At 57.6% G+C, this 67,311-nt stretch overlaps 2 protein-coding genes and 1 long non-coding RNA gene across 9 annotated transcripts; 1 reads left to right on the forward strand and 2 right to left on the reverse strand.

Annotated features, from left to right (window-relative positions):
* The first annotated feature begins 10,801 nt into the window (after positions 1-10,801).
* Positions 10,802-20,980, forward strand: LOC135191480 (uncharacterized). Its single transcript, XR_010308825.1, has 2 exons — positions 10,802-12,213; positions 19,084-20,980. It is a non-coding gene; the product is annotated as an uncharacterized LOC135191480 (long non-coding RNA).
* A 4,532-nt stretch (positions 20,981-25,512) lies between these two features.
* Positions 25,513-33,595, reverse strand: PI16 (peptidase inhibitor 16). 4 transcript variants are annotated; one of them, XM_064173791.1, is made up of 6 exons: positions 33,424-33,595; positions 30,859-31,077; positions 30,221-30,330; positions 29,362-29,450; positions 27,294-28,967; positions 25,513-26,934 (listed from the first exon to the last, which is right to left on the reverse strand). In XM_064173791.1, the coding sequence occupies exons 1-6, from the start codon at positions 33,574-33,576 to the stop codon at positions 26,795-26,797; spliced, it is 2,385 nt and encodes a 794-aa protein (XP_064029861.1). In that variant the 5' UTR covers positions 33,577-33,595; the 3' UTR covers positions 25,513-26,794. The 4 variants fall into 4 exon arrangements, with proteins under 4 accessions (XP_064029861.1, XP_064029860.1, XP_064029863.1 ...); XM_064173790.1 differs by having other exon boundaries at positions 25,513-26,937; XM_064173793.1 differs by lacking the exon at positions 27,294-28,967.
* A 5,236-nt stretch (positions 33,596-38,831) lies between these two features.
* C39H6orf89 (chromosome 39 C6orf89 homolog) lies at positions 38,832-60,579 on the reverse strand. Of its 4 annotated transcripts, none has more exons than XM_064173553.1 (8): positions 60,492-60,579; positions 55,991-56,198; positions 53,779-53,944; positions 42,828-42,982; positions 42,467-42,588; positions 40,736-40,862; positions 39,880-40,003; positions 38,832-39,379 (listed from the first exon to the last, which is right to left on the reverse strand). In XM_064173553.1, the coding sequence occupies exons 2-8, from the start codon at positions 56,177-56,179 to the stop codon at positions 39,294-39,296; spliced, it is 969 nt and encodes a 322-aa protein (XP_064029623.1). In that variant the 5' UTR covers positions 56,180-56,198; positions 60,492-60,579; the 3' UTR covers positions 38,832-39,293. The 4 variants fall into 4 exon arrangements, with proteins under 4 accessions (XP_064029623.1, XP_064029626.1, XP_064029625.1 ...); XM_064173556.1 differs by lacking the exon at positions 60,492-60,579 and adding an exon at positions 60,274-60,336; XM_064173555.1 differs by lacking the exon at positions 60,492-60,579 and adding an exon at positions 60,013-60,166.
* Positions 60,580-67,311: the final 6,732 nt, after the last annotated feature.

Consider the following 67,311-nt stretch of genomic DNA (forward strand, 5'->3'; position numbering starts at 1 on the left):
CCACAAAGCACCCCAACACCCCAGCACAGCTTTGCCTCTGTGACCCACACCCCTGAGTGTCTCAGCTGTGCTCTGGGGACACCCCTAAAATTACCTCACTCAGCCCTCGCCTCCCAGAGATGCTCTCCTGGGTGCCGTGGATGCTCCTGGTGCCACAGTGAGCTGCTTGGCCTGACACGGCCAGATTTGGCAGCCCGGACAGCAGGGTCTGGCTGCTCGCTGGTGGTGCCTATCGGCACAGCCACAGGCAGCTTTGCGCAGCCCCTGGTGGCTGGTTCGCAAGCTGAAAAAGCTCTCATCTTGGGGCAGCTGGGAGCAGTCATTTATGGGGTCTGACCTCCAAGATGTGTTGAGCTGCCTCTTCATGGGGGTGTGTTTAGACACTGGTGAGCATCCAGACCCTTAATGCACAGAGAAGGCAGCACCAATATTTTGCTCAGCAGTGCAGCTTGGTCCTTACAGGTTATCAATACAAGTAAGAGCTGGGGTGGAAGCAAACTTACCTCAGTTTGTTCCCAATCCCTCTTGCTCCCCTAGGAAAAGCTGGGGGAGGGTGGATGTGAGAACCAGTGCTCCAGTGGGCTCTGCAGTGGGCAGCCCAAGAGCAGAGCAAGAAGTCTGGGCTCAAGCAAAACACTTCTGACGTGTCCTAAGCAAAACATCTGGCACCCCTGGACGAAGCACCCAGCCAAGGGACACAGCTGGTTTATTCCACACAGCTCACAGCAGAACAGGGCTGCTGCTCCAGAACATGGCTCAGCAAAAAAAAAAAAGAGCAGTTCTTGAAACTGGGAGTTGGATCTTTCTGCTTCCAACCCCAGGTTTGCTCTCAGGCTGCTCTGCTGCTGCTCTCTTCCCTCTCCAGGCAGGAGACCAGGAGCTTTTAGCCGAGGCTGGAGTCTTGCTCGGCTGCTCTAACCCCCAGCAGCCAGCAGAGCCACTCTGGACTCATGCTGACATTCCTGAGAGCAGGATCAGGCCTCCAGGTTTGTCACGGGTGGCTCTGGGAAATTTCCTTTCCTTAAAAGGGGCAGGTTTGGCCAAAGCAGGCTCTGGGTTGTGATTTCCTTTTCATTTTTGCAAAAACCAAACCAACCCCCACGGCCCAGACTTGCAGCAAAACTTGCCCTGGTGAAAAAGCCCTGACTTGGAGAGGCAGAAAGTGCTGTGCTCTGGGTCTGCCCAGCCCAGCCCCGAAGGCATCAGCTTCTTCCACCCTGGCCCAGCCATGTCATCAGCTGCAGCACTCCAGTGACCACTTCTGGTGGGGAAAGAGGGGAGTAAAATGCAAGGAGGCCGAATTTGGCCTATGTGAACTCTGTCTTCTGCCTTTCCACTAACTGGTCCAATGGATCTGGGTGCAGTTGAATGGGATCCTTGTAGAGACACATCCAAGCAGGAGCTGATGCTAGCAGCTTCGTGTCCACAGGGGACATACAGCACCCAGAACGACCCAGACTTCAGTCACTACCCCACAGCTGGTGCTCAGAATCACAAGAGAATCAATCCAGTTTATTTTCCTTCCTGCAGTTTGTTCCCCCCCCCAGTCCATTCCATTCCCTGTTTTCCCTCCACTCTTTCCTGTTGCACTGGTTTGCTGTTGTGGAGTTGCTCACAGCTACTGTTTGTCTTTGATGGTGCTTGGCTGCTGCAAAGGTGAGGTCTGGGAGGACAAAGCAAGAGGTTTGTGGTTCTGGGGTTGCTCATGGGCACTGAGCTGTGCTGCCTGCCTTTGTGGTTGGAATGCCCAGGGGATAGGCAGGGCTGCTGCACTGCTGGGCTTGGCACCCTGAGGTTGTTCGTGGGATAGTCCTGGCCACACAAAGTGTAAGAGAAGTAGCCCAGCAAGGAGCACAGCCAACATGCTGTATAAATGGAGGTCTGTAGAGTCCAGGAGAGGAGCATTGCACTGCTGTGATGATGATCAGAGGGCTGCAGCAGCTCTGCTATGAGGACAGGATACAAGAGTTGGGGCTTTGCAGACTGGAGAATAGAAGACTTGGAGGAGACCTTGGCATGGCATTCCAGGATCTGAAGTGGGCTAACAGGAGGACTGGGGAGGGACAAGATCTTGTCATGACAGGATGAGGAGGAATGGGTTTAAACTGGAAGAGGGGAGAATGAAACTAGATGTTAGGAAAGGGTTCTTCAGAGTGAAGGTGGTGAGACACTGGCACAGGTTGCCCAGGGAGATCTTTGATCACATTGGGTGATTCTGTGATCCACAACCTCCCTGGAGGTGTTCAAGGGCAGGTTGGATGAGGCCTTGAGTGCCCTGTTTCATAGTGACCTATGGCAGGGGGTTGGAACTGGCTGAGCTTTGAGATCCCTTCCAGCCTAAACCATTCAATGATTCTAAGCACCAAGCACCACCCTGCTCACAGCACCCTGTGCTCCCAGGAGGTCTGTAGCCAGGCTTTGCAAGCATCGTTCCTGCTCCTTCCCATCAGTGCTGTTCTGACCTGTGGCTGCTGCCAGCACATCAGTGTCACCTTCCTGCTGAGCCTGTGAGGCTGAGGACCAGCCCAAGGGAGATGGTTGTGCATCCCAGGGCAGCCCTGGCCTGTGTGGCACTGGGCAGGAGGTATCTCCTCACCTGCAAGCGTTGTGCTGCTTCTTCCTTCCCTCCCAGCTCCAGTGCTCTGTGGCACCGCTGCAGCCACCTTTGACGTGGTCGACTGTGCAGCTGAGATCTCCAGGGCCCAGTCTGCACTTGCCAGGCAGAGTGACCTGAAGCAGCTTTGGCTGGGCAGGGAGGTTCTGGGACCAAGAATTCAGGAAGCAGTTCTCTCCTTCAGTCTTGGCTTTCGTAGTGCTGAGGGGAACGGAGGTCACAGGGGCAGCATGTGGCAGGCTGGTGCATGGAGCCAGGATGGCTTGGGAGCAGGCAGCAGGATGGGAACAGGCAGCAAGACAGGAGTGGGCAGCAAGGTGGGAACAGGGTAATCTGCCTGTGCTGAGCCTGACAACAGAAAGGTGAAGGCTAGGAGTGAAGGCTCCCTGGGCATGCACGGAGAGAGGGTCCCAAAGAGCCTGGCTTGGGTGCTAACACTTTTGGAGCAGGCTGTGTTCCTCTGGAAACTCCACCAGAAGTCAGGGTGCTGATGCCAACGTGATCAGCAGCTTGAATGTCTGCACAGCTGCTGCCAGGGCTCCTGGCTGTGGGAGAAAGATTGGGCTAAGGGCCTGGGAGCTAAGCAGCTCCACAGGGAGTGTGCCTGGGATCATCCCTCCAGCAGCACTGCCTTGGGAGCTCATCCCTGCGGCTGCAGAGAGCTGGGAATGGCTGCAGGGAGACGTGGATTGGATCATGCAATTGTAGAACTGTTTAGGTTGGAGCAGGCCTTTAAGATCACCGAAGCCAGGAGGGTTTTGCTTCTTTCTCCAAGCTGGCCAAGCTGCACAAAAGCTAAGCAGGTGATGAAACTCAACATCTTTTGAGTCTCCCAGGAGTAAGAGCACAGATGAGGTCCAACATCACCTCTCAGTTCAGCCTGGGCAGCCTCTGCTGTAGCTCTGCAAAAGCTCCTCCACTTGCTGGCCTCATCAGCCATGTGCTGCTCGACACAGGCTGGACTCCACCCCAGCAGCAGCTGCATCTCAGCACAGACACACAGTGTGTGGGACCCCAGCGTGGTCTTTGTTGCACAACTTGCTCTGCTTGGTTCTGGAATCTTCCTGGCCATTCAGAGAGGCAGCAGCCAAAGAAGAGCCTGGCAGTGAGCTCCAGAGTAGGGAAACGTGAGATGGTGGAGCCTGGCAGAGCTGGAGCCGACAGCCGGGACAGGCCCCTGACCTGGAGCTGGATCCAGCCATCTGCACTGTGGGAGTTCCCATCTGGAGCTCAGCTTTGCAAGTTTGGGCCCTCCCCTGCCCAGGGGATTAGCTGAGATGTGGTTCCCAGGGCGGGGGAAGAGGCTAATGAACAGAGCCGGGATAACGAAGCAGGTAAGAGCTTCCAAGAGCTTCCTGTCCTGCAGGGCTCGGGAGGAAATCCTGCAGCTGGTGAGCCTGGATACGATTAGTGCCCATTTCTCCCTGTGCAATCAACCCATCTGCTCATCCCTGCGCAGCTCCAGCGCACGCCCACTGCAGGCAGATGCCTCCCGGGCAGGGTTTCTGCCTCTGCCTGCCCTGGCTGATGCCTCCCGGGCAGGATTTCTCCTCCTGCCTGCCCTGGCTGCTCCAGGCAGGCTGAGAGCAAGGCTCACTCTGAGCCGTAGGTGCTGTGATGCTGTCTGCTCCCTCCCCCCACCGGACTCAGCAGCCCAACTCAGGCCAGAAGGAGTCCCAGTAGAGCTGCAGCCCACAGACCAGCTGCAAAGGCTGGAAACAGGCAGACCAAGACCAGAAAAAGCCTCTTTGGAGGGAGGGCAGGCAGGGAGGTGTCTCCTCCACAGAGGAGTTCAAAGAGCTTTCCAACACGCTGCTAAGCTCAGCTCTCCACGCTCTGCCTGCCCATCTGAGCTCAGCCTTAGCACGAGCAGGTGAAGGTGGATTATGTTCAGCTGTAAAGTCTCATTCATCACCTGGGATCCTGAGTAGAGGTTACAGAGTCCCCACGTGGCTGTGGAAGGGCTTTCAGTCCTGCCCTGGAAGGGCACTGGTTCGAGTTGATAGGTGCTGGGGCAGGACCCTCAGGATTTGCTCCACCTGCTTTCCTTGGCAGACTTGTCCAGCTGTGCAAAAAGCATGCAGCAGCCCTGCCCTGGCTTGCAGATGCAGATGTGTTAGCTCGGGCTGGAGCGAAGTCGGAGGAGCAGCTTGCGTGTGCATCAGTGGCTTCTTGTGATGCAGTGGCTGAAGCCTGCATCGTCCTTTAGGGTCTCCTGAACAGTCAAGCTTGGTGGCAGAGGCAGGACAGAAATGTCAGGGTTACAATTGCCACTTCTGGTGTCTCAGGCACTCAAACTGCTCCAACCTGCACTTACATTAGCTCTTGTGGCACATTTGGAGTGCTTTGGGGGATCCACTGCACCGAGTGCTGTGCACACAGGGAAGATAAAGATGGTCCCAGCCTAGAGCAGTTCACACTCTCAGCCCTGACCTCTCCCGAGTGCACCATGAAGTGACACAGGCGCTGAGCGAGGTGCGAGAACATCCTTCCCAGCCAGAAACGATCTGAGTATGCATCACAGAGAAGACATTTCTTTTGCTTCAGGGGGTACTTGTTGCTGAACTTCTAAATGCAACCTGTCTTCAGCCCCTATTATATTGCTCTTGGGGTCCTAAATCTTCTGATTTTTTTTTTGTTTGGTTTGGAATGCACTGATTAACCACTGAGGACTAAGTGAAAAGCAAAAGAAAACAGCAGTACTTTGTCTGCAGAGGCCCAGCATTGTTCTCTGCTCTGCTGCTACTAAAACAGAGGCAATAAATCCTCCTCCCTGGCCAGAGAGAAGGTTTTGGGTGGTGGCTGCGTGCAAAGGAGGCCAGGGAAGATAACCAAGGAGAAAAATGTTGGGTTTAGGAAATGACAGTTGAGGATGGCCAACCAGCTGAGGGGTCACAGCCAACACAGCCCCACCAATTAGCAAGGACATACTGGGATTATTTCTCCCAGGCATTTTTGCATCAACAGAGAGGGAAGAGAGATGGATCTGTGTTATGGTATCCCTGCTCAGACTTGGCTGCCATTAGGAACTGTGGAGTTGCTGTGCTGGGGGAAAAACATGAAAGGAGTTTTGTAAAGAGCTCTGCCTCTACAGAATGTGTCCCTGGTTCCAGAAGGGCTCAGCCAAAAGGGTGATGAAAATCTGCCTGTTGGTGTCATCGTCAGAGCTGGTGGAGGTGGGAACAGTTGCTAATCTTGCTTATTTTAGGGGGCCTGCTTTCAGCAGCAGTTCAGCTCTGAAATGCAGCTCTGAGCACTCAGCCCTTCAGAGTCTGATGCGATGCACACCTCAGGCCAGAGCAGGCTGGAAAGAAGGAAGCATTTTTCACACCACTGCCTGCCTAATGATGATTTTCAGCTCCTTGAGATTAGGCCTTTGCATTGTACAGATGTGGCACAGGAGAAGGAGCTGTGATGTTGCCTTGGGTTCGCTTTTGCAGCTGGGGTAGGAGCCCAGCTAAGCCTGCAGGACTTCAGAGCCTGCAGAACTGTAATGCAAGAAGGATTTAGCCTCACATTTGGAAGTCCAACTCGACCTCAATTCCTGGAGCAATCAGAACTGTCACAATTTCTCTTCCACCCAGCTCACACAGGCTGGCCTGGGGACAGTCCCACTCTTAAGGGGTAACTGTTGGCAAAGAAGTGCAGGCTCTGTACTCATGCCCAAGTAAGGCAAACAACCTCCATCAGCTCTGGTGGTTACATCTACATTGGAACCTTTCAGAAGTAGGTTACAGCCTCTGCTGTGGGGTTTGACTTCACTCTTCAGTTGCCTCTATAGACACAGAAGGTGTTTGAAGCTGCATGGAATGGCTTTTGGATGAGCTCAGGACCCACCAAAGTCGGAGAGGGTTTAGCTTGCAGGACTCATTGCAGCTGCTGCTCCAAATCCAGTGCCAGTGACGTGGAAAGTGAAGCCACCTCTCACTTTAGCAGGCAGAGTGCTCTCTACCACCATTCATCTTCTGGAAGAAGGAGGAGAAACTGCCTTGTGTGCATGCCACACTCCAGAGCAAGGTGGGATGTGAGTCACAGGCAGACTGCTGGGCATGTACCGAGGAATCCCTAGCTTGAATTTCTGCAATTCCTCGGTCTGGAGCCCCAGAGCTGTGTTTGTGAGAAGAGGAAAGTCAGCTGCATCCTCAGCCTTGATGTAAGAAACAAGCAGGGAAGGGTTTGGATGGTCTGTGCCCACCTTTGCTTCAGGTGTGCCGTGCACAATGCAGATGAGTTCAATTCCTCTCTCTCTGGCTGAGGGCAAGGTGTCCTAGCTGATAAGAGCTGGGAGCCCACCCTTGTTACAGCCAGTGTTAGAGTTACACCTTTGTGAGCTCTTCTGCCTAGAGCAATTCCATTGTTGAAAGCACATTTGATTAATTAGTGCATTAACTAATTAACCTTCTCAGCGTTCCAGGTAGAGAGCATCTATCTCCCAAAGGAGGAAACAGAGGCAAAGTGTCTCACTGAGACTGGATGCAGGCGCTCAGCCATGCAGCTCTTAAGCCTGTTTTTTTTCCCTTCCCAAATGGCTTTGCTGTTGCTGGAGGAGTCTCAAAGGCTCTCAAGAGGATGCTCAGACCTGGTGAGATTGGGCAAACCTCGAGAAGAAAAGAGTCCATCCAAACACATCCCAAGAAGGCAACCTGCTTCACCCACAAGCTTGCACCAGCTGCAAGGGAGAAGCTGATGCTGCTCCTCTCCTTCCACAAGGGCAGCAGCTCTCACCAGCAATAAAATCCCTTTGCTTCCTTACTCACATTTTCCACTCCACATTTCCTGAATCAGAAGCAAAAAAAGTCAGTGCTGGGAGGAGAGAGCATGTGAGAGATGATGCTGGGGCTGTACTGGTGTGGGCTCCCTGGGATGTGAATAGACCAGCAGGGCAAGACCTGAAGAGACAGCAGCAAGCAGCCAGAGGGGAAGCTTTGATGCTGAGGAAGTTGCACCGGCTCAGGCACATGATGACGAGCAGCTGATTTCCACAGCTCTACAACGTGGTAGGAAAAAGGCAGAGCTAAAGCCCAAGGGTAGAGTTCTTTAGCTTGCAAAACCCATGACAGCATCACAGACCTTTTCTCACGGGTCCTGATCACAACCAGGCGTGGGAGCCTTGCTCTCCCTGCCCAGCTCTGAAGCCAGGCAGCACATTCTGCTCTGCTCTGTGCTCTTCAAATCCCTCACAGCAAGTGTGTGTCCAGAAGAGCAAGAACACCGTCCTGTGTTGAATGATTCACCCTCAGGAAGAAAGTCCCCAGGGGCTCAACTACAAGCCCATGTGCCTTACCAGGCTTGTGCTCCTGGCTTTCAAGTAGGTTTTGCCCAGGCAGTGAGCCCTTGAAGAAGCAGTGTCAGGGTGCACCTTGAAGGAGAGCTCCGGTGAGCCCACAGCAGCAGTGTCTGAAAGCACCAAGAGTGAGCAGCCTGCCCTGTAGAAGGGATTCTTTTCATGGCCATGCCTTGATCTGCCACCCCTTGACAGCCCACAGCAGCCTGGACTTGAGGCTACAGAAATATCAGACCTGCTCCAGCGTTTTGCTGGTGCTCACACCTCCCTCTGCTGACACAAACCAGCTCAGCTCTCTCTGTTACCCAGGGCCACCAATCCTGCGCATTTCTCTTCTCCTTCCCTTGCTCCCACACTCAGAAGCCTTCCCCTCTGTGAGCTCCTGGGCTCACACACCCTCCTGCCTACCCCTGACTTCTCATTCTCATCTCTCACCCTGTGCCCTCCCTCCCCACCCCATATGTTGAACAAGCACCTGACGGTGGGGGGGGCTGCAGGCAGTTTTGTGGGAGCTATTAATATCTCCATCCATCCCAGCCCCATGCATGTCCCTAATCTCCTGTTGCTCAGTCTCAGGACTCACCAGGAAGGTGCTGCCCAGCTGCTCCTGGGAAAGGCAGAACACTCTTCACTCAGAGTGAGGATAAAATTCCTCAGGCTTGGCAGGTTTGGGTTTGTTGTTCTCTTTTAAAGAAGAGATTTTGGCACTGGAGCATCTGAGATTGTTTCCCATTCCTAACTTCAAGCTGACATGTTGCATACAGCCATTTCTTGACCTCCTGCTGTAGGCACCCAGAGCCTTTTGGCCTTTGCCCTGCAAGCTGCTGGGATGTTTTTCCTGGAGGAGTATTGCACAAGCAGTGCAATATTCCTTCAGTGCAAAGGCTGAGATCTTCTGCTGAGCCTCTCCTGCCCAAATCCTATTAAAAGAAACCAGGCTTGGATCTGTCAAATACCTTTGGAATTCCTGCACGCTGCAAGGCTAACATGAAGTGCACAAACCTGCCTCTGAGGTCACACAGCTCCCAGCCAGGCCTGCAGGAGAAGCCAGCAGAGGCAGGCACTTAGAGGTTCTGGCAGGCACTTGGTGGAGTTTGCTGCAGGCACTTGGTGGAGTTTGCTGCAGGCACTTGGTAGAGTTTGTTGCAGGCACTTGGTGGAGTTTGTTGCAGGCACTTGGTGGAGTTTGCTGCAGGCAATTGGTGGAGTTTGCTGCAGGCACTTGGTGGAGTTTGCTGCAGGCAATTGGTGGAGTTTGCTGCAGGCAATTGGTGGAGTTTGCTGCAGGCACTTGGTGGAGTTTGTTGCAGGCACTTGGTGGAGTTTGCTGCAGGCAATTGGTGGAGTTTGCTGCAGGCACTTGGTGGAGTTTGCTGCAGGCAATTGGTGGAGTTTGCTGCAGGCACTTGGTGGAGTTTGCTGCAGGCACTTGGTAGTTTGCTGCAGGCACTTGGTGGAGTTTGCTGCAGGTGATGCTTGTTTTCAGGGACATGTCCACAAAACTAATCAATCTCAGCCAAGCACCAAGCCATGAATCCACAACAGTTGGCTGATGGTTGCTGAGGTCGCTTTGCAGGAGGTTGGTGAGGCTCAGAAGGTGATTAAGAGGGCTGAAGATGTTAGGTTCCTGCACGGGGCCACTCCAGATGTCAGCATTAGGTTTCTGCTCTGATTTACTCTGCAGGAAAATTTGCTTTCACCTCTGACTAGATAAAGCTTGGCAAGGTCCAGCCTCCAGTGCTCACAGTTATCCCACATGAATATCCATGAGTTGGACTTTGGGAATCCCACAAAGTCCAATTAACAACCTCCCTTGTAGGATTTTCCTCCCAGATCTGTAATAGCTTCAAAACCATGCTGGGTTTGGGCATTTCCAGTTCCCTGCATCCTTAGGGCTCTTCCCTGTTGTAAGCTGTGGGAATAGTGCTGGTTTTTATGGCTGGTCTGCGGGCAGAAAGCCCAGGGGTGGTTGATTTGTCTTCTCCAAAGGATTTGCCTGTGTTGGGTACTCTCCTGCAGGGGCTCCTTGCTCTAAAAACCTCTTGTCTGGTTCTGGTCAGCACTGGAAGGGACTTAACCTTTGTGGTGGAGGGAGGGCAGCTCCTTGGGCTCTCCAGTGAGGCTGCCAGTGAGGAGCTCAGGCCTGTGCCTTGGGGGGGAATGCTCCTGTGGTCCCTCACGCCGCAGGTGTGCTGTGTGGGCTGGCACTTGTCAGGCTGCTCTGAAAGGCAGGCAGAAGTCACAGAGCTCATCAGGCATCAGAGAGGGTAGGAGGCAGCCTGGAGGGCTGCCTGCCAGTGCCACCCTCACACCCTCACTGGTGTGCTTGGAGGGACAGACCTGCTCCCCACCTTAGCTGCAGGTACCAGGCAGCTGCCCTCACTGTCCCCTGGTGCGCTCGAGAGGCCTCGGCCATGCGGCTGCGTTTCAGGTGCAGGCTTGTCCAGAGGAGAGCTAGCGAGGGGCGTTGGATGGCTTCGCCCCGGGTGCTGCTGGGATCCGGGCTGTGGAGGCCATGCTGCTGTCCCCAGGGCCTCCCGCCCTGCGCCGGGTTCCTCTCCCCCTCCCCGCGGTGTTATTTTCACCGTTTCCTGCCCGGGGAAGTTCAGGAGGTTGACGTTACCGAGTTGGTTTCCGCTCTCCTGCCCGGCTCCTACCGGGAGCTCTTGCAGAGCCTGAGCCCTGTGGGGCCAGTGGCAGCTGGGCAGGAGTCTGCCCATGCCAGCGGGCAGGACGAGCTGCCAGCCAGGCCCAGGGGAGGAAGTGTAACCCCTGTCAGGCCAGAGCGCTGGCGCTTGACCGGCCTGGGAGGGCTGGAAAGGAGGCTCCGAGTCCATCCCTCCACGTGGGTCCTGCCGCAGGGCTGGAGGCAGCCGCGTGGCCCCGGCGGGAGGAAGGGAGGACGCGCTCGGGCACCGCTGCAGAGCCCTTGGGCTCCTGCCGAATTGACACCCTCCCCTCTCCCTCCCTTTTCCACCCCCATCCTTCCCGTGTGCTCCTGCCTGGCCTGCATCTCCCCTCCCTTCCCTTCTCCCTCCCATCCCGCAGCAAACAAAATGGCTGCTGCATGGCCATTTTGTTTTCTGTCTGGAAGGGGAAGCCAGGACGCTGGGGCTTGGCTCTCTTTTGGAGGCTGCGGCCATGTTCGAGCCCAACTCTCCTGTCTCTACGTGGCACCGGCTGGAGCGAGAGAGAGAGAGAGAGAGAGAGAGAGAGAGAAAAGAAAGAAAGAAAAAAAAGGACCTTCTGGAACGAGCCCAAAGTCAGAGGCAGAGAGTGGGTAGTTTTGGCGTATGTTGAGCACTGAAAATGCCTGGAATTGCCAAACTGAGCTTTTGTATTAGCAGCGTTAAGGCTACTGGGTGCAGGCAGAGCCGCGGGGCTGGCCGGACGGAAAGGTTTGTTCTCCATATTCAATAAACCAGCTCTGCTTTCTTCTCTGTTTAGAAAGTACCAGAGAGCACTGAGGTCTGATTTGCTTTTGGACGGGCGGACGGCTTTACGCGTCGGCTGGCTGCGATCAGAGCCGGCCGCTGCCGGACGGTAGCATTTTAACCTGTTGTGTGTCCTCCTGCTTTTTGGGGGACGCTGAGGGCTGACCTGTCCATGGATTTGGCAGCACCTGGACGGAGCTGATGTGATCTGGAGGACATTTTTGTTGTTGTTGTTGTTGTTGTTTTGGTTTTCTTTTCTTCTTTTTCTTTTCCTTCTTAATTTTTTGGAAGGGATTTTTTTGCTTTGTTTATTGCCTTCTTGCCTCGAAAGTTTTCGTCTCAAAGACAGAAAAAGAACCAACCCCCAAACAACTGGATTTGAACTCTAAAAGGAACAACTCTCCTTGGCTTTTTGAAGCCCTTTGCTTTACTCATGAAGCTGTTTACTGCACACCTTAAGATGTGACACACACGATGGAGATGCCATCGGCTGCGAGACGCCTTCAAAGTTTAAGGGAACTCGGTGGTGCTGCCACCCGATTCAGACGCAGGAGCGTGGCACAAAGAGCAGAGCCTGTGCCAAGGCAAAGGCAGGGGGAGATGTTTTTTTCTATTTTTTGAAGGGTTTTTCCCCCCCACCCCAAAGTGGTCCTGCGTTTCCTGCGCTAGCCTGGTTGCCTTGGAGGTAGTGGCCACATCTCTTCGCTCACGGATGCGGATCTCTGTCCGGCGGCGCGGAGCCGGGGACTGGGCTCCGATTAGCCTCGGTTTTGGGGCGATCATCCTCCCTTTCCTGGACACCTGGAGAGATGCAGATTCTTTCAGAGAGGAGCTGGGAAGGAGAGCAGGAGGAGGTGAAATGGCTTTTCTTGCACGGAAAGGTATTTGCCTCCATATCTGCTCGGGCTTGCTTACGGATGGAGGAGGCAGAGAATTGCGTGGGCGATGGTGGTCCCGGAGCCGGGGCGGAGTGCGTGGGCGCTGGGCAGGTGGTTGGCGTGGTAAACGGAAGGGTTTTGGTCAGAACCTACCTTAAAGGTGGACATATACCTGCACACCATGAGCAGTGTTGGAGGGGAACGTTGAGAAGAGGGGAAAGACCCCATATAATGGAGGAGTGGTTTTTAGGTGGATTACAGCAGAGAATCTTCTCTCTTTAGGTTTGCTTTCTTTTGGGGTTAGCCTGTAGGGTAAATATGGAGCAGGCAAAAATGAAGCAGAAAGATTTGGTTGGCTTTTGGGTTGTGTTTTTTGTTTTACTCTCCTACCTCTTGCTTCTTAGCATGATATAAGGATCAGTAGTGCCTGGTCTGTGACAATAATTCTGGGATGTTTTTCCCCCCTCCCCATCAAGGGGGCACAAACGATGCCCATTTCCATGGACAATAACTCAAGCATTACCTTTGTGGCCACCTCTGGTACCGGCTGACAAAAGAGAAGTGCTGCAGCAAGCAGCTTACAGATGCCTGTGTTACAGACAGCACAGTGCCAGCCTCCTTAGTGGCCATCCAGATGTTTACAAACACCTGACAGGACTCAAGAACATCCTCCTGCAGGTGAGCAGCTGCTCATTAACGCAGCTGCTAATTGCTGAATCAGGCACTGAGAAGCCACCACCACCACCAGGTCACAACCTAAGGCATCGAAGGGGCAAAAAGGAGAGACAGAGGCTGTTGGCAGGCATGAACTTTTAAACAGTTCTGCTTCCATTTCCCTTTCTCTGTGCTCAGCACCTTTGATTGACTCTTCCCATGTGCCACAGCTTAACCTGGACTGCAGGGTCAGGGCAGGTGCTTGGCCTTGCTCTGCCGAGCGCTTCGCCTGCTCCGCGGGAGGCTAAAAGCAAATTGTCCTTGGGGCTTGTTTGGAAAAGGTCTGTTAGTGGCTGGTTGGGCTGCCCAGTGGTGCCAGCTGTGCCGAGGATGGTGTTCTGGGGCTGTTTCCTGCCTTTCCTGGGAGCAGGCTCCTCGCCGCCGGGCCAAGTGCGCGGCTGAGCCGCGTCGGCGCTGGGCAGCTCTGGAAGAGCTTCCCCGTTTGGGTTCATCGTTGCTTGCTTTGGTCTGGGGGAGGCTGCACTTCGCCTGCGTGTTGCTTTGCCTGCTCTTTGCCTCCCCAGCCCAGCGCCAGGGCGAGGTGAGGCCCCGGGGTCACTGCTGGCTTCTCCACAGGCACAGCGAAGGAGACAAAATGGCCGCCGGTCAGCCATTTTGTGCCAGCGCAGCCGCCCAGCTGCACGCAGGCGGCACCTTGGTTGGGGCCGGTGCTGACCCAGCCCAGCCTGTGCTCCAGGAGGCTGCAAAGCCTCTCAGGGGCTCAGGGCCCTGCTTTCCCGCTGGGAAGCCCTGCCCGTGCCTGGCACATTGTGGCAGCGCTGTGCGGGACTGCGGCTACACAAAGGCTGAGAGCGGTGCCTGCTTTTAAAGGAGGGACTGTGTTGTTTTATGGTTCCCTCCTCCCTCCTCCCCCCCTCCTCCATTTCATTCAGTGCTCCTTAATAAACCAGATCAGCTCCTCAAAGCTCCAGAGCCCTCCCGGCTACTCTCCAAGGCAGGCTTCATGCCTCCTTCTTTCAAAGGCAGGGACTTGGCCGCGCTCAGGCCTCTTTGGGCTGTAGATGCTTCGAAATCTGGGGGTACATCAGCTTGGGTTGTCTGCTGGGGGTCTGCTGGGCTGCTCATTGCCAGGCTCCCTCAGCCCTGGTAGCTGGGGAGCAGCTGTTGGTCACTTCTCCCTCCCAGGAGCTGGGAACGCCAATTTTGTTGCCATCCTGGGAGCATCTTGCTGTGAGGAGACACAAACGGAAGAATCCTTTGTCTGCCAGTTTGCCTCACCCCTCCAAGCACCTCCAGACAGCAGGACTGTGATGTGGGGACCCCTCTCGAAGCCCCTCACAGAGACTTGACTCCCTTTGCCCCCAGGGATTCCTGTGAATCTGGAAGGAGGACACTTTGCTACCACTCCGTTAGGGGCTGCACAGCAAATGGTTTTCAAAGTGATCCACTCAGGCAGCCCAAACAATCTTCAAGCCCCAGGCTTAAGTAGCTTGAAAGGCAGTGAGAAGCTTGGGGGTATCAACTCTTGACTCCTGCAGAGCCTGGTGGCTGCTTTGTCCAGAGCTCTGCCTGGCCACAGCGCATCTGGCACTTGGGAAGCTGAATCCTGCAGCAGGGATGGGCTGGAGGATTGCTGTGGGGAAGGGTTGGTGTGGGGAAGGGTTGGTGTGGGGAAGGGAAGGGTTGGTGTGTGGCAGGGAAGGGTTGGTGTATGGCAGGGAAGGGTTGGTGTGTGGCAGGCAGGGTTGGTGTGTGGCAGGCAGGGTTGGTGTGTGGCAGGGAAGGGTTGGTGTGTGGCAGGCAGGGTTGGTGTGTGGCAGGGAAGGGTTGGTGTGTGGCAGGGAAGGGTTGGTGTGTGGCAGACAGGGTTGGTGTGTGGCAGGCAGGGTTGGTGTGTGGCAGGCAGGGTTGGTGTGTGGCAGGGAAGGGTTGGTGTGTGGCAGGGAAGGGTTGGTGTGTGGCAGGCAGGGTTGATGTGTGGCAGGGAAGGGTTGGTGTGTGGCAGGCAGGGTTGGTGTGTGGCAGGCAGGGTTGGTGTGTGGCAGGCAGGGTTGGTGTGTGGCAGGCAGGGTTGGTGTATGGCAGGGAAGGGTTGGTGTGTGGCAGGCAGGGTTGGTGTGTGGCAGGGAAGGGTTGGTGTGTGGCAGGGAAGGGTTGGTGTGTGGCAGGGAAGGGTTGGTGTGTGGCAGGGAAGGGTTGGTGTGTGGCAGGGAAGGGTTGGTGTGTGGCAGGCAGGGTTGGTGTGTGGCAGGGAAGGGTTGGTGTGTGGCAGGGAAGGGTTGGTGTGTGGCAGGGAAGGGTTGGTGTGTGGCAGGCAGGGTTGGTGTGTGGCAGGGAAGGGTTGGTGTGTGGCAGGGAAGGGTTGGTGTGTGGCAGGCAGGGTTGGTGTGTGGCAGGCAGGGTTGGTGTATGGCAGGGAAGGGTTGGTGTATGGCAGGGAAGGGTTGGTGTGTGGCAGGGAAGGGTTGGTGTGTGGCAGGGAAGGGTTGGTGTGTGGCAGGCAGGGTTGGTGTGTGGCAGGGAAGGGTTGGTGTGTGGCAGGCAGGGTTGGTGTGTGGCAGGGAAGGGTTGGTGTGTGGCAGGCAGGGTTGGTGTGTGGCAGGCAGGGTTGGTGTGTGGCTGGCAGGGTTGGTGTGTGGCAGGCAGGGTTGGTGTGTGGCAGGCAAGGGTTGGTGTGTGGCTGGCAGGGTTGGTGTGTGGCAGGCAGGGTTGGTGTGTGGCAGGGAAGGGTTGGTGTGTGGCAGGGAAGGGTTGGTGTGTGGCTGGCAGGGTTGGTGTATGGCAGGGAAGGGTTGGTGTGTGGCAGGCAGGGTTGGTGTGTGGCAGGGAAGGGTTGGTGTGTGGCTGGCAGGGTTGGTGTATGGCAGGGAAGGGTTGGTGTGTGGCAGGCAGGGCAGAGCAGGAGCCCAGCTGGCTCTGGTGCTTGCTGAGGGGTGTCTGCCAGGGGCCTGGGGGGCTGCAGAGCTTGCACAGATCTCTGATTTATGACTAATTCATGCTGGCTCTTTGTGAAACCCCCGCGGGGCTTCACCACTCAGCTGCTCCCCAGCCTGTGCTCTCAGCTCTCTCCAGGTTGTCCTGCAGATGCTAGGACATCACTTTCCCCCTCTCTGTCAGAGGGGTGGATGTTGCCTTGGCCTTGCCCCAGTGAGGCTGAAGCGAGGTTGCTTGCAGTGCCAGCGTCACCATGGGCATTGCTGTGTGATCCCTGACAAGTTTGGTCTCCTCTCTGCTTCTCCTGCTGGTCCCACCTTTTGTCCTGGTGGTGCAGAGTGCAAGCCACCCAGGAGAGGGGCTTGCAGTGCTTGCAGCTCACACAGCACCCAGCACAAACAAGGGTAGGATGCTCAGAGTCCTCCTCACCAGGTGTCAATCCTCCTGCTTCAAAGACTCCTGCAATGGGTTGGGTTGCAAAGGACCTCAGAGGTCATCAGCTCCAACGCCCTGCTCTAGGCAGGGACTTCTCCCACTGAGGTTGCTCGAGGCCTTGTCCAACCTGGCCTGGAGGTTGCCCTCGTGGATCCTGGCCAGAAGAGGCTTGCTGAGTCAGCAGTTGGGTATTCCTGAGGCCTATCCTCATTAAGACAATTATTGTAATTAAATCTCCTGTTCTCAAGATTACATCTACAGCTCAGGAGGGATGATTCCCCCCCATGAGTAATTAGATCTGTGTGGACTAGGAGTTATTTAATGTAATTTCCATCCACAGTTTGAGGTTGGCCCAAGAGCCTCTTCTCTGCCATGGGCAGCGTGGAGCTGCCTGCCCTGTATGTCTGGCTCATGTGCTTAAAGTAAGCCACCAGGCTTGGAGTTGCTCCTCCAGGTTGAGTGGCAGGAGTCTCTTTGGAGATGAGTGTCCTCTGCTGTAGCCATCCCCTGCTGTGACCATCCAGGCCACCCAACTGCCCAGCCCTCTGCCCCTGCAGCAGCAGCAGCAGAGAAGTAGGTGGTGGAAGGGACCTCTGGAGATCAGCTGGTCCAGACCCCCTCCTGAAGCAGCTTCACCTGCGGCAGGCTGCACAGGGACACCTGCAGGCAGGCTCCAGAGCAGCAAACTCCACAGCCTCTCTGGCAGCCTTGTCCTGTCTTCCAGCACCCTTCAAGTGAGGAATTTCATCCTCAAGTCCATGAGAAGCCTCCTGTGACCTACTTTGTCCTGTCCCGGGGCACCACTGTCAAGAGCCCAGCCCCAGCCTCTTGCTCCCCCACCCTTTAGCTCTTGCCGAGCACTGAGCAGATCCCCTCTGGGACTGCCCTTCTCCAGGCTCCACAGCCCCAGGGCTCTCAGCCTCTCCTCCTAAGAGAGCAGCCCCTGGCTCTCTTCCCACCACCATCTCTTCTGGGTGATGCCCCTGGCACCAGCTTCATTCTGGGGAAGCTGAAACACTCTGGTCTAAAGTGCTGCTTCTGTCCCTGAGGAGGCAGAGGGGCCTGTGGCAGGCTGGGTGGACCTTTGAGCCTGCTTACAGCCTTGGTGAGGCTCTGGCTGGTGTTGCATGAGCTGAGGAGGGATGTGTGACCTCTGGGCACTGCTTTCTGTGCCAACAGAACAGGAGGAAGAAGGTTTGCCACCAGGAGGCCGTTAGGGATGCGAGGTGCTTGGCACTGTGCGTGGGCTGAGTACTTAAATCCTGCAGGGATCCGTCCTGCAGCACTGATTTGCTGACACTGTCTGGACCCTGCCACCCTAGGGGAGGTGTGGGCCAAATGGCCTGGCATGGCAGGGGCATCCCTTCTGATGGGTGAGACTGGTGGAGGAAGTGAATTACCTGGGCTGTGCTGAATGCCAGCGAGCAGCATCCCTGGGCTGCTCTGCAGAGGGCCTGGGCCACTTCCCAAACCTTGCTTCAAGAGCTCCTTGTGCCCAGCCCATCCTAAACCCCGACCTCAGCGAGCCCAGCTGCCAGGCTTGGGGACTCTCACTCATTTAGGTCGTTGCCTGTTAGCTGTGGAAGCACAAAGCAGTCTGCAGCCTTTGCCTCTTAGGGGGCTGCTGCCTGAGCTGTTGTCTGGCCCAGCACAGCGCTCAGCAGATGCTCAGGGGGGCTGGGGACGTCTCCTGCTGGGCTCCCGTGGGAAGCTCTCCTTTGGGTCTCTGCTGTGCTGCACGAGCAGCCTGCTTAATGTGCTGCTGGTGGCTTCCCTCCCCTTGCAGCTTGCTCTAATCTCCAAGGGGAATTCTTTCTCGTTGCTAAAAGAACCTCACAGGTTGCTTTTTGGCTACCAGCTTAACACCTTGCATCTGTGTTTGGGTGTGCAGAGAATGGGAGAGAACAAAGCCTCAGAAGGTGAGCCAAGGGCTTGGGGGGAAGCCAGCGTGTCTCAGGCCCGGGCTGGGGCTGCCAGGCTGTGCTGGAGCACTGGAGGGGCACAGAGCCTGCATGTTGCACTCATTTGTTTAGGAAATGAGATCTGCCTTGATGTACTCAATACCATTACAGCTGCAGCCTAAAAGCTTCCTTGTACTCGCTTGGTTCTAATCTGCTCAATTCCCTGGAGCAGCTGAATTGATGGATTCTCTTATCTGGGCTGGCAGGTTTGTTCTAGATACGTTGTGTGCTCAGGAGGTGAGGTCAGCCTGGCTGCACGGTGCTGCTGTTCCTGCAGCTTCAGCAGAGCTGCCTCAGCTGGGTGCCCGGGGCCTGGCTGCACCAGGGAGGCTGCTGCTGCTTCCCCCAGCCCTCTGGTGCCCAATGGCTGCTGCCAGGGCACTGCCAAGAGGGTTGAAGAAGGAAGGGCAGCTTCAGGACAAGGTTGGGTGTGAGACTGCTTGCCCCTAACGTCTGGGAGTTGTTCAGCCTGGAGGAGGGGAAGCTCAGGAGAGACCTTTTGGCTCTCTGCAGCTCTCTGAGAGGAGGCTGGAAGAAGGTAGGGCTTGGTCTCCTTTTTTCCAAGTAATGTGACAGGAGGAAATGGCCTCAGGCTGTGCCAGGGCAGGTGTAGGCTGGACACGAGGAACAATTTCTTCCTCAAGAGAGTTGTCCAGCCCTGGCCCAGGCTGCCAGGGGCAGTGGTGGAGTCCCCATCCCCAGAGAGATTGAAAAGCCATGGAGATGTGGTGCTGGGGGCCATGGCTTGGCTGTGCCCTGGCACTGCTGAGCTGAGGCTTGGACTCAGTGCTCTTACAGGTCTCTGCCAGCCTGAAGGATTCTGTGATTCTATGAAGTCTGCTGAACTTTGCTGCATTTCTCTTCACAGGAGCTGCTGAGCAGCCAGTGCCTGGATAAAGATCAGCTCACTGCCTTCAGCTGCCACGGTCCCAAGCTGTCCTTGAGGCTGAGGTAGTAGATTGAATAGTTGTGGAGTCCAATCCTCCCTTTGAGCTAACTATACAATCTACTGTCTTTCCTAAGGAGACAGTAAGGTCTTCAGCCTCTCCCACCTACCTCAACACCAAGCACGGAGGCAGGTGGTGGCCATGAGTCAGGCAGAGTCTGCTCTGCTCTGTGGAGGTGAGGTAGTAGGTTGTATAGTTTGGTGGGAGGGATTTGATCCCATTTCAGGTGATAACTATACAGTCTATTGCCTTCCTTAAAGAGCAGCAAAGCCACTGGAGGACTCAGCCACAGAGCTGCTGAGGCATCCTCTCTTCCTGCTGAGGGGCCCAAAACACTGCTGCTGAACAGCTCTGGGGGGGTCACCTCTTACAGCATCCAGGATTGCATCTGCCCAGGGACTGCTCCACGCCTCAGCCACAGGCACATGGATCCAGCTGCTCACAGACAACCTCCCTCTGCTTGCTGGGGGCAAGAGGCAATGGCATGAGCTGGGCTGCTCCAGCTCCTGGTGGTCAGCTCCAGCCTTGTTCTGCAGGAGGTGAGCTCCATTTTTAACGGGTTTAAGTTCTCCTCTGGCCTGGAGCCTGGAGGGGGCCAGAGGTACAAAGAGGATGGACCTGGACCTGTGATTTGAGTTTGCTGTGCCTTGTTCTGAAGTCTGGCTTAAGAGCTGGGTGCAAGGCTGTGGACTCACAGCCCTGGCAGCTGATGGGCCTTGGCTGGCCCCTGCTCAGGAAGTGCTTTCTGCTCTGGCCAGGCTCCCAGCTGTGCTCCAGTGCAGAGCCAGAGGGTGGCTCTTTCTTTCTGCTGTGCTGATCCTTACCAGCCCAGCTCCCCTCTGTGCAAGGTCTGGAGAGGGTGTGAGGGCTCCTGTGTGCTCACACAGCACAAACCACAGCTCAGGCTGACTCCCTGTGCTGGGAGGAGATGGAAGTCTAAGGGTGCAAACCCTAACCCCTCTGGATTCTCCAGGCTGGGAGCACTCTCATCTGCCAGCAGACATGAGAAGAGAGCTTTCTTCAGAGCTCTGACACCTGGCAAGGGGCAGGGAATTGTCTTCTCCTTGGGAGCAGATGGGTCTGACCCTCTGCCCTGCTCCAGTTAGGTAGGATCAAGCCCACGAGTGGAGCTGTGCCGGGATAGGGCTGCAGCAGCTCTTGAGGCCATCTCAGGCCATCACCACTGCCAGGGAGATCTGAGCTGCTGGGGAGCGAGGGCAGGCAGAGGAGGCCTCCTCGGATGAGGTGGGAGGAGGAGAGCAGCAGAAAGAAATCGAAGCCCTGAAATTTCAGCCTGAACAAGTGCAGAGAGAGGCCCAGACCTGGCTGCCTGGGGCCGTGGGAGCCCCCAGAAGGAAGCAGCTGGCTTAAGGCACCTCTGCTGCCTGGGGCTGGGACGTGACTTCCTCAGGCTGGGCCACAGCTGCTGGGTGGGGATGCTGCAGCGTCTAGCAGCGGAGGAATGCAGCCCTCTCGCCATCAGTCTGCTTCTCAGCAGCCCTGGCCACTTGCTGTGCACAGCTCCAGCTCGGTCCTCCGGGCGCAGGAGCAGCCTGGAGCTGCGTGCAGAGGGGCAGGGCTCCTGCCCGCGGACCGCTTGGAAGGGACCAAAATAGCACCAGGAGCATGGGAACAGAGCAGCAGATCTGTCTTCCCGAGGTATCCCCTAGATAAGGACTTCATCCTGTGTGTCCCAGATGAAGCTGGGTCTGTTCCCCTGCATTGCCTCGATGTGACTGTGGAGCGTCTCCAGCAGGGGAGCTGCGAGCTGGGAGCCGTGAATAAAGCATGGGGGAGATGCTCTCCTCTGCGAATAAACTTGCTTCGGCTTTGCTCACACAGCGGCTTTCCTTTGCTGCCTCGGAGCCAGCTTGGCTGTGGCACTGAGAGCTCGGGAAGGGTGGCTCACGCTCCTGGCTCTGTGTCACTGTCCAGATTCTCTGTCTGACCACAACCCTGGGCATGAAAGGGAAGCCACAGCCAGGACACGACGAGGATGTGGGATAGACTGGGTTGGCAGAGCAGCTGAGCCCATGTCTCTTGGTCTGCTTGAGGGCTACAGGTTGTGCTCTTTTGGCCAAAAAGGCAAATGGTCTCCTGGGCTGCACCAAGAAGAGTGTGGCCAGCAGGGCAAGGGAGGTTCTCCTCCTCCACTCTGCCTTAGTCAAGCCAAATCTGCAGTTTTGGACAGAGAACTGCTGGAGAGAGTGCAGGGCAGGTTGGGAAGATGCTGAGGGGCCTGGAGCAGCTCTGTGAGGACCAAAGGCTGAGCCCTGAGGCTGAGCCTGCACAAGAGCAGCCCCAGAGGGGAGCTGAGCAGTGCTCAACAAGAGCTAAAGGAGCTGTGGGGGCAAGAGGCTGGGGCCAGACTCTGCTCAGTGGTGCCCAGGAACAGGCCATGGGTCACAAACTGGACCCCAGGAGGTTCCAGCTGGGCAAGAGGAGAAACTTGTTTGGTGTGAGGCTGCTGGAGGCCTGGAGCAGGCTGCCAGAGAGGTTTTGGAGTCTCCTTGTGTGGAAAGCTTCCAACCTCCCCCCTGGGCATTGTGCCCCTGGGCAAGCTGCTGTGGGTGCCCTGCTCAGGCAGAGGAGTTGGACTGGATGATCTCCAAAGGTGTCTTCTAACTTGCACCATGCTGGAATCCTCTCTGCCTTGGGCAGCCCTCACCATAAGCATGCTTGCACCTCCCTTATCAGCCACAGCAGAAGAGGGAGACTTGCAGGCTCCACAGAGCCTTCAGCTGGTCTCTGAGAAATCACAAGTGGGGCTCAGGAGCCAGGCAAGGCAGTGTTTACTTTCTCTAATGCTTCCCGGTGTAAGAGAGAGGGCAGCTCTGCCCAGCAGGAGGGCTGCCAGGCTGGCTGAGCTCACAGCCACCTGGCTCACTCCTGGCCAGGAGCCCACACCACAGCTCAGCCGGGCAGCCACACTGTGCCAGCAGTGCCCTCCCAGGCTGCAGAGCTGAGGAGGGACAAAAAGCAGGCAGGAGGTAAGCTGAGTCCCCCACGGTGGGACAGGAGCTCCTCCAGCCCAAACGCTGAAGGAGCCTTTGGCAGCTGGTTGGACCCAGCAGCACAGCAGCCCCAGCTGCAAATCCCCTCTGATGTGGCCATGCTTTCCCCAATCCTTCTGACAAAGGTGTTCAGGAGAGCTTCAGGACCCCAAGCAGGCTCCTTCTGCTCAGCCAGCAGCAGCCAGGTCCCTCTTGCTGCTGGCAAACAGGCCCCAGGGCTGGGGGGGGGAAGCCAAGCAGGTGGGGCTGAGGCAGCCACCCAGGCCTTGTAAACACAAATCTCATCCTTTGAACTCAACTGACCGCAGCTGATGCTCATTGCCTCCTCCTCCTCCCACCACACATGGCCGTGGGGCTGCCAGGACCTGGCCAGATCTTTGCTGGGCTTTTGGCTTCTTTCCACCTCTTCAAAGAGTTTCTCACTGGGTGAGCATCCCTCATGCCAAGCCCAGAAACAGAGTGGAAATGCTGGAAAGAGTCTCCCTTTGATCTTTTATGTCCTCCCCTGCACACCACACAGCAGCCTGCCCTTGCCATGTGGTCACCTTCCCCCCTTCCCTAACCCCTCTCCTAATCCAGGATTCAGCCAAAGCACCCAAAATGCCCTTGCTGGTAGGGCTCAGCCCCACTGTGCTAGGGTGAGAGGGCAGAGGAGCAGGGATTTGCTCTCTGGGCTTGAATGCTCTGTTATGAGCATCCCTACCAACAGGTCCTTGCACAAGTGCACACCTCCAGGAGTCAAAGCCTTTTTGCAGGGCTCAGGAGCATCCCAAGTATTCTCCAGCTGAAGCAATTCTATGAATCCATAAAATACTTCAACCCTGGGATTCTTTTGCAGGGCTCCTGCTAGCCCTGGTGATCAGCACCACTGCTCCCAGCTCCGTGGTTGCTCTCAGCAGGGGGCCTGGGGGGGATCCAGCACGGCAAGAATTCAGATACTGACCCAATTTTGATGGCAGAAATAGTGGGGGGTTGGGGGTCCTTTTGTAGCTGATACAGAATTAATGTTAGTTTCCTTCAACCAGATGGAGAAATGTCACAGCCCTGAAATGTTCTCCCACCTCTGTCCTGCCTGAGCCCTCTCCCCCTGCAGCAGATGAAGAGACTCCAGCATCTGTCTGCAGCCCGAGGCTAGGGCTGGGTGTTGGAAAGGAAGAAATTGCCCACAGTGAGGGTGGTGAGACACTGGCACAGGCTGCCCAGAGAGGTCATGGAGAAAAGAAGGCTCCAGGGAGACGCTGGGGCAGTCTTCCAGTAACTGAAGTGGGTTACAGGAGAACTGGGGAGGGACTTTTGGCAAGGGCTGGGGGTGACAGGACAAGGGGGAATGGCTTAGAGCTGGAAGAGAGCAGATTTAGACCGGAGATGGGGAAGGAATTCTTTAAGATGAGGGTCGGGAGAGACTGGCACAGGCTGCCCAGAGAGGTCATGGAGAAAAGAAGGCTCCAGGGAGACGCTGGGGCAGTCTTCCAGTAACTGAAGTGGGTTACAGGAGAACTGGGGAGGGACTTTTGGCAAGGGCTGGGGGTGACAGGACAAGGGGGAATGGCTTAGAGCTGGAAGAGAGCAGATTTAGACCGGAGATGGGGAAGGAATTCTTTAAGATGAGGGTCGGGAGAGACTGGCACAGGCTGCCCAGGGAGGTTGTGGCTGCGCCCTGCCTGGAGGCGTTCAGGGCCAGGTTGGACGAGACCTTGATCAATCTGTGCTGCTGGGAGGTGTCCCTGCCCGCGGCAGGGAGGCTGGAACTGGGCGACCTTCAAGCCCCCTTCCAACCCAAACCATTCCAAGCTTCTAGGGATCCCCGATGCCCCCAGAGCAGCTCGGCCGCCGGAGCGCAGCGGCAGCCCCTGCCCGGGAGCTTCACTTTCAACCTGATTCTGAACCACGTCTGCGGCTCTGCATCGCGCACGGCCGCGCAGGGCTCCGCGCAGGGCTCCGCGCAGCTCGCTGCAAGCTGCCTGCTCCTCCGCCCGGCCGCTGCCACCTGCCGGCAGCCGCTCCGCAGCCCCGGCCCCGACGGCGGCGATGCTGCTGGGCTGGGGCTGCGGGCAGAGGCAAACCACAGAGCCACTCAGGGTGGGAAGGGTCCACAGGGATCAGCCAGTTCCAATCCCCCTGCCATGGGCAGGGACACCTCACACTAGAGCAGGCTGCCCACAGCCTCAGCCAGCCTGGCCTCAAACACCTCCAGCCATGGGGCCTCAACCACCTCCCTGGGCAACCCCTGCCAGGCTCTCAGCACCCTCATGCTGAAGAACTTCTTCCTCACATCCAGGCTGCCTCTCCCCATTTCCAGCTTTGTTCCATCCCCCCCAGTCCTATCACTCCCTGACAGCCTAAGAAGTCCCTCCCCAGTGCAGAGCCACAGAGCAGCCTCCTCAGCAGGCAGCAGGCTGAAGCTTGAGGAGGGCAGAGTTAGGCTGCAGCACAAACCTGAGCGCAAGAAGTTCCACCTCAACATGAGGGGGCTGAGAGAGATGGAGCCTGCTCAGCCTGCAGAAGGCTCCAGGGAGACCTTAGAGCAGCCTTCCAGTAGCTGAGTGGGGCTGCAGGAGAGCTGGGAAGGGAGTTTTGAGGAGGGCTGGGAGTGCCAGGACGAGGGACAGTGGCTTTGAGCTGGGAGAGGGAAGCTGAGAGTGGAGAGGAGGAAGAAGTTCTTGAGAGTAAGGGTGGGGAGAGCCTGGCACAGGTTGCCCAGGGAGGCTGCCCCCTCCCTGCAGGTGTTGAAGACCAGTTTGGGTGAGGCTTTGAGCAAGCTGTGCTGCTGGGAGGTGTCCCTGCCCGTGGCAGAGGGTTGGAGCTGGAACAGCTTCAAGGTCCCTTCCTAACCAAACCCAAACTGCAAGGACGTCTGAGCAGGCTGCTCACAGCCCCAGACAGCCTGGCCTGGGGTGGTGCAAGCCAGGGGGCAGCTCCCAGCTCTCTGGGCAGCCTGGGCCAGGCTCTCCCCACCCTCAGTGTCAAACATTTCTCCCTCCTCTCCACTCCGAACCTGCCTCTTGGAGTCTCAAACCACTCCTCTTGTCCCGTCACAACAGGCTCTGCCCAGAAGTCTGCCCCCAGCTTTCCGATTGTCCCCTTGAAGCACTGCAGGCCACCAGAAGGTGTCCCTGGAGCCTTCTCCAGGCGGATCAAGTCCAGCTCTCAGCCTGGCCTCACAGCAGAGCCCTTCCAGCCCTCCTGTCCTGCTGGAAAGGATTCTCCTGCTGCTGGAGCCCTTCTTGTGCCGAGGGCTGCAGAGCAGCCAAGGAGCCCCTCCAGCACCCCAGCTGCCTCCCTGCCCTTCAGCAGCTCTCCCTCGGCACACTCTCCGGAGCAGTTCCCAGACACAGGCAGGACTTCACAGGAGGATTTATTCAGTGCATGCTCTGGGGATGCACAGGACACAGCAGCATGCGGGGGGGTGACACTAACAGTGGCCTTCAGATCATTCTCACCTCATCTGTTGAAGACATCCAAGGCTGCAACAACCAAAGGAGGGACTGCAGTCTGTAAAGCTTGTCACAGACTGAACACACCTGGCTGGGAACCCTCAGGTGAAGGGAGCAGAGACACAGGGGAGTGAAACAATGTCCCAGATGGTCCTGCAGCAGGTCCTGGGACCTGCCCTAACAGCAAGTCCTAGCAGCACTCACTTGCCTCTGTCGAGCTCAAGCTGCACCTGCAGGCATGGAGAGCTTCTTCCTGCTCCCCCTGCACCGAGCTCCAGCACACACAGAGCAGAAGTCAGCCAGGACCTGTGCCTGGGTTCCACTACACTGAAGTTACACAGGGAAGGAAGCCATGCAGAAGGGAGCTGAGGGAGGAGTTGGTGACCCCTCTGGAGCACTGCAGAATCTCTTCTGTGCTGGCACAGGGGTGCGGGCACAGGCGTACGGTGGTGGCCAAGGACTAGCTGTGGGTGGGGGCATGCAGCAGAGAGCAGGGGGAGCAGAGGCCAGGGCTGCAGAGGTGTGAGGAGGAGGAAGGAGGACATCTGGGGGTACTGGCCACAGCTGTTCCAGAACTAGGAAGGACTCAGAAACCCTCGTGGGGAAATACAAAGCCACTCTCTGGGGACAAGGAGGGAAGAGCTGAAACCTCTGCCAGACTGAGACAGACATAAGGGGTGGGGGTGGGGAGAGCATTTCTGCTGGAAACACATTCTGAGAACACCAAAGCCAGGTCTCACCTACAGACAGACACCAAAGCCAGCCACAGGCACCAAAGCCAACCACCAGGTCCCACCACCACTCAGGGTTCCAAGCCACTCTGCTTTCCCCGGGGACAGGTGCAGCAGGACCTGCCAACCACACAGGTCGCTGGGAGAGCTCAGCACTTCCACCCTGGAGCTGGCCCCGAGGCTCAGGCTGGCTGGGAAGAAAGAAGAAGCGTCCAAGGTCAGCAGCATTTGGCAGACACCTTCCTGCCCGTGGGTGTCCTCAGGAAGGGGACCGAGTTCCCTCGGGGCTGCCAGGTGCCCTTGGCTCGTCGGGGCTGGAGCAGGTAAGGCAGCGTAAGAAGAGAGCATCAACCTGAACTGTCCATGGTGCCCCCTAAGCCTCCCAGGGCTGTGCCACAGCCACCCCTGAAGAGAGCCTTAGCGACTGGTGCAGGGACAGCCGAGGAAGACCACTCAAAGCAGAAGGGCCACCAGGATGATGCTGGGGAGGAGGAAGAGCGGCAGGCCCAAGCAGGCACTGGGGGCTCCAGCCGTGGGCTGGTCCATGCTCGTCTGGTCTGGGTTTGTCTCCAGCTCCTCAGTGTCCAGGCTGCCTGCTGGCAGAGAGAAGGGAAGCTGCAGTTAGAGGGGAAGAGCCGGGCAGAGGGGGAGCTCCCACTCATGCAGGTCCATCAGTGGCGTGCACAGGGGCCAGGCAGCAGTGCACCCCCCAGCAGAGGCAGGACCCAGGTTAGTGGGGAGCAGGCTGCAGACAAACCCATGCTTCACGAGGGGCACATCCAGCAGCCCCTGCAGGTTAGAGGGAGGGGTGAGGAGGAGGCCTGGTGCCACACACAACAGAGGGTCCAGGGGCCCAGGCTGCTGCTGGTCCCTCCCAAGCACTCTCCATGCTGCTTGGGGATGGCTGCAGCCCTGCGTGGCCGTGCCAGGGCAGAGCCCACAGGTGCCTTACCTGAGAGGGAGCTCTGGAAAGCAGGGCTCTGCCCTCTCCTGTCTTTGGAGGGTGCTGTTAAGCGCAGGAAGGTTGGCTCCTCGGGGCTGAAAGCCTCGGACTTGGAGGGGGTCATGAGCTCAGCTTTATTGAACCCTAACCTGAGCTCGGGAGCGAAGCGGCTGAGGGCTGGAGGTGGAGTGGGGGCGGCTGAGGGCTCTCTGCCATCCTCCCCCACACCTGTAGTGGCCTCTGAGGCTGCCCCGGGGCTGGAGGCTGTGCCCATGCTCTCTAACGAGGTCGGCTGCTCTGTGCCCGAGGGGCTGGCAGGCTCTGCAGTGCCTGCCGCAGGAGATGCTTCAGCACCCAGCTCTGACCCGGGCTCAGAGGAAGGGCTTGGCTCAGCTGCCTCGGTAGGACCTGGCCCTTCTGTGCCAGCAGGCTCTGGCTTGGTGCTGGTGGCAGGGTGGGGTTGTGCCTTTGCTGCTGTGCTTGGTGCTGCTGCTGTGACCTTTGGCTGTGCTGGTGGTGTAGTGGCAGGGGTTGGCTTAGCTGTGGTGGTGGATGTTGGTGTGGTGGGTGCTGGCTTGGCTGTGGTGGTGGATGTTGGTGTGGTGGGTGCTGGCTTGGCTGTGGTGGTGGATGTTGGTGTGGTGGGTGCTGGCTTGGCTGTGGTGGTGGGTCTTGGTGTGGTGGGTGTTGGCTTGGGTGCAGTAGTAGTTGTGGTAGGTGTGGTAGTGGTTGTAGTGGGTTTTGGTGTAGTGGGTGTGGTGGGTTTTGGTGTGGTGAGTTTTGGTGTGGTTGTTGTGGTTGTGGTGGGTTTTGGTGTGGTGGGTGTGGTGGTGGTGGTGGTTGTAGTGGGTTTTGGTGTGGTGGTGGTGGGTGTGGTGGGTTTTGGTGTGGTGAGTTTTGGTGTGGTGGTGGTGGGTGTGGTGGGTTTTGGTGTGGTGGTTGTGGTGGGTTTTGGTGTGGTGGTTGTGGTGGGTTTTGGTGTGGTGGTGGTGGGTGTGGTGGTTGTGGTGGGTTTTGGTGTGGTGGTGGTGGGTGTGGTGGGTTTTGGTGTGGTGGTTGTGGTGGGTTTTGGTGTGGTGGTTGTGGTGGGTTTTGGTGTGGTGGTGGTGGGTGTGGTGGTTGTGGTGGGTTTTGGTGTGGTGGTGGTGGGTGTGGTGGGTTTTGGTGTGGTGGGCGTTGGCTTGGGTGTCGTGGTGGCCGTGGTGGGTGTTGGCTTAGTGGTAGTGGTTGTGGTGGGCTTTGGCTCCACAGCAGTGGTGCTGGCTGCTGGTACTGCAGGCTGTCCCTTGGCTGGGGCTGCTGGGAGGGTGGTGACAAGTTCTGGCATGGCTGCTGTTGTGTTGGCTGCTGGCGTTGAGAGGTTTGGGTTGGCTGTGGTTGGAAGTGTGGCTGTGGGTGGTGGCTTGGCTGTGGTTGTGGATTTTGGCTTGGCTGTGGTTGGGAGGGTGGGTGGTGGTGGCTTGGCTGTGGTTGGAGGCTCGGGTGTGGCTGTGGTTGGAAGTGTGGGTTTGGGTGGTGGCTTGGCTGTGGTGGGCACTGGTGCTGTGGGTCCTGTCGTGGCTGTGGTGGGCACTGGTGCTGTGGGTCCTGTCGTGGCTGTGGGTTTTGGCAGGGCTGTGCTCAGGGTGGGTGGCCTTGCCTTTGTTGTCACAGGGGCTGGAGTGGTCTCCTCTACAGTGGGTTCTGGTAAGAGATGAAAAGTGCCATGGGTTAGGGCTGGGCTCTGCTGGCTCCACAGCTCCCACAGGTCCCTGAGCAGAGCCAGCAGGCACCAGCAGGGGCTGAAGCAGCAGCAGAGCCCTCTCAGGGCACTCGGAGCCATCTCATCTGCCTCACACAACCTCCTGCCTCTCAAAGAGCATCTTCATGGGAGCAAAAACTGCTGGCTCAGAGGCCATGAGGTCCTTGTCCAACCCTCCTCACCCTGAGGCAGATGTCTTAGGGGCTGATGGCTCCTGGGCCAGCCTTGGAGCTGCTGGTCCAGGCCTTCCTGATAGCTCCAGGAGGAGTCAGAGCTTGGACCCCAAGCCACGGGGCTGAGTCCCAGCAGGGACATGCAGCACTCTGCTGCACTCACCACACAGGGAGTCGACACAGGCTCTGCCCTCGGGGCACTGTGAGCATGAGGGTCCCTCCTTGTATGGCTTCCGACCTTTCACGTTGCCCCTGGAAGCAGAAGACACCAAGAAAAGAGGGCATGAAGAGGGGGTGCAGGGCTAGGGAGAGCCCAGGAGGGACTGACTCAAGGGGAACTTCCCAGCCAGGGCAGAACTCAGGATTAAGCACACAGCAGGCATTGGTCTCCTGCCACAGACTGGCAGTGCCCTTTGCTTCCTGACCTCAGGGCTGCTAAAACTGGGGGGGGACAGGTCCATGGACCAGATCCTCCTCCACCCCTTGGGGCAGAGCACTCCATGGGCACCTGGAGGTGTGATTTTGCCTCCCTTCTGCTCGACACCCCTAAGGAGGTCTGCAGTCACCAGCCACTGCTGTTGGTCTTGCCAGCTCCAAGCAAGTGGTCTGCAGGGCTACTCTAGGGCTTTGCCAGTGGGCACCTCCCTCTCCTCCCATGTCCCTGCTGGTGCCAATGTGCTTCTCCACCGCTGCCGCCAGTGGGTTAGAACAAGGCATGGAGCAGGGAGCTGTTGTCTGTACCCTCAGCTGCAGCAGCAGCAGCCTTGGGCAGCTCTTAGTGTTGAAGGTCCCTCCCCAGATCTGTGCCAGGAGCTGCACCAGACCTCAGCAGTGGCAGTCAGGGCCCAGGGTCACCAAAGAACTCTTCCTGCCTGTGTGACCCACCCAGGACAACAAAGACCTTCTTGGCACTGCTTTGCTGCTATTTCTGAGCGAGGTCGGAGCCTGCCCTGCTCTGGGACCAAAGGAGGAGGCTGCCAGCACGGGGAGCTGCAGGGTGCCCCGGGCGCTGCCAGGCTTACGGGGGGTAGTAGTTGCAGACCAGCAGGTGCATGCCCTCGGCCTCGATGCCATCGATCTTCTCGCAGAACTTGGCCCCGCAGCCGACCTGGTGAGTGCTTGCCCAGACCACCTAAGGCAAAGACCAGGGGGAGAGGAGGTGACTCCGGGAAGGCAAACACCCTGTTGGCACCCAGGCACCACTCCAGCGCCCTCCTGGCATCCCATATCCCCAGCTTTCAGGATCCTGTCCCTCGCCCATGTCTGGGGCCAGCCTGCCCAGCCTGGCACTGCTGCCCAAGCGCCACAGCTTCTGTCCTGTGCGAGCAGAGAACCATCATAGAACCACAGACTGCTTTGGGTTGGTCCTGGAACCCTCCCCACATCCATCCTCACGTTCAGCACCACCACCTCTGCTCCTCCTCGCTCCCACCCAGGCTGTGAATCAGCACTCAGCCCTCACATCCCTGCCTAAGCCAAGCTGGCACCAGCTCTGCAGAGGAGCCAAACAGAGCTTCCTTAAACCAGGTCTTGTCCAAAGGCTGCTCAGGACCAGCTCCGTGCCCAGGTCCCTCTGATCCCTGCCCAGCTGCCCAGCCCGTGGCAGAGGAAGCCCAGCCCCAGCTCCTTTCTCAGCAGCCCCCAGCCCAGCAGCTGGTACCTGGGTGTAGTGGCCACACATCTGCCCGGGCACGCAGGTGGCAGTGCTCAAGTTGTAGTACTTCTCCTCCCCATTCCAGTCCTCCACGGCGAAGTCGAGGTCCAGGGTGGGAGCCATGGCAAAGAGGTTCTCCCCGCGCCGGCCCCGCTCCTTGTTGTGGTCCCAGATGCACTTCTCTGCATAGGCCTGGGCAAAGGCCTCCAGCTCCGTGTCCCAGCGCTGCAAGGGCTCGGGGTCAGCACACAGAGGCTCTCTGGCACACACAAGGACATGCTCCAAGCACCCCTGGGCTTCCTGACCACATTCCTGAGTGGAACCCAAACCTCAACATCCCTGCCCCATCCCTCCACAGCCAGTCCCAGCTCAAACCAGACCTTAGCTTGGAGGAGGTCTCTGCACCAGCACCACCCTCACAGCCTTGCCTGGAGCATCCTCAGCTCAGTGTGGAGAAACCATGAGGCTGGCTGGAGGCAGGCAGGAAACTCACCCTGGGCCACGTCGCAGGAGGAAGCCTGGGGACAGTCCTCGCTGACAGGGTGGGGGTGGGAGAAGGACACAACTCTGGCAGCTGCACAGAGCCTGGGAGCTCCTGGGAGGCATCATCTGTTTGCATGGACCTGAGCCGTGCCAGGCTGCCTGCCAGCAGCCCCTCTGGAGCAGCCATGGCCCCTCCACCAGCTGAGCCCACTGCCCCACGGCCCCCAGCGGCCACACTGACATGCAGGAGGAGCAGGAGGAGGAGGAGGAGAAGGAGGAGGAGGAGGAGGAGGAGGAGGAGGAGGAGGAGGAGGAGGAGGAGGAGGAGGAGGAGGAGGAGGAGGAGGAGGAGGAGGAGGAGGAGGAGGAGGAGGAGAGGTTTCCTCCCAGGGAGGGACCCCACACGGCAGCTGCTTGGGTTGCCCATGTGCCATCTGATGGAGACAGCAGGTCTGGGCTGGAAGGCAGCCCAGCAAACAGGGGGCACCTTCCTGGTGGGCACCCAGGGGCCAGAGCGTGGCCCTGACGCAGGCCATGGCACCAGCAGGGTGCTGAGGGGTGTGGATGGGCCCCTGAAGAGCAGCTCCCAGGGACCAGACCCTGGAATGCCTGCGTGGGGGCACAGTGCTGGGGCACAGGGTGCTGGGTGCCCTCCCACCATGTCCCTAGGGCAGGCTGGAAGGCCAGTTTGGGGAGGCCCTGCTGCTCCCCTGGCACGGAGCTGGGCTCCATACACAGAGGCCTGCACCTGCAGGAGCTGCCTCAGTAAAAAAAGTGGCTTTGGGCACTGTGCCCCCCCACATCACTCAACTATTTCCCCAGCAACCAGAGGCAGGTCGCAGACAGGAGCCTGGGGTGAGCCCAGCCAGGCGCAGTGCCACAGCAGCAGGTGGACCCGGAGCAAAGGCTCCAGGGGAGGCAGCAGAGAAAGAGGCTCCCATGGAAAACCTCCACCAAGAAAGGGCTGCTGTGAGCTGAGCATTTGTCGTGCTTCAAAGGGAGGAAACAAAAGCCTCTGGCTGGGGACTCTGTGTGCTGAAGCAGCTCTGTGGAGGGGAACGTCCCAAGGTCCACAGCCTGCAGGGGAGCAGCTGCCACTGCTTCAGAGCTGCTGCTGACCTGAGGACCCCCAGAGACTCTTCCCCTCAGGCTTTCTCTAAGCCCTGGTTCCAAACCCCTTGTCCTCTGAGTTCTCCATGCCTTGCTTTGGTAGGTGTCCCTGGGATGGTGATGCTCAGGGCTCTGGCTCTGCTCCCTCAGAGTCCAAAGGCACTGATCAGATCTGGAGCTAGCCACAGCTCTTCCTTTCATTGCCTCATCCAACTTCCATTTGCCAGCCCACAAAAGGTTTAATTCAGCCTGGGCAACTTTTGGGCCAGGCAAGGAGGTCTCTTACAAGCACCCTGGGAGCAAAAGAGCAGAGCACTCCCAACCATCCTGGGCAGCAGCTCTCCTCCTCCCCTAGCACGCTGCAAACAGGGAGCAAAACTCCTGTGTGCTGCAAGATAAACCACAACGGCCAAATGGTAATTGAGTGGAGGCAAAAAGCAGCAGCTTGAGAGCTTGGGCTTGCTCCTGCTGCAGCCACACCTGGTGGTGGGCATCTGGCTCAGTTTCCCCAAGCAAAAGGGGGATCCCTCACCTCCAAACCAGCCACAAACAGGTTGTGGTGGGGGTGAGGGGCGTGATGGAAAGCTCAAGTAACTGCATGAGCTGGTAGTCGTGGCTGAGGTTGATGTTGCCTTCTACAGACAACAGCTCCCTCCCCTGCAGAGGCAGAAAGCAGCCCCACGCAGCAGGATTCCCCCTACAGCTCCCACCAGGAGCTCCTGTGGGCACTCACAGGAGGAAGAGCATCAGAGGACTCTGACCACACTTAGCAACCTCCAAGAACGGCCAAAGACAACTCATCAGGTGCAAGGAGACTCAGACCTCCTTGGAGGCTCTTTCAGCCTCCCCTCCGCTGGCACCCAGTGGCAGCCCTACAGGAGGATTGCTCTGCAGCAGCTCCTGATGCCTTCCAGCACTATGCCCAGGGCTGGCACTGCACAAACCTCCTCCCAGCCCCCTGTAATCCAGGCCACTCACCATCTTCAGCATGTCCATAGCAGGAGGAGACACCTGGGAGCGGTATTTGTTATGCCCATCCAAGATGATCTTCTTCTCTTCATCACTCAGGGACCAGCTGAGCTCCAGTACCGTCAGCAAGAGGAGCAGAGGAGGAAGAGCTGAGCTCAGCATCGTGCAGCCAGCTTCTGCTCTTAGCAGCCCACGGCTCTGGCAGGCAAGATTTAAAGCACCTCCCCAAAGCAAGGAACACCCAACAGCTCCAGCTCGGGGAGGAAACGTTTCTGGATGAGAGCAGCGTCCCGGGGCCGTGCAGCACACACCCAGCCCACAGCTCGGCCCGCACGGACAGCTGGGGCCAAGCAGCACGCAGGGTCCCCTCCCCGAGACGCCCCTGCCCCTCAGAGCCCACCCCCGGGCTGGCATTTCCAGCCAAGCTTCTGACCTCTGGCATCCCCTCCACCCTCAGCTGTGAGCCTGCTGCCTCCTGTCCCTTTTCTCCCAATGGAGAAGGTCAATCCCAAGGCCAGCAGCCTGGGGGTGGCACCAGGGGGCTCCCCTGTCCCTCGAAGGCAGCTGTGCCTAGGAACGAGGGCAACAAGACGCAGCTGGGAGCAGTTTGCAGCGCAGGAGCTGCCCAGCGCCGGGTCAGGGCTCACCGTGCCCAGCTCTGCGTCCACACACACTGGCTGCGGGGGGAAATCAGCAGGGAATGTCCCCCCCTGGGGCTCCCTCAGCCTGCTGGGGAGGGGACTAAGCAGAAGAGTATATCCCTTGGTTGTGCCGTCAGGAGAAGGGTGTGCAGGAGAGGAAGAGGAGGATACAGAGCTGAAGTTGCCTGCGAGAAGTCCCCTGAGGGGCTTGTCGTGGAACGCAGTTTCGCGGCAGAGTTATGGGGAAAATACGCGAGGCGTCTGGCTTGAATGTGAGGCACTAGAAATTACACAATATAGCAAAAGCCTAGAGAAGCTTTTTGCTACTCTCCATGACAGGGCTCCAGCTGCACTCGGGGCTGCTGCAAGCTCCACAGGCAGACACCTGCAGGGCTCAGCATCAGGCTGTGCACGAAGCCACCCGCACGTTGCCTGTCCGGCAGAGACCCTCCAGCCGGTCCGCAGCCTCTTCCTCCCCATCCGCGTTGTGCAACGGCCGCGGCTCTGCTCCAGGAGCGGCCCCGGGACCGCCGCTGCGGGGGAGGCCGCTCGGGTGGGCAGCGCCGGGGGCACGGCCGAGGCGCCCTCGCTGCCCCTCTCCCCTCCCGGCTGTCAGCTTCCCTCCGCCAGCGCTGTGCCGGTTTCCCCTTCGCTCTGCACCTCCCTGAGCACCTCTCCTGCCTCAAAAGCTCTCCTAGTGCCCTGCAAAGGGTTAAGCCCCCCCCAGCAGCTGGCATGCAGCGGGAGAAGAAACGAGGCAAGGGGAAAGGTGCAGCAACACTTGGTCTTTAATTGCAAAAAGTAAAAACTTTGGAGTTCTTCTTCTGCCATACAAATCTCCCTTTATTTACACACTTTACAGGCTCTCCCCCGTATTTACAGAGTCTGCAATATATTAAATTAGGACCACCCCTAACATTCTGCATTAAGTGCATATTTACATTCTGGGGTTGTGGTTTTTGTTCACCCACCGAGGAGCTGAGTGTTCAGCATTGAAACAGTCTTGATGCAGAGAGAGCTGTAACTCCCCCCCCCCCCCCCCCGGCCAGCACCCCTGAGCCTGGCTGGCACAACCTCCCCTCCCTGCAGGCAGAGAGAGAGAAGCCCCCAAAATGAATCACCTGCCACTTGCTTGACTCTCTGAAGCAAAGGGGGAGTCCAGCATCGCCCTCCTCGCACTCAGCAGGGCAGTGAAAAGTGTCCTCTAAAAGGAGGAGCTTCCTGGGGAGGAGGAGATGTTCTGCCTTAAAAAACTTACAAAGAGAGAGAGTTTGGCTCGAGGGAAGCAAAAGCTCTTTGTGTATCCACCACCAAGGCTCAGGGAAATGGTCTCAGCCCACCAAGAGGTTGGTGCTTTTGGGAGCCGTGAGGCTAAACGCAGACCACAGAGCCCAGGGCTGGGCAGATCCTGACACCTTCCCTCCCTGGAGCAGTGCTCCCGACGTGATTCCAGGGTGTGGAGGTAGGAGGATTCCTGCTGCAAGGTGCTGGAGGGTACAGAGCTCTTCTCACTAGCAAGGAGGTGCTCTGCTGCTCCCCAGCTTCTCTTGCTTGAGGAGTTCCCTTGCTGTGAGTGGGGACCTGCTGCTGGGAAGGAGCTGTGAGGGAAGGGAGCTGCTTCGACCCAGCCCAGTGAAAGCAGCTCCTCTGCCAGACCACGACAGCAGAGGAGCAGTGGGAGAAGCTGAAGACCCAAGACTCCCAGGAAATGTGAGCCTGGGAAGCTCTCTGGGGCACTGCAAAAGAGAGTTCTTGAGGCTGGGATCTGTAAAGTTGCCTCAGGGGAATGGATGTGGGAAGTGAGGAGAGGAAACCAAACCCAAGAGCAAACCAACCAAAGCAAAGAAGCAAAAGGCAGTGGCAGGTGGCTCCTGCAGGGGATGCTGATCTCCTGCTGCTGCAGTGAACATCAACACTCCTTGGCCTGCTTTCAGCTCCCCTGAGCTCAGTGGTCAACGACCTCTGCCTTTGGAAAGAGCTTTAAAGCAGGACCCTCCTGCCCAGCTGGGGGGGGACAGACAGCTGCCTGCCCAGTGGAGAGAGGACCCCTCCCCACAGCTCTGCCCACTGTGCTCTCAGGTTCTCCTGATTTCTGCACCTTGCTGGTGTCATTTCAGAGGAGCTTTGCAGCCTCTGGGGTGTCAGGTGAGCAGGAGTCCAGGCAAAGAGCTCTGAAGGTCACCAGCAGTGACTGGGCACCCCCTGAGCTGGCCAGGGTGGGGATTGTCCAACCCAGCACCACGCACTGGAGAGCCACAAGTGCTCAGTGAAGCTACAGTGAGCAGGCCTCACTTGCAGCCATTCACCCAAAGGGCCAAAAAACTCCTCCTGTCCATCCCAGTTTGGCCACTTTGGCCTCACCTCCAAGTTTCCCAGCCTGGTTCCACCCCCAGTGTGGCAGGGAAGGCTTCAGCACCGCTCCCGTGGCAGCCCAAGACAGGAGCTGCTCTAGGAGCTGTGCTGCAGCCCAGGGCTCTGCACTCAGCAGCAGCTGGGGCCAGCAGCAGAACTGCTCTCCTGTTTCAGTTTAGCAGCTAATTCCTTACAGCCTTTGGAAAAGGAAGAGAAAATACACTGGAAGTTTAAAAACAAATGATGTCAACCCCGAAGGGAGAGAGGTTGGGCTGCAGGCAAGGCCTAGACACAGACCTGGAAACTTATGCAGAGACCATAAAGTGCACTTGGAAAGCTGATCTGCACCCAGGCCAGAGTCACCACCTCCTGTCCAACCAGCTGCAGCTCTTGCAGCAGGGGGAGAAGCCACACACGAGAGCTCTTCTGCTCAACAGGCACAAACCTGCCCTCCAGCACTCCCCTCCCCCTCCCCAATCTAAACAGCAACTGTAAATAGATTCAACTTTCCCTGCTTCTTCCCAGAGGAGCCAGGCAGCCCCCACGGCTGAAGAGGAGCTCACAGAACAGAGGCATCTGACAGACACTTGGGAATTGTCTCCACAGCTTTTGCAAGCTCCAGTCAAGGACACTTAGAAGGAAGAGCATCAGCAACCCCCCGCAGCCCGAGCAGGGCTGGGGCCAGCAGCTCCTCCTCACCCACCTCTACCCACACACTGGACAGGAGTGGCTCAGGTACAAAGCCAGGCAGAGGTGAGGTAACTTTGTCAGCCTTTGAGTCCTGCCTTGAGCAGCTGCCAAAGTGCAAACAGCAACAGTCACTAACGAGGCTCTAACTCTGCCACCACCTAACTCCCTACTTTCCATGAACTAAGGCCCAGGCTTTAGGAGAGAGAGAGGCAGAGGGGAGGTGTCTGTGTGTCTTGGCATGAGGAAGGCTGCCTGTAGTGTCACCAGGGTGCCACATCCCCCAGGCAGCAACCATGCTTACAGAAGCCTTCTTCATCCAAGTCCCTTTACTGTTTGGCTACAAACCAAAGGAGTCCTGTTCTGTCCTGAGAGTGAGGCTCTCTCCTCCACCCCACAAGCTCTGGTGCATGCTGGTCCAGTGCCAAGGGCCATGCACACATCCTGACAAGGGTGCTGGGGCTGTTCTTACTCACTGACAGGAGAAACCCAGGTGCTGGGATTGTTGTTCTTCGTTTGCAGGAGGAAAAAACCCAAGGGTTATGCATAGAAGTGTTTGTAGTGTCAAGGCCTCAGACTAAATTCTTTGGAGCAGGAACTGTCCTCTGCCTTATCCTCATACAGAGAGCCAGACGTGGCCATCCCACCTGGCAGCTCTTGTCAGACCCTAACAGGATGAGCTGGATGTTTGCTCCCAATTCTCCTGCTCTTGCTCACAACCAAAGGCTGCACAGACATTTTCCAGCCTCTCAGCCTGTGAGTACCTCAAATATTGACAGAGGAAAGGTTCTCGCTCCTGAGAGCAGCTCCAATTTGCTTTCAAACAAAACCCCCTCCCAGTTCCATATTAATAAGTGTGAGAGTTATGTCCTGAAGCCCAGCCCTGGCCTGTGAGTTCAGCCTGACACATCTGCAAGTGATCTGCAGCAGCAGGATCAGACCCAGAGGATCAGGCTGGGAAGGGACAGCAGCAGCCGCAGCCTGCGAACGGCGAACCCGAGCTCCTCTCAGGGCATTGCAGAAAGCAGGGCTCAGGCAACAGGAAGCCTGCAAAGGCAGCTTGGAAAGGACCCAGGAAAAACCAACGTTCAGAATGGGACACAGACCCAGGTTTGGAAGGAGTCAAGGCAAGAAAATGCCAGGGATGAGGAAGTTTTGGAGTGCTCCCACAGGTAGCTGGGGCCAGGGATGCTGCCGGCAGCACCTCTCAGAGCAAAGACCACAGGAGAAGGTCCTCGGCCCTGCTGCCTGAGGGCACAAACCAGAGGCTGAGGCTCACGCGGAGCTGCTCTGCACCCAGGCAGGGCTGCAGCACTCTCAGCACCATCCCCACCACGGCACACGTGGGTGTGTTTGCAGGGCAGGAGGCGGAGGGAAGGAAAAGCAGAGGTACTGTTTGACTCACCCCCTGCAGCCAGAGAGCCGCAGGGAGCGATCACAAGACACAAAGAGGAGGCCTGAACAGGTTCGTCTGGTACAAGGAGGATGTGGTGAGCCTCTGCCCCAGGCTGCAAGGCTCATCCAGCCCTGGAGCATGGAGCTGAGCTTGGCTCCGTGGGGCAAACCACCGAGGCACACGGCTAGGGACAGGGTGGAGGGGTGGGGTGGAGATGGGACATCACCCAGGCACACAGCTAGGGGTGGGGATGGAGGTGGGGGTGGGACATCACCCAGGCACACAGCTAGGGGTGGGGATGGAGGTGGGGGTGGGACATCACCCAGGCACACAGCTAGGGGTGGGACATCACCCAGGCATTCCCTTTTTAGAGCTGGCCTGGCAACACAGGCTTGGAGCCTCCTCCTCAGGAGGAATGTACAGAGAAATGTCACCCCCAGGCCACTCCCAGCCCCTCCAGGGAGTTTCAGAAGTGCCACAATCCACAAAGGACACAAAGTGAATCTCATCCTGAGAAATCCCTCTGCTGCTCCTGGACAATAACAAGCCTTTGCTGCAAACCCAGGGCTTACCTGAGGGGACAGGGAAGGTCATAAATAGCTTTGGAGCTTCTCCCAAAAGACATCTGAGGAAAGGCAAAGAATCACCTCAAGGGTCAGGAAAAGAGTCACTGTTAAACACTGTAAACATGCAGGTGGCAGAGCTGCCTGCCCCAGGTGCCCCAGCTCTGTCTCTCTCTTGGCTGCAAAGCTGAGAAGTGTCCTGGTGCTGGGCACAGCTGAGGGGTCCCAGCCCTGCCATCCTCAGCTGGCAGCTCCGTCGCAGACCACCGCCGGCTCCGTGCCCCTGGCCGTGAAGCTGAGGCTCCAGTGATCCGTGCTGGCATAGCCTGGGGAGAGGCAGGGCCTGGGTTAGGGGAAGCCATGGAACCTGCTGGGGATGTACCCTCCCTGGAGCTGCTCAGGGCCAGCTTGGATGAGCTCTTCAGCAACCTGATCCAGTGAGAGCTGCCCCTGTCTGTGGCAGGGTGGGGTGGAGCTGGATGAGCTTTGAGGTCCCTTTTGACCCAACCCATCCTGTGAGTCTCTAGGGACTGCTCACACTCGCTCTGAGGTGGTGTGGAGATGCAGAGGCTCTTTAGGCCTGCCCTCAGTTCCACCCTGGGTTTGTAGCAGCCATCAGAACCCCGAGCAGCCCTCACTGAGCATCTTCTGGCACCTCACTGTCAGTGTGCCAGTCCAGACTGGTGACTCTGTTCTGTGCCAAGCAGCCTCACAGCAGTCTGGGGCTGGGAATGGCTCACACTCAGGTGTCAGACAGAAGAGACCCAGCTGGAAGCAGCCTCCAGGGGATCCCTCAGATGCTGCATGCTCCAGCACCAGTACTCACCCAGGTCTCCAGCTTCCAGCTCCACTCTGAAGCTCTCACAGTGTCCTCTGCACTTGTCTGGAGGTACAACCGTCAGGGTGAGCTGTCCACTGCCCACGGCAAAGAGGCTGTGCAGGCTGTAGCTCTGCGGTGAGAGGAGAACATTTCTGAGGCCCTGGAAGCCTTTCTCGGGTCTGTCTGAGCAAACAAGGGGCAGGTCACTGCCCTGCAGCACGGAGCAGATCTGCTGCTGTCTGCTGCTCCCCCAGGCACCAGCAGGCCACAGCTGAGGCCAGCTGCACGCCAGGGAACTCCTCCCCTCTTCTGGCCAAAGCGATGCAGTGACAAGAGACAGGGCAAGAGGAAACAGCCTCAAGTTGCCCCAGGGGAGGTTTAGGTTGGACATTAGGAACAGTTTCTTCCCTAAAAGGGTTGGTCAAGGCCTGGCCCAGGCTGTCCAGGGCAGTGGTGGAGTCTCCATCCCTGGGAGGGTTTCAAAGCTGTGCACATGTGGCTCTTGGAGGTTGGACCAACCCAAACACTTCTGTGATTCTCTGCAGGCCCTCCACAGCCACCAAGAAAGCAAGAAAATGGGGGAGGAGACCAGGCTAGAGGCTTGAAGTGTCACCACCTTCACCCAAATGCTTCCAGGGCAGCTGCCTCAGAATGGGGGAGACTGCTGGGAGCAGAGCCGGGATGCAGCTCTGGAGTGGCCTCTGCCCAGCTGTGCACAAAGGCAGCATCCCTCACCCAGCCCCTGGAGATGCCTCCTGGCACAGGGCTGGGCAGAACAGATACAGACCCAAGCACTGGGTCAGCTGAAGGTGTCCTGCAAGCCCCAGGCAGGGAGGTGATGCCTCTGGGATGAGCTCCTCACCTTGTTGCCCAGCTGCGGGTGGCGGATGAGGAAGCAGCTCTCCAGGGACACTGTCTTGGGGAGGGGCAGCACAGAGGAGCTGGGGAAGAACTCCTGCAGGATCCGAGATCTGTTCACAGATCTGCTCCTAAGCAAACCCAAAGAACCCATCTTAGAGACACATCACAGAGGCAATGCTTCAAAGGCTGCTTGCAAGACCAACATCCCATGCCTGACAAAGACCCTGCTGAGAGATGAGGAGCACAAATCAACCTCTCAGCTTCTAAACCTCTGCTCCTTCACATCCTCCTCAGTACCAGCAGCAGGACTATGGAAACAGGGGAAACAAATAGATCCTTATGGATGTCTAAATTTGATCTCTCTCTCTCCTTCCCTTGGCAGGACCTGAGCCAGTGATCAGATCCATTCACTGTGAGAGGTGCCCTAACTGAAACCACATGGCCAGGAGAGGAGAATCCAAGGGAATTCCCTAGGCCAGGGAACATGACTGGAAAGGGCTGGGTGGGGCTGAGTCTAGTAACTGGACATGATGAATGCTGCTGCACCCTGGACACCCACCCACCAGTGCTGTGGGCAAGAACTGCAGCCAGAAGATCCTAAAATCCCAGACTGGTTTGGGTGGGAAGAGACCTTCAGAGCTCCTCTGGCTCTCCCCACTCTCAGTGTCAAACATTTCTCCCTTCTCTCCACTCTAAGTCTGCCTCTTTCAGTCTCAAACCACTCCCCTTGTCCTATCACAAGAGGTCCTGCTCAAAACTCTGTCCCCAACTTTCTGATTGACCCCTTGAAGCACTGAAAGGCCACCAGAAGGTGTCCCTGGAGCCTTCTCTGGGCTGAACAAGTCCAACTCTCAGCCTGGCCTCACAGCAGAGCCCTTCCAGCCCTGCCAGCACTGCTGTGGCCTCCTCTGGCCCTGCTCCAGCAGGTCCCTGTCTGCACTGAGGGCTCCAGAGCTGCCCCCAGCACTGCAGGGGAGGTCTCAGCAGAGCACACCAGAGGGGCAGAATCCTCACCTAAGCCCCAGTCAAGGCACAGGCTCCACTGTGCCCTTTCCCAAGCCTGCCTGAACACAGCTCTGGTGCCCACACAAACATGCCAGGAAGCCTGCTCAGCCAGAGGTGGCACCTGCCCATCTCCCTGGCTCTCTTCTCCAGACAAAGAGACTCTGCTAACACCCTGAGTTGCTCTGCAGCCTTAGAGAGCTCTGAACTGCCCACACCTCACAGCCATGCTGAAGGGTTTAGCACAGCTACTGCAGGGTCAGGATGAGGGCTGCCCATTCCTCCATGAGAGCAGACCCAAACTGCAGCATCCCTTAGCCCTCTGCTCACAGTCAGTGCTCTGCACCTCTTAGGCTGCACCAGTAGGGGAGGATTTCCAGGGAGCAAACAGAGGTGGTCAGAAATGCAAAGCAGCTGCCCCAGGTGCCTGGAGCACAGCCCAGATGATTCATGTATGACCTGAAGGGCAGGACCACACAGCCATTGGGACAGTTTTAAGGTGAGCACCAGGTAAAGTCCCAGCCTCAACACTCCATTTTTAGTGCAGAAGTCTTCCCCTTGGACCAAATCAGTGTCAGCAGGCAGGCAGAAGCCTTTAGCTCACTGCTGTCCCCCCTCTCTCCAGTTACAGAGCAACCTGCAGGCTCCTGGCTGGTCTCACAGGCAAAGAGCCTGGCCCCAGCTGCAGAAGGGATGCAAACATCTCTCTCATGTTTTGTCTTTGACTCACCAGGGGAAGAAAAATGGGCAGCTCCACAGCTCAGCTGAATTTTCTTCTATTATAACCTGGGCCAGGTCTGGATCCTGGGACTGAAAACGCTTCAGGTCTTCATAGGAAAGATGCTGCCCTGTCTTGAACGACACCAAACACAGGCATGAGCTGTGCAGCCTCAGCCTCCTCCCCTTCCATCCCACCACAGAACATCCAAGAGGGAGAGCCATCTAGATTGGTAAGCTCCCAGCCACTCCTCCTCCCCTGACCTCTTTAAGCTGGGTGTCCCCTCCACCAGCACCCTGAGAACCCTGGGCAGGGTTTTTCAGCTGGTGCTGTTGCAGATCAACCAACCAGGCTGCCCCAGCCCTGCTTTTACCTTGATTAGGAAAGGCTGAGACCTCAGGAGCTTTTCTGAGAGTTCCCCAACGTCTGTCACCAGCTGAAGGCTTTTCACAGCAGAACAGACTGTGCAGTTTGCAGGAAGAGCAGAAGTGTTCTGTCTGCAGCCTGCTGCCCACCAGTCCTGGCATTCTTGGGAAGGAACCAGAGAACCAAGTTTGATGAGAGCAAAAAATGGAGTCAGGTTTGACAATAGACTCAGTGTCCCTCACACCAAACACTGAGACCTCCTCCAGCTCCCCATGGCTGCCAGCTGCTCAAAAGGAGGAATCTTCACCAGGCAGGGAGCTTCTCACAGAATGGCTCCAGCACAGGCAACAACTTCCTCCAGCCTGAACCTGCCCTGGCACAGCTTGAGGCTGTGTCCCCTTCTTCTGTCCCTGGGGGCCTGGCAGCAGAGCCCAACCCCACCTGGCTACAGCCTCCCTGCAGGCAGCAATTAGCTCTGCCCTGAGCCTCCTCTGCTGCAGGCTGCACCCCCCCAGCTCCCTCAGCCTCTCCTCACAGGGCTGTGCTCCAGGCCCCTCCCCAGCCTTGCTGCCCTGCTCTGGGCACCTTCCAGCACCTCAACATCTCTCTGCAATGGAGGAGCCCAGAACTGGACACAGCACTCCAGGGGTGGCCTGAGCAGTGCTGAGCACAGAGGCAGAAGAACCTCCCTTGTCCTGCTGCCCACACTGCTCCTCAGCCAGCCCAGGATGCCATTGGCTCTGCTGCCCACCTGGGCACTGCTGCCTCAGCTTCAGCTCCTCTCTCCCAGCACCCCCAGGGCCCTCTCTGCCTGCCTGCTCTCAGCCACTCTGGCCCCAGCCTGCAGTGCTGCTTGGGGTTGTTGTGGCCAAAGTGCACTTGGCCTTGTTCAGTCTCATCCCCTTGGCCTCTGCCCACCCATGCAGCCTGGCCAGGTCCCTCTGCAGGGCTCTGCTATCCTCCAGCAGCTCCTAGCTTGGTGTCACCTGCAAACTCACTGCTGCTGGACTCAATCCCCTGGTCCAGATCATGACCAAAGTTACTGAGCAGGACTGGGCCCAGCACTGTGACTGACAAGCAGCATTTCCTAGGAAGGGCTCTTGGTTTGCTTCCCCTTCCAACATCTGCACCAGACAATGAGGAATGTTACAGGGAGGACTTCATTTCTTTGGGCTGTAACAACAAGGAGCAGCCTGGGATTTGCTCTGGTTTTCTTTTTATTTCCTTTCTGAGCATTTCCAATCAACTCCCAACCCTGCATTTCCCACCCTGCTGCTGGGACATGGACTGAAAGGGATCGGGATGCAGTTCCCAGTCTTTAAGGCAGGCTAGGGAAGTCCACCCTGCTTTCAGGGGAAGGGGTAAAAAGGCAAAACAAGTGTAAAATCCTTAGTGCAAGCACAAGTCCCACTCCCATGAGAAGCTGCTGCAGTTCACTTTCCCTCCCTGCTCACAGGAGGGAAAAGAAAATCTTTGTTCCACCGCCTGTAGAAAGCTTCAGTTTTACAGCAGCAACAAACCCCATCAGCTCACAAAACCCAGCTGGTCAGGGGCAGGAAACAAAAGGCTGAAAGATCTCGGCAGAGGAAGGGCAGTCGGCACGAAGAGAACAAGAGAAGCCTCTCCTCGCCCAGGCAGCAGCGATGCTATCAGCCCTCTCCAGGCAAAGCCCCCCAAATCCTCACCCCAGAGCATCCAGCACCCCTGCCCGACACCTGCACTCCGGGCTGAGGGCAGCAGCCCGCGGCAGGGGATGTTGACAGGGCTGAGAGTGCAGAGCTTGAGCCTGCCTGCGGGGCAGGGTTGGGCTCTTTGCATTCTCAGTTGCTTGCTTCAGGAGGTTTGCTCCTTCTCGCCGTGAACAAGCGCAGCGCAGCAGAGATGCACTGCAAACGCCACCAGCGGGGCTGGGGGATTGTTGCTTGGGTTTGGGGGTTTTTGTTTCGCCTTTCCCCCCCCCCCTCCTCTCCTTTCTCTTTGGTAATTAATCTTCTGGGTGGCTCGCCGGGGCTGTCAGCCTGCAGCAGTGTGTGACTGGCATGCCGAGCGCAGCCTGCCCTGCCCAGGCAGGGAGCGACAGAGGCAGAGAGGGCACAACGCAGCCCAGCGGGAGCAGAGCAGGAGTCTGAGGGAGCAGGGATTGGATTCTCTTTTCCTCTCCCCTCCCTGCATTCCTTTCACATTATCACCCTGCCCAGACACCCTGGGGACTGTCTTGGTTCAGGCCAAGCTGTCTGCACAGAGCCTGAAGAGGAAGAAGCATTCCTGGTGCCAGTGCAGCCACCACGCGTGGCCCTGGCACCACCCACAGGGCAAAGTGCTGCCCGAGGGGGCTCACCCTGCTGGGGTCAGAGTCACCTGTGGCCCTGACACCTGCAACCACCTCTGGCCCCACAGGCCTAACGTCCTACAGACTCACAGATGGCACTGGGTGGGAAGGGACCCTCAGGTCCTCTTGTCCATCCCCCTGCAGCCAGGGACAGCTCCAGCTAGAGCAGGAGTCACAGAATCCACCAAGCTCCTCCAGCCCAGCCTATGCCCCAGCCCTAGCCAGTCACCCAGACCATGGCACATTCTGTGACCCACAACCTCCCTGGGCAACCTGTGCCAGTGTCTCCCCCACCCTCACTCGCAAGAATTCCCTCCTCATCTCCACTCTCAATCTCAGAACCATTCCCTCCCTCCTGTCACTCCCAGCCCTTGTCAAAAACCCCTCCCCAGCTGTCTTGTACTGGAGCTCTCCAGATGAAAAGCTTTTCTCCTCCACTGGGTCAGGAGAGCTCCTAGCAGAGCCAGGGCTGGGGATTTCCAGCTGCTGCCAGCAGAGGCAGAGCCAAGCCCTCCCCTCCAGCACATCTGTGATTAATGCTGCAGCAGGCTGTGACTCTGCTTTCCACTATGCAGAGGAATGATTTTCACCCTACGAGCAATCAGCAGTCAGCACCCCCACCCTCCCTGGCCACTTGCACAGAGGATCTCCCGAGCTCCTTGGCTGTCTGCAGGACTCCAGAGGGGTGTGCACAGCAGCCCCAGAGACGCTGGGTGGGGGGGGTCAGACGAGAAGCGCAGAGGTGACGGAGAAGACCTGGCTCAGTTTCTGCCTCCTCGCAGCAAAGCAATAAAGCTGCTGGAAGCCTGCCCACAGCTCGGAGAGCAGGTTCTCAGCAACAGCCCTGGGCTCTTTAGGGAGGCTGAAACATCAGCCAGCCGCTGGCAGCAGGGCCCAACGAAGCCCTGTAGCAAGGGGACAGTTTGCTCCTGCAGGACAAGAAAGCTGGGGAGGAAGGGACCTTGAAGCTGATCCAGCTCCAACCCTCTGCCACGGGCAGGGACACCTCCCAGCAGCACAGCTTGCTCAAAGCCTCACCCAAACTGGTCTTCAACACCTGCAGGGAGGGGGCAGCCTCCCTGGCAACCTGTGCCAGGCTCTCCCCACCCTTACTCTCAAGAACTTCTTCCTCCTCTCCTCTCTCAATCTCCCTCTCCCAGCTCAAAGCCACTGTCCCTCGTCCTGGCACTCCCAGCCCTCCTCAAAACTCCCTTCCCAGCTCTCCTGCAGCCCCACTCAGCTACTGGAAGGCTGCTCTAAGGTCTCCCTGGAGCCTTCTGCAGGCTGAGCAGGCTCCATCTCTCTCAGCCCCCTCATGTTTAGGTGGAACTTCTTGTGCTCAGGTTTGTGCTGCAGCCTAACTCTGCCCTCCTCAAGCTTCAGCCTGCTGCCTGCTGAGGAGGCTGCTCTGTGGCTCTGCACTGGGGAGGGACTTTTTAGGCTGTCAGGGAGTGATAGGACTGGGGGGGATGGAACAAAGCTGGAAATGGGGAGAGGCAGCCTGGATGTGAGGAAGAAGTTCTTCAGCATGAGGGTGCTGAGAGCCTGGCAGGGGTGGCCCAGGCAGGTGGTTGAGGCCCCATGGCTGGAGGTGTTTGAGGCCAGGCTGGCTGAGGCTGTGGGCAGCCTGCTCTAGTGTGAGGTGTCCCTGCCCATGGCAGGGGGATTGGAACTGGCTGATCCCTGTGGGAGCCAGCAAAGTGCCTCAGCTCCTGCATCCCTTCCCACCCTGACCGACTCTATGGCACCTGGTGCCAAGGGCTGCTCCTGACACTAAGTGCTGCAGAAGTGGAAGTTCCTGCAGGAAGAGCTGCAGATGCTGAGGCACTTTGCTGGCTCCCACCAAGCTGCTTTGCTCCCAGCCCTGAAGAAATCTGCAGCTAGGTCTGCACTAGGAAAGCCAGGCCCAGGAGATGCCCACCTGAGCACTTCTGTCCTTAGGGGTTCTGTCAGCAGCACCCAGGAGAACTGGGAGAAGCTCCCCAGAGGACTGCTGCACAGAGGAGCTGCACAGGCTGCAAAGGGAGGCTCCAGACCCCTGATTCCTTTTTCTAAGTGTGAGAGAGATCACAGATGTCAGGGGTTAGAAGGGACCCAAAGAGTTCATCCAGTCCAAGCCCTCTGCCAGAGCAGGACCATCCAATCCAGCTCAGGGCACACAGCAACACATCCAGACAGGCCTGGGAAGGCTCCACACAAGGAGACTCCACAACCTCTCTGGGCAGCCTGTGCCAGGGCTCTGGGACCCTTCCAGCAAAGAAGTTCCCCCTTGTGCTGAGCTGGAGCCTCCTGTGCTGCAGCTTCCATCCACTGCTGCTTGTCCTGTCCCAGGGAGCAGTGAGCAGAGCCTGTCCCCCCCTGCTGACCCCCAGCCCTCAGCCAGTTACAGACATTGATTCAATCCTCTCTCAGTCTTCTCTCCTCCAGGCCCCTCAGCCTCTCCTGCTCAGGCAGTGCTGCAGTGCCCTCCTCATCCTCCTAGCCCTCCCTTGGTCTCTCTCCAGCAGATCCCTGTCCCTCTGCAACTGATTCAAGAGATTCACTCACAGAATGGTTTGGGTTGGAAGGGGCCTTAAAGATCATCCAGAGCCAACTCCCTGCCATGGGCAGGGACACCTCCCACCAGCCCAGGCTGCTTCAGGCCTCATCCAACCTGGCCTTGAACACCACCAGGGAGGTTGTGAGTCACATTCTGTGATTCTGTGGTCCACAACCTCCGTGGGCAACCTGTGCCATTGCCTCCCCACCCTGCTAACAAGGACCTCTTCCTCACCTTGAACTGTTTTGTAACTCTGTGTAGATCCAACCTATTTATGCCAAAAGAAAGAACCTCCTAGTTTGGGTCACAGCATTTTCAGGAACATCTTGCAACAAACTGACAGCTCCAAGTGAAGCCATCCAGAAACTCCTTAGTTTATGTTGTGAGTTAAGAAATCCACAGCTCCAAGAAGTGCTCCTTCCCTGCAGTGCTGGGGAAGGGCTGGCCAGGCAGCCACAGGGTGATTAGTCAGCCTCTAGGAAAGCACAGAAAGGACTTCAAGCCAAGGAGACGTTGTGAAATCAGAGTCTGCTTGGCCTAACCCAAGAGGAACTCACAGTCCCTGGGGTGAGGCAGCTTTGGGGCAGTCACAGAGTGGCAGGGGTTGGAAGGGACCTCAGGAGATAGAATCACAGATTGGGTTAGGTTGGAAGGGACCTCAAAGCTCAGCCAGTTCTAACCTCCTGCCATAGGCAGGGACACCTCCCACTAGAACAGGTCGCTCAAGGCCTCATCCAACCTGGTCCTGAACACCTCCAGGGAGGTTGTGGAGCACAGAATGTGATTACATTCTGTGATTCTGTGACCCACAGCCTCCCTGGGCAACCTGTGCCAGTGTCTCCCCACACTCACTCTAAAGAGTTTCTTCCTCATTTCCACTCTCAATCTCCCCTCTCCCAGCTCAAAGCCATTCCCTCTCCTGTCATTCCCAGCCCTTGTCAAATGTCACTCCCCAGCTCTCCTGGAGCCCCTTCAGGTACTGGAATGCTGCCATTAGGTCTCCCAGAGCATTCTCTTCCCCAGCTCTCTCAGCCTCCTCATGTTTAGATGGAGCTTCTTACACTCAAGTCTGTGCCAGTTACCCCTTGTCCTGCACTGGGCACTACTGAAGAAAGAAATCTGCACCTACCAAGTTAGGAAACTGAGGGCAGGGACCAAGCTGTCAGGAAAGCTCCATTAGGTGCCCCAGAAGGCAGCCTGTGCTGCTCTGACAGAGCCTATGTCTGCCTGAGTCCAGGTCAGCAACCTGGCACGGGGAACAAATCTCTCCCAGCTGCTGCCACTGGTCTGATGGTGGCTTCAGCTTGTGCCAGGTGTGACATGCCAGCAGCAGCAGTGCAAACAGAGCCCTGCTGGCTGTCTGCACACACACAGCCTCCAGGGAAGCAATCCCAGGGTGGAATTCAGTGGCTCTGCCAATGAAGAAAGGAGAAAGTCTGGAGGCATTAAAACACAGGAGAGGTTTTGCTCCTCTGGGTTAGCAGAAAGACCTGGAGTTAGCTCACTGTCAGCAAATCCAAAGGCTCAGCCCACTGCTGGGCAGAGGCCAAAGTAAAGCAGGGGATGGAAACAGCTTGGCACCACCTGGCACTGCCAGCTCAGCCTTTCTCTGTCCCTTTGGAGGGGTCAGCACACGTTGCTCTTGGGCACTCTGGAGTCACAGAAGGGCTGCTGCTCATAGCACACAAAATAGCTCAGGTGCCTTAGAGAAGCCTTCCAGCACCTGAAGGGGGCTACAGGAGAGCTGGGGAGGAACTTCTGACATGGGCTTGTAGTGCCAGGGTGAGGGACAATGGCTCCCAGCTGCAAGAGGGGAGGTTGAGACTGGAGATGGGGAAGAGATTCTTGAGGGGCAGTGAGGGTGGGGAGACTCTGGAAGAGGGAGGTGGTGGATGCCTGATGCCTGCAGGGGAGAGGGAAGTGCTCATGCCTGCACTCTGCACTTGCCCACCCCAGCCTGCGTCAGAGAGGAGAAAGGAATCCAGGTCACAGAGGCACTACTTTTTCCTTGGACCAGCACTAAAAAGCCTTGAGTTAATTCATGTGTCCACCCCAAACCCTCTGTGCTCCTTGCAGCAGGGAGAGCCCAGGGCTCTGCAAACCCAGCAGCTGCCCAGGGGCCACATGAAGTGCTGCTGTCTCTGCTGCCAGGCTGGCGAGAGGCATTCTCTGGCCTGCAGCAGCAGTGTGCCCCAGCACTGATCTTCCACAGGCTCTGCACAAACACCAACTCAGGAAAGAGCAAATGCAAACCACATTTCTGCAGAACTCTTCCCCACCTGAAGGGACTTTGGTTCATAACCCTGGGAAAACAGCTGAGAGGGAGGCACAGGAGCCAAAGCCAAGGGTCTGAGAGTCAGCTTTGAAGAAACAAAGGCTGGGAACATTGGTTCTAATCTGGGAATTGATCCGGGGGAGAAGGGCAGCAAACAGCCCAGCAGAGAGACAGGCAAAGAGGAAATTTACTTTGGAGCTAATCCTACAAACTTAACCCAGGGGAGAACCTCGTGGACACTGCTCTCACCTCAGCCGCTCCAAGGTCCACCCCCGGCCGCCAGCCCTCATCACACACAGCACAGCTCCGGGGGGGGGAAGGGAGGAGGCTGAACCACAGAATCACTCAGGGCTGGAAGGGACCACAAGGATCAGCCAGTTCCAACCCTGCTGCCATGGGCAGGGACACCTCACACTAGATCAGGCTGGACACAGCCTCATCCAGCCTGGCCTTAAACACCTCCAGGGATGAGGCTTCCACCATCTCCCCGGGCAACCCCTTCCAGGCTCTCACCACTCTCGACTTCTTCCTAACATCCAGTCTGAACCCACCCGTTCCTAGCTTGGTTTCCCATAGAGGGGAGGCTGAAGGCAGGTCACCCTGAGCTGGAGGGAGAGAGGAGCAGTATCCTGCACCACTGCTCCTCCCAGAGCCTCACCACCACTCTGGCTCCTGAGCTGCCCTTGGTCCTGCCTGCTCAGCCCACAGCTACCAGGGGCTGAGGCTCCAGCCTGCAATCCCAGACACAGGAAAGCTGCTCCAAGCCCACAACTCCCGGAGCAGGCTCAGGAGGGACAGCACAGCCCCTGGCCACAGCCCCACGCAGCCAGGCTGCCCCTGCCTGTGCTTTCAGCCCCAGAGGAAGAGAACAGCCCACGGCTGTGGCCAGGCTGTGTGCCCTCTGTGCTGGGTGGTGTGGCCAGGGGACATCTGCCAGCACTGCTGGTGGGCCAAGGCAGCCCCCAAACTGCTAACAGGTGGCTGGCAGCAAGAACAGCCCAAGCTGGAGTTGAATTGGTGTCCAAGCACAGAAAGCTCCAAGTTTCATCCTCAGCCCCCTCACGATTTTCATCTACCAGGATCCACAGGGGACGGAAGAGGCTGCACACTGAGTGCCTTCATCCCTGCCCTGCTCTGCTGCTCAGTGCCTTGTCCTCTGCAAGGATGGTCCAGAGAGCACCAGGCCTGCCTGCAACACCTCCTGGCCTTGTGCTAACATCAACAAGGCTCTACCCCTCCAAGGCTGCCAGGTCAAAACACAACCTCAGGCACAAGGCAGGGCTGGAAGAGCTCAAGAGACCACAAAGCTTCCTCTTCCTGATGCCTGCCCAGAGGCTCCCAGCACACTGCGAGGCTGAGAGCAGGGCCGGAGGCTGGGACAGCCCCCGGGCTGCCGGCACTGCCCCAGGGCTGCCTGCAGCAGCAGGAACGCAGCCGAGCCGCGGGCTGGGTGCTGCACTAACAGCCAGGGTCCAGGCTGCTTGGCTGTGCTGGGGCAGGATCCAAGCCACCCCCGGCAGATCTGCTGGCTGGAACATGCTGTGGTCTCCACCACGACCTAGTACTGACAGAAAGAGTCCCCTCTGGAGCTCCTCTCCTGCCCCCCGAGCTGGCCTGCTGCCTGCTCAGCACTCAGCTGTCTGGGACTCATGGAGGCATGAGGGATTTTAAACGGATTCAAACAGCAACCTCACATCCTTCCCCTCCATCCACTCATCCTTCCCCTCCACCCATTCATCCTCCCCCTCCATCCATTCATCCTCCCCTTTCCCCCTGCTCCTTTGGATGTTTCCTGATCTCCTCCTCACTCAGTTGGTTTTCCAGTCAGTAGCCCACACTTGCTTCTGCTCTTATCTATCCTCACAGCAGGACACTCATGACTTCAGCCAGCCCTTGTCCTGGAAACCTTTTGTTGCCTCAAGGAGCCTCCCTGGGCTCTCTCCATCCAGGAAGGCATCTGAAGGAAGAACCTGGAATCATCTCCCAAGGGAAGCAGTGGATTCCCCTAACACTAGTCAGTTGCAAGACTCAGCCTGGGTGCTGGGCCAGCTCATTTCAACTGCAGCATCACCTGGAGAGGGTGGAGCAGGTGACCTTTGAGGTCCCTTCCAAGCTGGCATTCTGTGATTTTGTTTCTCCACACAGACCCAGAGAGCTGTGCCCAGACTTAGGTCAGCGCCACAAGGCAGGCTACAAAAGGCAAGTGGCTGTCAGAGCCACCTCCTTGCTTTGCTTTTTCCTCCCTGAGAGATCCCAGCGATGAAGGGGTGGACAATGGGGGATCCCCTGTCCCACCCATCTGACCTCGAGCCACCAGAGGAGAGGGAGGCAGAGCGAGCACAAGCAGAAGGGAGCTGGCACTGAGGGTGCCTGTTTTAGCCGCGGCAGGAAGGTCACAGCCAGCACAGACAACTCCAAACAATGAACTGCCCAAGCTAAAAATAAACGCAGCGAGGGCAGGGCCAGAGGGGGTTGTTTTCACAGCGATCTGACAGACCATCAGCAGTGTGCCACATCCCTGCTCACAGTGATCCGCAGCTCCAGCAGCCACTCTGTGCTTTATCAGGGAGGCAGAGCCCCTGCCCACGCCCTTGTGCCAGTCTGAGGCGGTGGAAACAATTAACCGGCACTGAGAACCACCCAAACTTTTCCACTGCTGCTGGGCTGGTCTAGGAAATCTACCACTGAATCCCAGAGTCCCAGCACGGTGGAGGTTGGAAGGGACCTCTGGAGAGCAGCCAGTCCAACCCCTCTGGCACCCACAGCAGCTTGCCCAGGGGCACAATGGCCAAGGGAGGATGGAAGCTCTCCACAGAAGCAGACTCCACAACTTCTCCAGGCAGCCTGCTCCAGGCCTCCAGCACCCTCACACCAAACAACTTTCTCTTCCTGCTCAGGTGGAACCTGCTAGGGTCCAGTTGGTGCCCCTTGTCCTGTCCCTTGGCACCACTAACAAGAGTCTGGCCCCAGTCTCTTGCCCCCCACAGCTCCTTTAGCTCTTGCTGAGCACTGAGAAGATCCCCTTTGAGGTTGCTCTTGTGCAGGCTCAGCCCCAGGGCTCTCAGCCTTTGCTCCTCACAGAGCCACTCCAGGTCCCTCAGCAGCTTCATGATCCTCACTTGGACTCTCTCCAGTAGTTCCCTGTCCCTCTTGGAGGCCCAGCAGTGCCCCCAGGACTCCAGCTGTGGCCTCAGTGGGGCACAGCCCCCTCCCATGATGGGCAGCACCTCGTTAGGGAGCCACTTCTCCAACTTCCACAGAGGTCACTCTCCCTGTTACAGACTGCTACAGACAGCACCACTCACACCCACAGCCCTTTCCCAAGGCACCATTTGCCAAGACCTACTTCTCCCTAAATCACATGTGGAGGTTTCTAGGCTTTGCTCACAGGTACCAAGACCTGGTTGCCAAACTGGTTCTGCCTCCTTGCTCAGGGAATATCTAAACAGTGCCATCTACCCTGCAAGGCTCTCACAGCACAGCTGTCAGAGCAGCAGATTTTGAGAGGAAGGGGAACTCCTGTGGAAGAACAACCCCGAGGTGTTAAAAGCAAGGAAATGAGAATGTGCAAGAACAAAATGATGCAGTTAAGAGATAAAATATGCCTCAGCTCCAGAGAAGGGAAGGGAAGGGCAAGAGCCTTAGCTAGAAGTCAGGATGCTATTTTTAAGCACGGTGGTAGGAAAAGACACAGTCTCAGTGCCAAGCCAGTAACACATTTGGTGCCCAGGAGACACTCAGATGATTTCCAGGCTTGGTATTTAACTGGGTATTTCTTGCTAGGCTCATGTTGGAGCAGAGAAATGGTTTCTTACTCTCGAGCATGTACTTCTTGGCAATGGGCAGAGAGAGCAGCCGGATGTGAGCGATGAGGGAGCCCCAGGCGTGGGCTCTGGAGAGAGGAGCTTCAGGTGGCAGAGGGCTGTGGGGCTGGATCACAAAGTACACAGTCAGCAAGAGCAGTCCCAGCGTCAGCAGGCCCTGCAAGAGGAAACAGGCACCTCATTAATTACACTGCAGCAGGCTGATGTGCCTTCGGAGCAGGACACACCTTCTGGGTGCTGTCAGAGCGCGGTGGCTGCATGGGCAGCGCTCACCTGTTGGCTGTGGCCGTGTGAAGCTCTCGGTTCTGCTGCTAGGGCTGCCCACAGAGTTGTGATGGGACCTCAAAGGTCACCCAGTTCCAACCCCCCATGCCCAGGGACACACTACCCTAGAGCAGGCTGCCCACAGCCTCAGCCACCCTGGCCTTAAACACCTCCAGCCATGGGGCCTCAACCACCTCCCTGAGCAGGCTCTCACCACTCTCATGCTCAACAACTTCCTCCTCATGGCCACTCTGAATCTCCCCACCTCCAGCTTTGCTTCATTCCCCCCACTCCTGTCACTCCCTGAGAGCCTAAAAAGTCCCTCCCCAGCTTTTTTGTAGCCCCCTTCAGATCCTGGAAGGCCACAAGAAGGTCACCTCAGAGCCTCCTCTTCTCCAGCCTGCACAGCCCCAACTCCTTCAGTCTGACCTCACAGCAGAGCTGCTTCAGCCCTCCTCCTAACATCTAATCTGAATCTACCCACTTCTAGCTTTGCCCCCATTCCCCCTAGTCCTATCACTGCCTGACATCCTAAAAAGTCCCTAAAATTCAGCAGCCTTCAAACTCAGGAGCCACAAAACTCTGCTCTTGTATCTTCAGCACTGCAAACAACCCAGTGCCAGAGCAGCGAGGATCATTCCCAGACACTTCCGATCCCTCCCCCCTAATCAAACAGCAGCCTGCACTGCTGCCATGCCTCTTGCACAAGGCTTTCAAGGCAATCCTCCACCAAGCCTCCACACACTCTGGCAGAGTTGGCAGCAGCTCCCTCCTCCACGCCAGACTCCCAAACAAGCCTCCAAGAGCTGAGGTGATGCACTTCTCCCCGGCCAGAGTCACAGAGAATCAACAGCAAAAATAACAACAGAAGCTCAAAGTTCAAATTCCCAATTTCCTCTTCTCCTGCCTCATTTAACAGCTTTTTATAGGACAGGAGGAAGAGAGATGCATTTTTCTCTTTTTCTTCCCCCCCCACAGTGTCTTTCAGTTAAAAGCCTCAAAAGCATTTTCTAGCTCCAAGCATCACAGCACCAGGTTTATTTTATAGACTGACTAGAACAAAGGCAGGTAGAAGCTTGTGACAGGGGCAGAAACAACCTGGATCTCTTCATTGCTCAGCTTGAAGAATGCCCTTCCTGTCTCACATGTCCAATGAGGGTGCTGAACCTTTGCCTGAAGCATCAGCCCATGCCTTACTCGTTCAGAACATAGGGAGAGGAAGGTGTTGACACTTTAAGCTTCCCACACACATGTGCAATTTCAAATCAGGGTCAACTGTCTTCTGTTCTCAACCCAGCTCCTGGGACAAAGGAAGGAATCATAGAACCATAGAATCAACCAGGTTGGAAGAGACCTCCAAGCTCCTCCAGCCCAACCTAGCACCCAGCCCTATCCTATCACCCAGACCATAGCACTAAGTGCCCCAGCCAGGCTTGGCTTCAGCACCTCCAGGCACAGCCACTCCATCACCTCCCTGGGCAGCCCATTCCAATGCCAATCACTCTCTCTGCCAACAACTTCCTCCTCACATCCAGCCTGACCCTTCCCCAGCACAACTTGAGACTGTTCCCTTGTACTGTTCCTGGCTGCCTGGCAGCAGAGCCCAGCCCCACAGGGTTTGGGCAGCAGGGAGCTGCAGACAGCAATGAGGTCTGTCCTGAGCCTCCTCTTCTCCAGGCTGCACACCCCCAGCTCCCTCAGCCTCTCCTTGTAGGGTTTGTGCTCCAGGCCCCTCACCAGCTTTGTTGCCATTCTCTGGACACCCTCCAGTATCTCAACAGCTCTCTTGAATTGAGGAGCCCAGAACTGGAACACAAGAAGGTTTCACAGCTTTCAGGGTGAAGAAGTTGGGAAAATGCAACGGGCAATAAAAGGCTCAGAGGCAAGAGGAGAATCTGTCCCCACCAGACCATCTGTGCACACAACACAGGCACCTTACCTTGTAGAGAAACACTAGGACAGGGTATCGTGGAGGTCCTCTCTGAGGTTCATTTCTTTCCAAGAGCTGCTTGATGAATTTCTCAATGGCTTTTTCTGACATGCCACACTGGTGGCCTGTCTGCCTCACCAGGTCAATCGTCTCCGAGAGCTTGTCATAAATGCTGAGCTCATTGGCTGAAAGCTCCATGGCCTCTGCTCAGGAATCCCTGTGGAGAGATTCAGGAGGTTACAGCAAGCACCTTGCAGCCACACACAGCCCAGCATCAGCTCTGCAAGGGAGGGCAGGAGCCTTGTGGTGTCCAGGCAAGAAGGGAGGCTCCTCTAGAGCAAACCTGTTCACAGCCACAAGACTGAGCTGCAGTCCTAACAGACTGCTGGGGGCGAGAGAAGCATGAAATTTCCTGACAAGAGAAGCAGCAGATGAAGATTCCCAGCTGATGGAAATGGACAAAGCTCCCCAGAAATCAGGGCAAGTCCATTCCTGCATCTCCTCCAAAGGAATCCATCCCATAGGATGATTGCTCACCAAGCACAGGAGCCAGCAAGGCAAAGCTGCTCATCACAGGCAGCAGCCAGGCGAAAGCTGGGATCGCAGTCACTCATCTGACCAGAAACTTGTCTTCATTTAAAGCTTTTGTCAGCAGCAGGAGGAGGACAGGGAAAGGAGCAGAAGGTGTGGGGCAAAGTTCAACAGTTTACAATTTGTTGAGCCTTTCGCAACCTGAGGTCCAGGCCAGCTGCTCATTGAGTAACAGCAGCGGGACAGCAGGCGGGCAGCAGCTCCTGCGCCGCCCGCAGCCTGCCTGCAGGTCACCCCCAGGCAGCGACACAGAACAGCTCCAGACTGCAGGGCTGGGAATGCCAGGGGAGGCCAAATGGCAGCTGACAGCAAACTGCTTCCCAAAGGGAAAGCCTCTAAGAACACACCTATGGAATGGCCTCGAGTCACACCAAGGGAGGCTTGGGTTGGAGATCAGAAGAAACTCCTTCGCTGAAAGGGCTCTCAGACACTGGGACAGGCTGCCCAGGGGGGGGGCTGAATCCTCCTGTCCCAGGCCTCCAACGCTCCCACAGGCTCCCTGAGCAGCCTGTTCCAGACTCTCCCTACCCTCAGCTCCACTCTCACCCTGCTCTGCCTCAGCTCCAAACCATTCCCCCTTGGCCTGTCCCTGCACAGCATCAGCAAAAGTCTCTCTGCAGCCTTCCTGCAGGATCCCTTCAGACGCTGCCAGCAGCTCTGAGGTCCCCCTGGAGCCTTCTCTTCTCCAGGCTGCACCCCCCCAGCTCCCTCAGCCTGTCCTCATAGCAGAGGTGCTCCAGACCATCTTTGTGGCCTCCTCTGGCCTCGCTCCAACCACTCCACCTTACATCTGAAAAGTCTTTTCCAACCAGAAGGAGTCCACCAGCAATCAGGAGGTGAGAAAAGAGCACTGTGCTCCTCTACCACTGCCCCTGCCCACCCCAAAGGCAGAGCCCTGCAGAGCCCAGAGCAGCAGATGGGCTGAAGAAAAGATGCAAAGAAACTGCTGGCCAGGCTGGGAGCTGCCAAGGTGGGAATCCCATCCTCAGGGAGACATTTCACCTCGGACAAACGCCGCCGGGGGAAAGGCAGCAGCTGGGAGGCCCTGCTTTGCCTCTTGTTTCTGAGCTGGGAAAACTCTAACCTGGATCAAAATGGGACAGCTGAAACTTTGTGGGGGGAGACAGAGTTCAGCCCTGAGAGCACTGCCTGAGCAGCAACGTGGACAGACAGCAGCGGCAGGAGGGATGCACCCAGCTCACAGCTGAGAGTGAAAATCAGTCTCCCTTCCTCTCCAAGTGCTACCTGACACAGGAACCAGCTCTGAGCACCCCTGGGGGCTCCCTCAGCCTCTCCTCACAGGGCTCTGCTCCAGGCCCCTCCCCAGCCTTGCTGCCCTGCTCTGGGCACCTTCCAGCACCTCAACATCTCTCTGCAATGGAGGAGCCCAGAACTGGACACAGCACTCCAGGGGTGGCCTGAGCAGTGCTGAGCACAGAGGCAGAAGAACCTCCCTTGTCCTGCTGCCCACACTGCTCCTGAGCCAGCCCAGGATGCCAGTGGCTCTGCTGCCCACCTGGGCACTGCTGCCTCAGCTTCAGCTCCTCTCTCCCACCACCCCCAGGGCCCTCTCTGCCTGCCTGCTCTCAGCCACTCTGGCCCCAGCCTGCAGTGCTGCTTGGGGTTGTTGTGGCCAAAGTGTAGAACCCTGCACTTGGCCTTGTTCAGTCTCATCCCCTTGGCCTCTGCCCACCCATGCAGCCTGGCCAGGTCCCTCTGCAGGGCTCTGCTCCCCTCCACCAGCTCCACAGCTGCTCCTAGCTTGGTGCCAGCTGCAAACTCACTGCTGCTGGACTAAATCCCCTGCTGGGGACACCAGAACTGGAGGCAGTACTCGAGGTGGGGGTCTCAGAAGGGCAGAGAAATAAGACTCTCCTGTTAGTCAGCCAAACATGAAACTTGATTTGCCTTTACAGAACTGGCTGCCAGCTCTCCTTCTCCTTAACCTGTGAGCTCCTACAAGTCAGCACAGAAAAAAACCCACCCAACCAACCCACTCTTTAACAGGACTTCCAGCCTCAGCCACTGCTGCTCTGCTCCCAGGATCAGCTCCCTGCTCTGCCCTTGCACATGTGTTGATGTGGTCACACGGTGAATCAGATCAGGAAAATGATCTGGCTGAAAAACAACCTCCAAGTGTTGGGTCAGCAGCTGCCCAAGCACCCAGCTCAAGCCTCTCATGTCAGATGTTATATGAACATTAGTGTCAGATTTCCAGCCACAGCCCTAAGAAACAGCAGAAAGGGGAAAATGCCAACTCAGAACCTAACCCCGAGCAGACAGCCAGGACGTGCTGCGCTCCAGCACCAGCCTCATTAGCTGCTGGCCCTGTTCTAACCACATTCCTTGCACTCCACACGAATCTCTGTCCCACATCTTTCCACCTGAGCAGCCCCAGGGGCCGGCAAGGCTGCCCCGGAGCAGGTTTGCTCAATAACACCTCACTGTGGATCCTGAGCTCTCCAAGGCAGGGACTCATTCTTCTCATCTCTGAAGCACCTGGCGTGCACTTGACACTGTGACAAACACTGCCCTGCTTTACTTTCTCACTTATGTAATGCCCTGATTCACAGGCCAGCAAGGGCCAGCACATCTGTAGGGTATTAAATGCCTTCCTCCTCCCCTCCCTCCACCTCCCCAGCTTCTGTGCTCGCTCCTGTTGCCTGGATGCTGCAGCTGGTGTGCTCAATGGTCTGAAAGGTTACCTTGCTCGGGCTCCCGGGTGCAGCTCTCCCGTGCTGAATTCCAGCAGAGCCAGCAAGCTTCCCCTGCTTGCAGAATGGGCCTGGAACAACTTAGACCAATTATCCCTGCGGAGACGCTGTCAGACAGGGCCATGTCCCCCCTCTGCAAACAGCAGGAGCATCCTGCGAGGAGAACACGCTGAGATCCAGCCCAGCTCTGCCTCCCTGCGCTGCAGCCTATGCACCCCCAGCAGACACCTTTGCGGACAGCCTCTGGAAGCCGCAGGCATTCAAAACCCGACTCAGCTCCTCCATCAACCCAGGACTAAGCCAGGAGATAAGGCACTAAGCTCCTGCATTGTTCTGAGGCCTTAAGAATCAAATAACAAACCATCATTTCCCTTCCTATCACCACAAGGCAAGCGGCAAAATCCTGCCCACAGCCTGCTGTGCCCTCCTGGCTGTCGGACAGGGACACTGAGCGAGCCTCTTGCCGTGCAGACAGCGAACCTCCGAGCAGCCTTTTCTCCCGGGGCCCATACGCTCCTGCGGGGCTGTTATGGACTCCAGCAGCCCAGGAGGCAGCAGCAGCTCTCCCCACCACCAGCCCTGGCTCTTGGCCCCGAGGGTTCCCACCCCAGCGCCCAGCTCCACCAGCAAATCCAAGCCACGGCAAGGCTTTGGACCCAGGCCTGGGGAAGCCAAAGGGCGAGAGCGAAACCCTGCTGCCAGAGGAGGCTTCGAAAGGAAAGGGACCTGAAAGAGCAGCGCCGACCAGAGACACATCCTCAGCGCCAGCCCTGCCCTTGGAGAGCCGAAGAGAACGCTTGGGCTCCATGATCTTAAAGCTCTTCTCCAGCCGGGCCGGGGCCGTGAGTCCACCATCTGCTCTAACACCTCCCAGCTGCCTCCCCCAGCCCTGCCCGGGGCGGGTCCGGCCCCAGCCCTGGGCTTTAAACCCCCCGGAGCGGCCGCGGTTTGCCCCGCAGGCTCGGGGGCTCCGGCCTGGGCATTTACTGCTCTTACATCGGTAACGTGAGGCAGCAAACAGCCTCCGTCCCCGCAGCCGCGCTCCCGGCACAGCCCCCCGCCGGGGCCCGAAGACCTCTACCCACCCCCGGCCCGGCCCGGGCAGCCCCTCCCGGCTCGGGTGTGCGGTGCGGGGCCGGGGCCCGGCGCTCCGAGCTGCCCTCCGACCCCCGCCCCGCTCCCCCCTCCGCCGCCCCCGGCCTCACCCCGGCGGCCGCCCCGCTCCGCCGCCCGGCTCCGGGCTCCTCCCGCCCGCGATGGAGGCGGGACCGAGGGGCCGAGGGGCCGGGCCGGGGCTGCGCCGCTTCCTCTTCCGCCGGGGCCCGGCGGCACCGCAGCGCCCACCCGAGCCCTGCGAGCAGCCTGCCTGACCCCGCAGCACCTTCGGGCACTGCCCCCAGCGCCCTCGGGCCGCCACCAGCCCCCCAGCACCAGCCTGACTGCCCTGAGACCCCCTGAACCCCCAGCACCAACCTGACTGCCCTCAGACCCCCCTGAACCCCAGCACCAGCCTGACTGCTCTGAGACCCCCCTGAACCCCAGCACCAACCTGACTGCCCCCAGACCCCCTGAACCCCCAGCACCAACCTGACTGCCCTCAGACCCCCCTGAACCCCAGCACCAACCTGACTGCCCTCAGACCTCCCTGAACCCCAGCACCAACCTGACTGCTCTGAGACCCCCCTGAACCCCCAGCACCAGCCTGACTGCCCCCAGACCCCCCTGAACCCCAGCACCAGCCTGACTGCCCTCAGACCCCCCTGAACCCCAGCACCAGCCTGACTGCCCTCAGACCCCCCTGAACCCCCAGCACCAGCCTGACTGCCCCCAGACCCCCCTGAACCCCAGCACCAGCCTGACCAGAACCCTCAGACCCCCCTGAACCCCAGCACCAGCCTGACTGCCCTCAGACCCCCCTGAACCCCAGCACCAGCCTGACTGCCCCCAGACCCCCCTGAACCCCAGCACCAGCCTGACTGCTCTGAGACCCCCCTGAACCCCAGCACCAGCCTGACTGCCCTCAGACCCCCCTGAACCCCAGCACCAGCCTGACCAGAACCCTCAGACCCCCCTGGGCTGGATGAGCTCCAGAGGTCCCTTCCAGCCTGCACCGTGCTGGGACTCTTTGAAAGGAGAGGTCCCTTCGGTTCTGGAGTTGCTCCTTCTGCTGGGGTCAGGAGCTGTTAATGCTGGAGCATGTCCAGAGCAGGGCCAGGAGGATGCTCAGAGGCTGCAGCAGCTCTGCTGTGAGCACAGACTGAAAGAGTTGGGGCTGTGCAGGCTGGAGCAGAGGAGGCTCCCAGGGGACCTTCTTGTGGCCTGCCAGCATCTGAAGGTGGGGTCCAAAAAAGCTGGGGAGGGACTTTTGAGGCTGTCAGGAGTGCCAGGACTGGGGGAATGGAGCAGAGCTGGGGGTGGGTAGGTTCAGAGTGGAGGTGAGGAGGAAGTTGTTGAGCAGCAGAGTGGTGAGAGGCTGGAATGGGTTGCCCAGGGAGGGGGTTGAGGCCCCATGGCTGGAGGGGTTTGAGGCCAGGCTGGCTGAGGCTGTGTGCAGCCTGCTCTAGGGTAGGGTGTCCCTGGGCATGGCAGGGGGGTTGGAACTGGCTGCTCCTTGTGCTCCCTTCCAGCCCTGCCTGATTCTATGCTTCCAAGTGCCACACACTGACCATGGTTCCCCACATTCTTGTTTTGCCCTTCTTGCTGCTCCTCTCACCCTGGCAGTGAATAATTCCCCACTGTGGAGCTGGGGGAGGTTTGGGTCGATTGGGGCAGGTTTCTACACCACTTTTGGGCACAGACTCCATCTTTTTCTCGAGATGAGGTTTCTGGTGGAACAAACCAGAGACTGCTCCTGGCTGCTGTTCTGGAAGCCCTTTCCTTTTGTAGGTCTCTCCTCTTGGGCTGCTGTTGGAGCTCTTCGCTCCGTTTGCAGCGGCAGCAGCTGCAGTTTGAAGGTCTTGCTGCATTTGCTGCCATCTAATGGGAAAACTCAGCCTTGGTCACCTCCACTCCTTTTTTCCAGGCGAAGCAGAAGGTTTTCCTGCTCAGTCCTGCTGCCGCTCAGCAAAGCAGCATCTTCCACCTCTCATCGCAGCGAATTAAGGCAAAAGGATGATTGCTTGTCCTATCCCAGGGAGCAGTGAGCAGAGCCTGTCCCCCCCTCCTGACCCCCAGCCCCAGACATTGATTCAATCCCCTCTCAGTCTTCTCCAGACTCAGCCCCAGGTCCCTCAGCTTCTCCTGCTCAGGCAGTGCTGCAGTCCCCTCCTCATCCTCGTAGCCTGCCCTTGGACTCTCTCCAGCATGCCCCTGATGATCTTAAAGTACCTTTTCCATCCTAAGGGATTTCATAAGAAGAAACTTCCTTACTGCAGGAGTGGTGGAGCCTTGGAGCAGGCTGCCCGGAGAGGTTGTGGAGTCTCCTTCTCTGGAGAGCTTCCAACCCCAGCTGGCCACTGTGACCCTGGGCAAGCTGCTGTGGGTGCCCTGCTTGGGCAGGGGACGTTGGGCTGGCACTGTGTGACATATCCCAACCCCTGTATGCCCCTAGATGTGCTCCTGGGGCTTTGAAATTTATTGTGAGCTGGGTTTAGAAGTTTTCTGCCTGGACCCATTACTGCTCCCTGGCACAGGAGACCAGGAAAGAGGAAAAGAGTTCTGCTAACTGGGAGGACTCTCAAAGTGCAGTTAGGATACACTGAATATTTGATTGCTCCAGATCAAAGCTCCCCAGACTGCCAAGTCCCAGCAGCACTGCTGGCCCCAGCCCCCCTTGCTTTACACATCAGCCTGCAGCTGGCTCCTGGGATTCAGTTCTTCGATCCCGAGACTGGATTTTGCTCCCTGCTGCTTCCAGCATCTTGGATCCAGCTGAGTTCCCTTCCTGCCTCTTTCCTTCACCTGTTTTGTTTCCTCCAAATGGAAGCAGTGAATTTCCCCACCAAGCCTGCTGGAGGTCTCCTGTGCTCAGGGATAGTAGCAGGAGGTGATGCACTCAGAGGGGGCCAGGTGGCAGCCAGCTCCTCTGCAGCAGGTTAGGTCTCAGCAGCTGAGGGGCATCAGCAAGGCACACACATGGAGAGTGGAGGTGGTGTCTGGGGGCTGGGTTTATGCTTTTTTTGGCTGTCATGGCAGGCTGAGGTGGCAGCAGGTGGCTCTGTCCATCACCAGCAGCATCCCTTCTTCTGAGGTGACTTCCCTGCCTCTTCTGCCTTGTGCTTTAGTTCATCTTCTCGAGCTTTGAGCAACCTGGGGGGAAAGGAAGGCAGTCAGCCAGGTGCTTGCCCTGTCTGTCTCATGGCTGAGCTGTTTGTGTGGGCAAACATCAGCACAGGAGGCTGAGCATGGCTGTGAGAAAGGAGGAACCTCCAGCTCCAGGTGGTTTCGGAGCCATGGGCTCTGCTAAAAGCCCAAACCTAGGCTGAGTTTCCTTAGCAACTTTGCAGCCTCTGCTGGGCTCTCTCCACTTGTTCCCTGTCTCTCTCCAACTGGGCAGCCCAGAACTGGACCAAGTACTCCAGATGTGGCCTAATAAGAGCAGAGTGGAATGGGAGCCCTGCTGTCCACACTCTTCTTCATGCCCCCAGGGCACACCTCTGGCTCCTGGACAGCTTCATGCCTCCCAGGGCACCATTTACCTTCTTGGCCACCAGGGCACATCTCTGGCTCTGGGCAGCTTCATGCCCCCCAGGGCACCATTTACCTTCCTGGCCACCAGGGCACATCTCTGGCTCTGGGCAGCTTGCTGTCCCCCAGGGCACCTCTGTGGCTCCTGGGCAGCTTGCTGTTCCCCAGGGCACATCTCTGGCTCTGGGCAGCTTGCTGTCCCTCAGCATTCTCAGGTCCTTCTCCATGGAGCTGCTCTCCAGCAGGTCCCTCCTCACCTGCTCTGGTGGAGGTTTTCATTCCTCCCCAGGGGCAGGACCCTACACTTGCTGTGGTTGAACTCTGTGAGGCTCCCTCCACCCAGCTCTCCAGCCTGGGGGGTGTCAGCCACTCCTCACAGTTTTGACCATCAGCAAACTGCCTGAGAGTCCACCCTGAGCCTTCATCCACGTCACTGATGAAGATGTTGGACAAGCATTGGCTGGAGTTAGAAAAGCAGGCTGGAGCCCAGGGCAGCTGGCACAGCCCTAAGCCGTGGCTCACCTGACTAAGCTGGCCATGGCCTCGGGGACGTTGTGGCCAGAGGCAGCACTGCATTCGTAGAAGATGAGCTGGTGCTCCTGGAGGACACAGAAGCCAGAGAGAAATGTCACCTTTGGTGCTGGGAGGGGGTGAAGAGCCACAGGGAAACAACTCAGCTTGTTTACAGGGGTGAAATCCAGGTTCTCTGGGGGCTTCAGGACCAAGTTTTAATCCCCATTTACTGAGGTGCTTTGCCCTCTGCAAGGGCAAATGTTCCTGGGTCTTCTGTGCCTGCCAGTGAGTGGGTTTTGGGGGAAAAAAAAACCCTTCACACCTAAGCCCTTCTGCTGCTGCCCCCAGAAGTGGTCAGTGGCCCAAATCCCCTCAGCTTTCAAACCGAGCTGGTGAAGGGGAGAGTGTTCTCACCTGATTTTCAGTAGCCATGCACCTCTGAAGAGGTTAACCACAGAATGAAAGGGGTTGGGAAGGATCTCTGGAGATCATCTGGTCCAACCCCTCTGCCAGGGCTGGGTCACTCAGAGCAGGGTGCCCAGGGTGGGAGCCAGGAGGGGTTAGAATGACTCCAGAAAAGGAGACTTGGCCACGTCTCTGGGCAGCCTGCTCCAGTGCTCTGCTAGCCTCAAAGTAAAGAAGTTCCTGCTCGTGCTTAGGTGGAACTATGTTCAATCTAAACAGAGGTTGAACAGATATGTTCAAGTGGGTGCCCATCACTCCTTGTCTTGTCAGTGGGCCCCACTGGTCCCATCCTGCTGGCATCCACCCTCAAAGTATTATCGGTGCTGATCAGATCTCCTCTCAGTCTTCTCTAGGCTAAAAAGCCCCAAGTCCTTCCTTCAGGGCAGAGACATTCCAGGCCCCATAGCATCACACTTTGAGTCTTTCATTGTCTCTAAAGCAGGACAGAGCTTGGGGGTGGTTATTATGTTTTAAGTACAGATTCTGTCACTGGGGTGGTGCTGAGCCAGGACTAAAATGGTGAGGGCAGGGTGAAAGATGGGTGCAGAGGTCACAGTCAGAGCATAAAGGCTGCATTAGGAGCTTTCACCCTTTCCCAGGTCCTCATGCTGGTGGCATCCATCCACAGCTGGGTGGATCCTTGCCCAGCTTGGGAGGGCAACCTGCTTCAGCAGGGCTGTGCACCTACCTGGGCCAGGCGCTCCCCCTCCTCCCTGGGCACCTCTCGCTGCGCAGCGCAGTCGGTTTTGTTCCCCAGGAGCAGAACAGCAACTCCAGCTTCTGCTCCTTCCTGGGCAGTTCAAGAGGGGAGGATCAGGAGTGTGTCTGAATCTCCCTTGAATCACAGCCAGACACATCCTGCAGCACCACAAGGGTGCCTGTGGATTTGGGATGCCAGCAAATCCTTAAATTCCTAAATGAGCTCAGCCACCTGTAACAGTGGAGTTCTGTCCCCTTAAACCATCTGTCCTGGGCTGGCAGCAGGGCAGAGCTACCCTTGTAGTGAACTCACATCGTGTTTGACTTCAGGAACCCCCCAGAAGATGCTCTGCTTGGGATTTACAAGCACTCTGCAGGGCTTATCCTGGTTTAATCCAGCATTTTTACACCCTGGCTTTGTGCTCGAGTGGGAATCTCCAAGGAGAAGCTTCCAGTCAGACACAACCCTACCTCCTCTTTCCCAGGGCTCAACTCAGGCTACTCTTCATTTGAGAGTGTTATCCAAACCACTTCCAACATCTTCCCAAATACCAAGTGACAGGGCAAGAGAAAGCAGCCTTAAGTTGGGCCAAGTTTGGGTTGGCCTTGAGGAACAATTTCTTCCCTTTGAAGGTTGCCAAGGCCTGGCCCAGGCTGCCCAGGGCAGTGGTGGAGTCCCCATCCCTGGAGAGGTGTCAAAGCCATGAAGCTGTGGTGCTGAGGGCCATGGGGTGGTGGTGCCCTGGCACTGCTGGACTCACAGGGTCACAGGTGTTAGGGATTGGAAGGGACCCAAAGAGTTCATCCAGTCCAAGCCCCTGCCAGAGCAGGAGCATCCAACCCAGCTCAGGGCACACAGAACACATCCAGACAGGCCTGGGAAGGCTCCACACAAGGAGACTCCACAACCTCTCTGGGCAGCCTGTGCCAGGCTCTGGGACCCTTCCAGGCAAGAAGTTGCCCTTGTGCTGAGCTGGAGCCTCCTGTGCTGCAGCTTCCATCCACTGCTGCTTGTCCTGTCCCAGGGAGCAGTGAGCAGAGCCTGTCCCCCTCTGCTGCCCCCAGCCCTCAGATAGTTACAGACATTGATTCAATCCCCTCTCAGTCTTCTCTTCTCCAGACTCTCAGCCTCTCCTGCTCAGGCAGTGCTGCTGTCCCCTCCTCATCCTCATAGCCCTCCCGTGGGCCCTCCCCAGCAGGTCCCTGTCCCTCTGCAGCTGCGGAGCCCAGGACTGAAGGGAGCTCTCGGCACAGACCCAACCAACTTTGAAGGTCTCCTCCAGCCTGACCAGCTCCGCACTGCTGCGCTCAGTCTCTGACGGCTGGCAGAGGTCGGGCAGGACCAGGCTGCTCTGAGCTCCCACCAGAGCTGCTGGGGACAGGAGCAGGTTCCCCTGCGCCACCCACCTGGACGCAGCCGAGCCAGTAGCGCAGGTGCAGGAAGGAGCGGCGGGAGCTGAGGTCGTACATCAGCACCACTCCGTGCGCCTTGCGGAGGAACTGCCTGGTGAGGCTGCGGTACCTGCGGGCACAGCCGGCAGCAGCCTTCACTGCAGGGCCTGGCAGCTTTGCCCGGGAGCCCCCTGAGCCCCCCAGGTTCTGCTCCTGTCCTGTGCCAGCGCCCACACAAACTGCCTGAGCGCTGCTTTGAGCCGAGTTCACCTCCTTTGCTTTCACAGAATGGCTCAGGGCTGGAAGGGACCTCAGAGGTCATCCACTCCA

Source organism: Pogoniulus pusillus, chromosome 39, assembly GCF_015220805.1.
Source record: "Pogoniulus pusillus isolate bPogPus1 chromosome 39, bPogPus1.pri, whole genome shotgun sequence".
Lineage (NCBI taxonomy): Eukaryota > Metazoa > Chordata > Aves > Piciformes > Lybiidae > Pogoniulus > Pogoniulus pusillus.

Excerpts from the sequence above, each read along its gene's own strand:
- PI16 (XM_064173790.1), bottom strand. The coding sequence starts at position 33,576 with ATGCTGAGCTCAGCTCTTCCTCCTCTGCTCCTCTTGCTGACGGTACTG. Across the intron at positions 31,078-33,423 it reads CTATGGACATGCTGAAGATG|CGCTGGGACACGGAGCTGGA; the intron begins GTGAGTGGCCTG and ends GAGCCCTTGCAG. Across the intron at positions 28,968-29,361 it reads CTGTGTCGACTCCCTGTGTG|AACCCACTGTAGAGGAGACC; the intron begins GTGAGTGCAGCA and ends ATCTCTTACCAG.
- C39H6orf89 (XM_064173553.1), bottom strand. The coding sequence starts at position 56,179 with ATGGAGCTTTCAGCCAATGAGCTCAGCATTTATGACAAGCTCTCGGAG. Across the intron at positions 42,983-53,778 it reads CAAGAAGTACATGCTCGAGA|AATGCCAGGACTGGTGGGCA; the intron begins GTAAGAAACCAT and ends TTCCTTCCCAAG. Across the intron at positions 39,380-39,879 it reads GCTGGAAGCTGGAGACCTGG|GCTATGCCAGCACGGATCAC; the intron begins GTGAGTACTGGT and ends GCCTCTCCCCAG.